At 43.6% G+C, this 72089-nt stretch overlaps 3 protein-coding genes across 8 annotated transcripts in view; 2 read left to right on the top strand and 1 right to left on the bottom strand.

Moving 5' to 3' along the window:
• The first annotated feature begins 19392 nt into the window (after positions 1-19392).
• On the top strand, positions 19393-30904 carry LOC118285554 (cortexin-3). Of its 2 annotated transcripts, none has more exons than XM_035609262.2 (2): positions 19393-19520; positions 28833-30904. In XM_035609262.2, the coding sequence occupies exon 2, from the start codon at positions 28908-28910 to the stop codon at positions 29157-29159; it is 252 nt and encodes an 83-aa protein (XP_035465155.1). In that variant the 5' UTR covers positions 19393-19520; positions 28833-28907; the 3' UTR covers positions 29160-30904. The 2 variants fall into 2 exon arrangements, with proteins under 2 accessions (XP_035465155.1, XP_035465154.1); XM_035609261.2 differs by lacking the exon at positions 19393-19520 and adding an exon at positions 19695-19899.
• A 17711-nt stretch (positions 30905-48615) lies between these two features.
• ptpn23a (protein tyrosine phosphatase, non-receptor type 23, a) lies at positions 48616-71623 on the top strand. Of its 2 annotated transcripts, none has more exons than XM_035607515.2 (24): positions 48616-48850; positions 51351-51425; positions 52421-52548; positions 55318-55394; positions 57282-57331; positions 57764-57895; positions 57972-58052; positions 58144-58275; positions 58524-58571; positions 59767-59823; positions 59924-59982; positions 60093-60172; positions 60974-61088; positions 61186-61251; positions 61742-61887; positions 62050-62367; positions 62722-62876; positions 63002-63333; positions 63433-65929; positions 66571-66755; positions 66847-66951; positions 68012-68150; positions 68285-68398; positions 70590-71623. In XM_035607515.2, the coding sequence occupies exons 1-24, from the start codon at positions 48767-48769 to the stop codon at positions 71136-71138; spliced, it is 5724 nt and encodes a 1907-aa protein (XP_035463408.2). In that variant the 5' UTR covers positions 48616-48766; the 3' UTR covers positions 71139-71623. The 2 variants fall into 2 exon arrangements, with proteins under 2 accessions (XP_035463408.2, XP_035463410.2); XM_035607517.2 differs by having other exon boundaries at positions 48634-48846.
• The window catches only part of LOC118284646 (SREBF chaperone), a 33583-nt gene continuing 33112 nt past the window's right edge, over positions 71619-72089 (bottom strand). For all 4 annotated transcript variants that reach the window (XM_035607527.2, XM_035607525.2, XM_035607524.2 and 1 more), the window contains one exon: positions 71619-72089. This exon is cut by the window's right edge and continues 3100 nt beyond it. The gene's annotated coding sequence lies outside the window, so the exon portion shown is untranslated.

Genomic DNA, 72089 nt, shown 5'->3' with positions numbered 1-72089 from the left:
TCCGGAGTGACCTCCGACTCTGACCTCCACCCCGGCGCTCGGCAACAAGCGTTCCACAAGCACCTGGTTCAACAGGCCTCCTCTCCCTCAGCTCCGTGACCAGCGGAGAGCGCTGTTCCGAGATGGTGGAACGATAAACCCTGAGCTCCGAGCTCCAAGGTGTAATGGGGACGCGCCATGAGCCGGCATGTCCTCATCTTAGTCCGAAGCCGGGTCACTTATGCTGTGCGAGAGAAAACTACAACCGCTAAACCGAGCAAACAGCAAAATCCAACCAGGCACGTTCAAAACAGGTAACTGCACAATCTACAGATATTGAAATTAGAATATAATAGCTTTGTATATTGTATATCGTGAACAGAACCTTGCAGTCCACATATGGCACAAGACAGATGTGCACACTGAATGCAAGTTGACAGCTAATTCATGAACTCAAAATCTGAATGTTGGTGGTTCTTTGGTTTGTGACCAAATATTAAGGACATTGTACAAGTAAAGTTGCTTTTGTCTTCTCTTTAGTGCTAATTGCCAATTATTTTGGCATGCTGACATTAGCATTTAGCTCAAAGCTGGTGTCGAGTACAGCCTCGCGAGCTTGGCACTCGTTACCCTCGTGATAAATTAACCGTAGACATTTTTGGAATCACAACTTGGAAAAGTCTTAAATGGTTCATCGAAATCTCAGGAAAACATAAATTAAAACTTCAATAGATTTCTCACTATGAGCAAATTCCTTCAACATTTGCACGACTGTTTGCCGGTGTTGCCAGCACCACCAGCCGAATCTGCCAAAACCACGGCCAGACAGTCCCAGTGATGAAGCGGATTAGCCGATGAGCTTTTGAGCGTTTTAATAACTCAACAACATCATTTGATGTTTTGTATTTTCTCTTCAGACTCTGATCAAAGTGTCATCTCGTGTCGCAGGCAAACAAGAAGAGGAGAGGTCAGCCGTCAAAGTTTCACTGCGTCCCAGTTCTCTATCTGTTCATCTGCTCATTCCCCGGGGGGATGAGGTATCAGACTTTTCCTTGATGTTACAGGTTTTGACAAAAAAAACCTGGAAATGCTGCCAACAGATAATACCATGTTTAACTGTACAGTTGTATGATAAATGAGGATTTGAAATGTCGGCCATTGGAAAACTCATGTTTGAAGTTATTGTGGATGTGATTGTGCTTCATAAAACACGTGTTATAAAGAAAAACGGATATTGTGACGTTCTTGGATGGGGGCGAACATTGCAAAGAGGATTTTTTTTTAAGTTGCGGGAACGTCTTAGTCACCAATCTGACTATGCTCTGTAACATGTTAATGGGAATACGAATAGAATATTCAATTAGCAAATCAAGAAAAAAATCTTCATCAAAAAATAACGTCAGAATAAGGTCAATAGTCGGATTATTGGTGACCATGCTAATGTAATCGGAGTCTCAGAGAATCATGAACCTTCCTTGATGCCATCAAAATGAAACAAATTTTCCAGATGAATGTGACAAAAGGAAGTTATCGCACTTAAAAAACAGCAACACCGATGTAAATTTGCAACAGAGAAGAGTGCGCTGCCTCAAGATGCCGCTTCACTTACCCAAATTAAATTCTCAGATCTCAGGTTCCTGATTAACAGGATTCTACATCTAAACTCAAGAGCAGATATACAGAACAAGCGCCCACAGAGCGGTGAGTCAGCGTTTGGCTCAAAGGAAATTACACTTTCTCTTAGTGGCAAAACTATTTTTTTTTACTTTTACTGACTTTGCAGAACATTGTTTCTCTGGCATTTTCAATGAGAGGTGTGTGTGGGTTATCCATCATGACTGGGACACTGTTTCAGGAAAAAGAAAGAAAGATGCTACTGTTGAATTTTTCAATCTAATTTGTGAATGTGTTGATGCCCCCAGAGAAAATTCCACTCATCTGTATTGTATGCGGGTGGCAGCAGACAGATCGGAGATGGATATCTCGAAACCTCGGCGCACAAACCCAGAACTAGTGAATTTGCTTGGCAAGACAGCACAAGAGATATTTTGTGTTGTTTGCTTATGGAAAGGTCATATTGCTTTTTCCCCCACATGTCAAGAGATACTAAATCAGAACAGACTGCAGCATCTGCACACAAGTTAGAATATCTGTTCCAACCGAAACCCAGCCCCCGAAGAAAAGACTATATGAAGTGTACAAAAATAACAATAAGATTTCAATCAGACATGTTCCGTAATAGTCTCGCATCACTTATAGATCCTTCTCATCCAAGTGTCTTCCAAAAGGAAAAATGTAGAGCAAAAACAACCAAGGAAATAACAATTAAAAGATCTAAATATGACATTGTCACATCAAGAGTACAACTAGGAGGATGCTCCGGGGGAGCAATGGAAATTGTACCACAGAACAAAACCTTCTGACCTTTTCTTTTCGTGTGCGTGTGTGATTTGGGTGTACTGGTCCTTTAAAGAGACAGATTGCAGCTTGCCGCGGTGGATTTGGTGACACTGCCGTTTGCCACGAGGGCGAGCTGAGGTCAGTTTATGCAGCTATGCGCTATGGCTGGCATGTCTGGCACGCGTGGCACTCATGGCCTGATGCCCGACACCCCCGCAGTGCTACAGTAATGTGTGTGTGTGTGCGTGTGTGTGTGTGTGTTACCGGTTCAATCCAGAGCGGTCGGGGCGAAGCAGAGATCTCGACTCAGCAGTTCAGACACTTTCACCCGGAGACAAGGACCCACCTGTTCCTGTCTGTTCATCTGTGCTCACGCTCGCTCAGCCTGCCGTGACCTGTTCACCCTGCACCTGTCCTCACCAGGACACCCCGTCCCCTGTTCCCCCCCTCATCTCAGCTCCCCTCACCTCCCCTCTGCAGGCCCGGGTTCCGTCTCTATCCAACTGGAGCCAGCTGGAAAATCCCCCAGCACAACCGGTTTCCGGGCGTTCTCCCCCAGTCCCCGGTGATAAGCATCATCTGACAGCTCATTCTGCAGACATCTATCCTGCTAGAGCAGGTGCGTCCAGAAAAATAACAACGCTATCCAAGGTCCGGAATGTTCAAGAGTACTGCTGGAACGGAAGTGAATAATATAATTGTAGCACTTAGGGGTACTACTATTTCTGAGTGTGAAATCTAAGCCCTATCTCTGATGTTTGACCTTTTGAAAAAACACCCCAAAAAATCAATCCACCAGTTACGGTCCAGGGCAGCACCTTAAGTTGTGTATTTTAAGATGGTATCCTCCGACAAACAGAGGCTCCTCCTCGCTTTCTGTCTCCGATGAGCATTGGAGCCAGAATCTATGAATAAAAAACTGATGCTGCTGGGTCGACTTTCCAGGAGAAGAATGCTCAGGGTGCCTCACAGTAGTCTTGGGCTGGCTGCCATCGTAATGTCTGGTTGGATCTGCCATTAAAGGTCCTCTTGGTAAGGTGACAGACCACGTCCTCCAAAGGCGGCGGTCCCTGAATTGGGATGAGTTGAGCATCACACTTCTTCATCCTCTCATGTTGGACTAAGGGCAGACTGGACCCTACAGTGACTCACTATCACCATCCGTGGTACAAAGTGGTATTATAAGACAGGACCGGGCCGGGCCTGCATGCTAACTTCGCTAGATATCTCTTCAACACAACACAAAGACATCTTTAACATGACGTTACTCTCCTGTCGAGAACTGAATTGATTACCCCGCAGCCTGTCACAGGCACGAACGAAATAACTCAAAAACACATTGAAACACACAGATTTTCACCAGACTATACTTTTGGGGCTGATCGGTCGAAGGTGAAGGTCCACAAAACTATGTTCAGAAGAACCCATTTTCCAAGACATATCTGCAAATAATAGAGCTGGAGAGACAATCCAAACCTGCAATGGATCAGATAATTATTCCCCATCATATGATGTCATTTGATGATTGATTTCATGTAGGAGTCACATTGAAGCTTTTTTTAAGCAAATACATAAAGTGCCAACATGCAAACTGCACATACATGTAGATACTGTACAAATATAAATCTTTGTCTTAAACACATGTGATGAGATTGTAGCTATAGGCATGCAAAGTAAGACAATTTAACAAGGTCATGATAATTATGATAATGATTGAATTAATTTCTGCAGAAGGAAAACAAGGAGCCAAGATGAAGTGGACCGGAACATTTCTCAAAGAGGGAAAGTGAGAGCCAAAGAGTGCAGACAAGTCCCCGTCCCTCTGCAATTTACATTCACTTTGACCTGCGGAGAACAAAGTGAAATTAATCCTTGATGAGAACTTCAGCGCAGTACATAAATGCATAAAATAATACAGTCTGACGCTGTGCTAAACAAACACCTTGCCGAAGGTTGTACCTCATCCCCCAAAAGTGACTTTGTTTGGGTGTTTGGCTCACAATCAATGAGATGCTAATAGCATGTCATCGGATTTCCATTTATTGCTGCTCTCAGAGCAGTGTTGCCGAGGCCATACTCATAGTTGGAGATATCAAATCTAAAAAGAAAATAATATTGAGCTGATGAGACTCTGTCCTTAGAGCTAAGTTTAAAGAACTCAGTGTTATTATATGACCAGTATAAAACAATTTATCTTCCTGTATAGTCCTTATTCTTCACTGATAATTCAACAAATCACATACCTGTCACACCTCCACCTAGGAAATATTAGCCAAAATTTTAATTAAGTCCTTTCCCATCATAATCACAATCTTATTTTCTGACAATATTTCTCATAAACGCATCATTTCCCTCTCCACTCTAATCATGAGTGAAGATTAAGGGGCCAGTTTCTGTTGCCTCCCTTCCACGAAGAAGAAAATTGTGTCTCGGTCCTCTGCCTCTGCTGAGTGGTAGAGGCTGAGCTGATTACGCTGCAGGTCATGAGTTAATTGTTTATGTGACTCGTATGTCAGAGAGAAATATGCCATCCACATCCCTGAGAGAGGAATAAAAACCGTGACAACGCTTTGACTTTGGAGAGCGAAGACAGCAGGAGGTGAAAAAAGAGTATTGCAACTAGATAACAAACAACAAACCTGTTGGTACCTGTAATGAGATCCAACCAGCGGCTACACTCGTGATATTCTGACCCAAGAGTACTCAGCATTACGCGAGTACTCATTACTCAGTACTCTATAACAACATGAATACTCAGTAGTCACTACTGCAATATTATGTGTGTACTCAGTAGTCATTATTATGTGTGTACTCAGTAGTCACTACTGTATTATTATGTAAGTACTTAGTAGTCACTACTAAATTATGACTTGAGTACTCAGTAGTCACTACTTCATTATTATGTGAGTACTTAGTAGTCACTACTACATTATTATGTGAGTACTCAGAAGTCACTACTACATTATTACGTAGTAGGCACTACTACATTGTTACGTGAGTACTCAGTAGTCACTACTGCATTATCCTGTAGTAGTCACTACTACATTATTATGTGAGTACTCAGTAGTCACTACTGCATTATCCTGCAGTAGTCTCAGTGAGTACTCAGTACTCACATAACATAGTTATTATGTGAGTACTCAGAAGTCACAACTACATTATTATGTGAGTACTCAGAATTCACTACTACATTATTATGTAGTAGTCACTACTACATTGTTATGTGAGTACTCAGTAGTCACTACTGCATTACCCTGTAGTAGTCACTACTACATTATTATGTGAGTACTCAGTAGTCACTACTCCATTATCCCGTAGTAGTGACTACTACATTATTATGTAGTAGTCACTACTACATTATTACTTGAGTACTCAGTAGGCACTACACCATTATTACATAGTAGTCACTAGTACATTATTATGTGAGTACTTAGTAGTCACTACTACATTATTACATAGCAGTCGCTTATCACTTATTATTATGTGATAACTCAGTAGTCACTACTACATTATTACTTGAGTACTCAGTAGGCACTACTACATTTTTACATAGTAGTCACTAGTACATTATTATGTGAGTACTTAGTAGTCACTACTACATTATTACATAGCAGTCGCTTATCACTTATTATTATGTGATAACTCAGTAGTCACTACTACTGTATTACTTGAGTACTCAGTAGTCACTACTACATTATTACCTAGTAGTCACTTATCACCTATTATTATGTGAGTACGTATTAGGCACTACTACATTATTATGTGAGTACTCAGTAATCACTACTGCATTATTACTTGAGTACTCAGTGGTCACTACTGCATTATTGTGTGTAGTTAGTTGTCACTCAGTAGTCATTAACACATTATTACACAAGTACTCAGTAGTCATTAACACATCCTTGTTTTTTTAGGTTTAACTGGGATTCCCGCATGGCTCAATATTTGCTAACTTCACCGCTCACAGCCGCCCACCAACTTGTGCTGACGCCAGTAGCATTGCGGCCGACCCACCCATGGCTCACAGTGATTCTCAATTAGTCCTGGAACATCGGCGCTCCCATTGAGCTAATGATTCACAGCGAACCCTCCTCCGCTCTTTCCTCCTTCTCACTTTCTTTTCCCCTCTTCACTCTGAGACATTTGTCCACCTCCGCAAACTCATTTTTTCTTCAAATTGCATGTCTCAAAATGGCGGCGTCTTGGGATCATTACTGCCGGCATGAGATTGAAGAGATGACAGTTGTGAGGGATGTAGATTTCTCTGTGCAGGCGGTAACATGTTTAGTCTTTGTCACCCTCAATGAGTTTGGGGTCGTGTGGAGTGTATGTGTGTGTGTGTGCGTGTGAGGAGACAATGGAAGCCAAGAGCGCAGCAACCACAGGATTGATCTTGAAGACTCACTTTATTGATTTCTGTCCTCGCCGCCCATTTGTTTTCTTGTTCGACGAATCAACAGCCATACTTCATATGAGTCATGTCGCCATCACAAGGTTTGGTTTATCAATACGTAATCATTCTTTCAACACAAGTGGTTCATTCTGCCTCTTTGTGCTTTATTCATGTAAACAGATATGGCTTTGTCAGTTTCTCAAAATGTGATGGTTACACATGTGGTATAGCCTACATGTGGAAGTTGAGATAAAATGTGATTTAGATATTTGTAAATTCAGGATAAACTGCTTTTTCAGTCACTAGTTGAAGCTTCACCAATCGCTATTTTTATATCAAGTGTAACAGTAACGGTGGACTTGGGGTGGATGTGTCATCTGTTGTCTATGATGCAGGAGGAATGGCACAGAATTCAGGATTTGCTCTTGCTCTGGACCTGTTTATTCTGGTCTGCTATAAAATCAACAGCACACAATTAAAAGTGTGTCAGGCAACTGCACGCATCTAACTATGCACCAGCTCAGGAGGTTCCTTTACCTTTTAGACCAACAGAAACACATTTTATAGATTCTGGTATAGACCAAGCATGCCATCTGTACATGTGATCTTATAGTGGCAGAATTACTGTATGTTTAATTTTCTATAGAGCACGCAGGCAGTTGCAGTTCATTTTATCTTTGGCATTGACAATAGCAATTCTAAATTTTATTAAACATTTTACCAGCACATTGCAAACATGTGTGTCCTATACAATAAAACATAGCATTGCTATTACCCAAAAACCAGAGCCTACCTGGTTTAAAAACCAACAGCACACAATTAACAAGTGTGTTAGGCAACTGCATGGATCCAAATCTGTGAAGCAAAGAGCAGAACATTTTATATATTAATGATTTCTGAACGAGGCTTCAGCAGCAACCGAGATAGCAAGTGCATGGCTAAAAGTACTACATATGGATAAAGTTACTATTTCCACACAGAAGTGTCCATAACTTTAAATGTACATGCTAGAAGTGCTTACAGTCAGAATACAGGCCATCAAGTGCATGTTGCAGAAATAATGTTAAATCGGCTGCACGGTGGTGTAGTGGTAAGCCCTTTCGCCTCACAGCAAAAAGGTTCACCCGGTTCAACCAGGGCCTTTCTGTGTGGAGTTTGCATGTTCTCCCCTTGTATTCGTGGATTCTCTCCGGGTTCTCCCACTTCCTCCCACAGTCCAGAGACATGCAGAATGGGGTCAGGTTCATTGGAGACTCTGAATTGACCGTAGGTGTGAATGTGAGAGTGAATGGTTGTCCGTCTGTATGTGGCCCTGTGATAGGCTGGCGACCTGTCCAGGGGGTACCCCGCCTCTTGCCCAATGTTAGCTGGGATTGGCTCCAGCGACCCCCCGTGACCCTTAAATGAATAAAGCGGTAGATGATGGATGGATGGATAAACATCGAAACATTAATAGCAACATTGATCACATGCACCCACCTGCACCTCAGGAACATTTGCCTTTAGCCGAAGTTGCTGTTGTCTATTGAATCTCCAAAACTACTCACATGTAGAACAAGCATCAATTTTGTAAAAGTTCATAATATGTTATTTGTAACTCCGTTACACAAGCATCCATCTAAAATGAATATAATGAACTCATTGAGAATTATCACAAAATTCTGCCTCCCTACAAGCTTTTTGGCCTCTTAGTAGCCTCTCCGCACAAACGTCCTTGTACCGCCAGCATCTAGCTAGCTGGATAAGGAAGTGAAACGTGTAGCCACTAAAGGTCATTTTTCTCTGCAGTTAGTTAAAACCAAACCAGAGCTCAAACAAGATATTTATTGGACTTGTGCATATTTAACTGGCCAAAGATATGATTTCATATGAGTGCCAATGGTGTTCATCAGCTGGATTTTGTATGCTAACAATTAAGTTGTTGTCCGTGTCAGTCGTGTGGGGCCTGTAAACTTGATGAATTGTTCTGCCTCATAAGCTAAAATAAATAAATGCAACTTTATTTATTGTCACAAACACCTTTTTTTTTTAAAAAGTACATTACAATGTATTATTTTTAAGAAACATTTGCTGCTGTAGTTAAACCATGGTCACATTTATTAGCATAATTTTTTTTCTTTTTCCACATTGTGTTAAAAAAAGAGAAAAAAATGCAGCTTTACAATTTTTTTAATCAAACCACTTCACAGTGGTGGCTGCTTATTCAACTATTAATCATTTCATCTGATCTGCTGTCAGAAAAAGTGCTGTGTCAACCAATTTTTATTCAGAAAGGAGCGGAAGAAAGGATCATTTTCTGAACTTCAGTGACGAATGGGGTGACGTTTCTGTGGTTCACAATAAAAGCCTTCTGCTGTTCCTTTGGCGGGGAGCTTTTATTTTGAAGCACCAGAATAAGACATTGGTTAATGATAGTGAAAGACTGAATCTGTGAAGCTGTCAAAGGGCCCACAAAGGAAGTTGGCCATACAAAGAACAACAGAGGTTAAGAATTCACACCTACAAATATTGACTTTATTCATCTATTTTGCTTTGTTCATGTCCTGCCAGTATTTGCCTTTTTCTTTCCCTGTTTGCTTTGAATATTTTTCATTCCTTCTGGAGCACTTTCTAACCTCGTTAAGTAGTGGATCAAAACCCAATTTAGACTGAGATGAAGATGAGGACCGGGGCTCTCCTCTCATGTGGGACCAGAATATAACATTATTTCCTGCTGGGAGGAAGCCGTGGAAACGCATATGATGACAACTCAGCATGGCGCAGCATTGTTAAAGACTTTCAAGATCATTATTAAGAATTCAGCTGGTGTGCTGCTCTACCAAGGGCCAATCAGAAACGGTCTCTCAGTTTTCAAATGTTTGAAGAAAATGCACTCCCTGGACAAACTGACGTGAAATGTTGATCATAATGCCGATGCAAGATCTGTGATTGACTGGAATGGAAAAGCGTCACTCTGACTCGCTCTCTTGTACACACACACAAAAAAGTCGGTCGAGAAACTGCATCGGCAACTCAGATTCTTTGATTTTGATAAACCACTTCCAAGAAATCAAGACAGTAAACAATGAAGGGGAAATGAGGCATGTTCATCAGTCTGCGGTGAGAAAGTCGCCCCCTTTTCACTCCAATCTTATCAGTTCAGGTTTCCAATCAACCTGCCTCATTAATTCAAATGATGTGACACAACAGAGCCCTGTTGTGGCAATCAGAAGGTTAGTTAACCTGGCTAATAAGCCTCCGAGTGGCTGTGGGGCCGATTGTGGTCTTTTGAAAAAGGCTTCTTCTGATCACTTCCATTCCCAGTAAACTGCGGCATGAAGACGGAGTGTTGAGCCATTCTATGACGTTAACAGTGCCACGAGGATTTCTACTTAACAGGGGTTAAGAGGTCAGAAATGACGCAATATCACCAAAACACAAAGGCTTGGCCTGTTCAACCCTGCAGTGGCCTACAGGTGAACAGCCCGCACTTCCTCCTGACAGTCACTTTAGTAATTCAAAATTGCCCCAAAATTCATCACAAGCTTCTTCTTGTTTTCCCAGTGTACCATGTAGCATCCTTTTGTACTGACTGTGACTCCCGTCCAACCACAGTCATTAATTCCTCAAACACACTGAATGTCTTAGTTTGAAATTTGCTGGTCGGAGGTGGTCGTTTTTTCTCTACAGTGGATTCGTAGCTACATACTGACACCGTGTGACCACCGACTGCTGGTGCAGGAAGTCCTCATGCAGTCTCTAAGCTTTGTCAACACGTCCATCTTTTTTGGAAAGAAAATGCATTATATCACACCTTTAACAGCTCCTCCGGTTTCATACATTTAGGAGAGCCGTTCATCAAAATGAAGAAATGGTTATGACACAGTCTTAAAGCTGCCTCGATTTCTTTCAATAATAATTTTGATAATAATTAAATGTAAAAAAGACTTTGTGGATCCATACCGATAACTAGCAATGGCAACACAAACCAGTCAGTCATCTTAACAAATGGTGACCAAAGTCACTTTCAGAGGAATTAAAAATGCAGCAAAAGTAAATAAATAAGTGGAATAATAGTCAAAATGAAAGAACAGTCAACATGCAATCACTGTTAGCTGTCAGAAGCAAACGTAAAAAAAGTCTTTGCAGAGCAGGACACGGAGGACGTGATAATGAGGCTCAATCTGTGACGACACTGTTGGATTTTGACTTGGAATGTTTCAGGCCCAAGTAAGATGTTCAGTTACAGGAAGCAGGATTTTGCAAACATACATCTAGGATTGTGTGTATCAATAGGTAAAGATGAACTGTTCAGATCCACATGATTCTATGAATGAATTTCTTTTACATGCAAATCACTACATATATCTGTCAACTACCTTTACTTAAACCTTGAAATTAGCGTCACCTCAGACACTTTCCTCCTTCTATAATGCAAGAACCTTTTTTTCTACTAATTTCGCGTTGTTCTTCCACTAATTAAAAAAATGTGCATAAAAATAGGTGGATGCAAATGTCATTTTTTGATTGACTTTTTAGATGCAGCATCACTAACATGGAGCTACAGGTGCTTTCGTATAGGATGCACATTGATAAGTCATTACCACGTTCATCATTGTCAAGCACTCTTGCATTACATTTGGAGGGACATATCTCAGAGAAAATAGGGTAAGGGTTTGATAGAGATGATAATATTTTATCACTTCGATAAAACAGTAAGGATGCAGCTGGTAATGAGGATAACTACTCTCAAAAAAACAGGCGATCCTTCGGTAAGATCAGATAAATGAAATACAAACACTGTAGCCATCGGGCCCGCAGGTTCCCACAAACACTCAATAATGCCTGAGACGCTGTGGGAGAATATTCAGGGCTCCAAATTGGATTAGCGGGGATGCTCCTGCCAGCAATTAGTCTGAGGGAATAGATGAGTTGAAGGAAGCACAGAGCCATTAATTAATGCTGGAGGGGTTGTGCCACTGAGTTCATACAGCAGCGAGTGGAGACGAGCCGCCGTGGGAGACAAAGTGTCAAGCAAAGTAGCCCATCGGAGGAAAAGCCTTGAGAGGAGCAAGGAAATCAATAACGCCCTGAGCTGCGTTTTAGTACCCTTGATGGCTGACTACTTGGACGTGGGAGTCTGGGTAAACTTTAGCGTAACCAAAGTTTGTGAAGTGTACGGTTGACGTGTTTCCTCACGCGTAGGGTCCTCATTAAGAAATTGAATTTGAGGACTCCATAAGCCGAGCAGGCCACGTGAAAGGCGCCCGCCGTGAGGATGGGGCAACGCCACGGGCTCTGAGAAACTGGCCCATCAGTCCACACACGTGACTCCCCAGTGTTCCACATAGTCAAGGGCACTTACTGTATGTCGGATGTGTGCTGCCAGCAAATGTGTTGCACATACCTCTTTAAATGCAAATAATGGGTTACATAACTCTGTTACATGAGCCTCAGTAATATGGTCAAATGACTTTTCCTCTCTGGAAATACTTGACTCAATAAGAGAATCGCTCCTGTAGAAGTTTGACATCTGCATTTGTTGTTTTTTTCTTATTTCATCATTAGTGACATCTCTGTCACTTGAACACTACAAGTCCTGAAAAATGATATTCTGTGTCTAATTGTTCTACATAGTTCCATTTCTATTTTTATTTAAACCTGCACTGACTTTAGACTGATGAAATAACTGAATTTCTCCCCATGGAGATCAATAAAGGATTATCTCATATCATCTTGTTATAAGCATTCATCCTCTGAGGATTCTGTCTCATATTTGTCATACCTTGATTATTTAAGCTTTTACATTTTGGGAAAACACTCGTAAGGATTTCCATGAAATAATAAATAATTACATCTGTTAATTTTATAATATAAAATAGTGCATTGTTTCTAAGAAATGGGCTATGTAAAAACTGTATATTAGGGTTGGGGTTGGGGTCCTCTACCTAAGAAACAAGATCTTCCATAATGAGTGAAAGAGAAAAACTAAATCAACAAAATATATCTAACGATTAAAAATCGCCATGACAACATACAGGAATAGATTCACTTCTGTCTGCTGGGGATGTGCAGCGTGCAATCTGTTGCTCCGATAATTTTTTAACCCTTTTTTCAAAGTACATTTCTGACTCAATTTGACTTTTTTATTTGTGAAAAATGCGAGAAAGTAGAAGACACGCTTGACGTTGCCGGGGGAGACAAAAACAAAAGTGGGTGCGTTGTCAAAACTGTCCCTTTCTTCTCAGTTGGAAAGTGAAATGAAACTATATCTTCGATCAAATGTCCTAGATGCAGGCTTTTCATCTTTGACTGGACACCAGCTGAATTCTGGGTAACGAATGTGACTGGTGTGTGTTTTTTTTCTGCAGACCAGTCATGTTTCGACATCACCGACGATCAAAAACAATCAAGCAATAAAGTTGGTGCTGAATGTCTGATCCTGTCCACCGATTGTGTTGTTATATAACTCTCGGTTTAAATCGTTATGCTGTCAATTGTTGGTAAGTTGGCAAATCTCTTGAGTGTCTATCAGTCAGCTCCCTGAACATCTGAGTGGGAGGTTGGACTGCATCTTTGGAGGAGGCGGCCAATAGGAACCGGCCTCTCGTCATCCTTCTCCTGCTTCACCTGCCCTCCAGGTACACTCCTGTTACCTGCTTTAAATCTGTCTCCTCCATAACTACACACTATTTGTCTGATTTGACTGCCTGTTCATGGCCAACTGCGAGACTGTCTTTGACTTTTGAATTAAGTTAATCGCCCAAAAGCTCGATTCCATTTTGGAAAAAAACAGTCTTAGGCCTATAATGAATGCTGGGATGAGCGGAAGCAGTCATGCATTAAAGTTGAAAATGTCTTTGTACTCATTCATATCAATGAATCTTGATTTCAAACTCCCCCTCAGCTCCCTCTCCTAAGTCATCCCTCCACTGGCTTTCGACTTGTCTGTGACTGGGACCAGCAGAAGTAGAGTTTACTTTCACTTTCACTAAATGTTTCCACAGATCGCTCGTGTCACCGCCTTTACTTGCAAAACATTTGTTACACTTGTGGCGACGAGCGTTGTCTCCATTGATTTTGGTGAAGTACAACCGGACTCTAGACCAGTTCTTTCTCTTCTGTCGCAGGTCTGCGTCTCTGTATGTGCTGCAGGGAAGCAAGTCTGGAATACATACAAACAATAAATGTCACGCACACTCAACCCTGAAAAAACACAAGACAAAACAGCGCGAGGCCTACCGGTTTTCCTGCATTAATGCGTCCTTCTGCACGCCAGCATGGAACGAGGTTTGCACCTGCCTCACTCCACCGGCCCGGACCACAAATGCCACTAGTGTTCCTCCTGCAGGTAGCCCGATATCTGCTACATCCACTAATTGGTGCACCTCCCCTCTTTAACTCGGTGACACACGCCTCACTTGTCTTGTTTGCATTTGGCTGCTGGTGTCTCACAGAACTACCCATCAAAAATGCCATTGCTTGTGACAGTAAAGCGTCTTATGTTATGTTATGTCATACAGCAGGTGCGTTCTGCTCATGCATCCCAGCCAGGGTCGATCACCGGTTGTATACATGATGGATTTCTCCCGTTGACTCACAAGATTTACAAAATAAAACCATAACCGAGCTGCTGAGAGGTGAGGTATCGAGCGGCGATGAGCAGGTTTGAGTCCGCAGCTGCCAAGTCGCTGGCATCACACCATGAAGAAAGCGTTGGCTGCAAGTTCTTTTGGCAAGGCTTGCTGGGCTTTATTGTTTCCTCCGAGGCTGCTAAGATGACAATGTGTGTGATGGGTGTTTGTGTTGAGGTTGTTCTCATCCTGCTGACGCCAGTATTGTCCTTGCAACCCCAGAACCAGTCAAAAGCAGGTTAGCACTAACATGTTGTGAGAAGTTTTTCAAAAATCTATTACTTCAGGCTACTCCTGGCTGAACCCAATGGCAATTATATCTTCATTAATGATTCAACTGCTGATTATGTTCTCAAGTTATCACTTATCAAAGAAACTTATTTTTTAATGTAGAATTCAGAAAATTATCGTGCTCGATATGTATAAATGTTATAAAAAAATATATTTATTTATTGCATAAGAATCTTTAAAGTTATAAACCTGCTTAAAACATTGTAGAATACATTTGTTTGAAGCTAAATATGTTGGTAAATGTTTGTTTTGCAAGATGAGCATCGTCTCTTTTTTTCTATGCAGCGGCATCAAAACGTTTAGCAGTCAGACTAAGGAAATTGACTCCTGGCCAAAAGAGACATTAGGCCTCACAAGGTCAAAGCAGAGCCTAAAGGATTTTTTTTTTTTTTCATGGGGATCTAACAGGAGAGAGACATGGGGAGATGTCCGAGGTTGCAGTCCCTGCAAGACAGGAGAGATTGAACTCAGTATTTACAGAAAACTAAGGATTTGTTTTTTTGATTGTGCAGTATAGTCAGTTGTGTCAGTACTGCCAGTGTGTTAAACATTGCACCATGCAACTGTCAGCAGTCATCGCGATTCTCCCCAGATTTTCAGATTGGGCGAGAGGCACGGTTCAGCCTGGACAGGTCGCCAGCCTATCGCAGGCCAACATACAGAGACAAACAACCATTCACTCTCACATTCACACGTACGGTCAATTTAGAGTCTCAGACATGTTTGGTTGCTCCGGTGTGGACAGAATACGAGGCGGTCAATGACTGTCATGATGAGATTGATTGATTTGATTGACGGGCTACCAAAGATGCCGGTCAGATCTCCGACCTGAACGTGCTCGTCAAAACTCATCAACAGGAACACCACGATTCCCACCAAGAAGAGCCAGGTACCCCCCGACACATTACGATACAGCTCAGCCAGACTACCCGGAGAGAACCCACACATACACGGGGAGAACGTGCAGACTCCACACAGAGAGGCCTTGGTTGGTTCGAACCGGGATTTGAACCCAGAACCTTATTGCTGTGCGGCAACAGCGCTAACCATTACACCACTGTGCATCAGTAAGTCTCTAACTTCAAGTCGAATTGATAAAAAAACTCAACCTCGCAGGAGAAAAAGAGTCCCGTTGACGGAGGAACAAAAGAATCAGAATGAGAAGAAAAAGAAGACCTCTGATGCCAAAGTTGCCGCTAGTTAACGCTGGGAGCCAGAAAATGAAGGCGGAGCTTCAGTGAACAAACTTCTTTCCTCTCCTCCGTTATCTCCAAAGTGGTGTCGACAACTTCCTCAGCAGATCTGAGGGAAAAGTACCTGCGACCTTACCGACGTCTTCACAACATTGACCGAATAATAATACCACCTGGAACCACTAGGGACACCAAAGTTGTAGGTTGCCTCTATATATGGACTTAAGGTTATAAGGTTATACCTTAAAGCTGCAGTGTGTAATATTTCGAAGAACTTATTCAGAGAAATTGAACATATTGTCCATAACTATGTGTTCATATATGTATAATCGCCTGCAACAAAGAACCAATGTCAACTTTGAATGAATTAAATATAGTTTCATTAGGGTGTGTACATCAGTGTGAGTCGCCATGTTTGCTACGTCGTTTTGAAAAATGGAATTAGCGGTGCGCCGCCATAAAGTGCCCCCTGTCGGTTGCCCAGTTGGTTGCGGTTTGCATCTCTACCACGAGATGCCGCCAGAAAATTACACACGGATATAAAACTAAAATCATCAAGTTGGCTCATGACCACAGCTCCTCTGCTTCAAGCAGTTCCACAACATGTCCTCACCTGAACATGAGCTATGGCAGTTTAATCGTGCACTTGTGGTTTTCATGGATACAAACATACAAACGTGTGTCTGTGGCAGAAAGACTCTCTGCAGAATAATCTTGTTGTCATTGCAGCTTCCAGTGCACCGTCACTCATGCAGCGTTTGTATCGTCATGTCAACATGAAAACAGTCTGGAGCTCGTCTCTAAGATATTAAAAATCTTGTAGTCGCTTGGTTTGTTTTAGACTTGTGTCAATTAAAATCACCTGAAATGTAAAATTGAACTCTTCTTCTTGAACTCTTGACACATATACAAGCTGTTACATGTTCTTTCCTTCTTTGCAGATGTTTTTTAGTCCAGTCAGTTATAATCAATCAAACTGTTGGCTTTTTTATTGTCAGTTGCAGGCGTGGCGCAGGAGAGAGACAAATATATTCAGTACAAATCCGCTCCAGCAACCTGTTCTGCCTTCGCTGGTAGAACTTGTGCAGAAGTAAACTTTAACTTTTTTCTGATCTTTGTCTTCTGAAGTGTGAGCCGTAGCTGAGAGACTGACACAGCTGGGGCAAGAACCAATCGCACGCCTCCTCTGTACCTATCCTGTCCAACCGGCAACTCCCCACCCAGTCTTTCATAACCATGCTGTTTACTCTGTATGGTGTGTGTGTATTTTTATATTCCTATACCAACTTTACTTTGAGTGTTTCCTCTTGTTTTGGTGACAGATCCGCGGGAATCAGGTCATGAAATTCTTAGAAGAATGTCAAGATGGGAATTCTGAGAAAAGGTCCACGACATTGACTACATCTGAAACACATCCAACGAAGGAGCCCAGACCCCGGATCTAAGAAAAAAAGGGTGAGAGTCTAAAAGAGAAATAAATAAATCAGCATCTCCCGAAATGTTCATATCAAGATGAAGGGGAAATATTTGTGCAGTTAGGACAATGTGGGAGGTGAAATGTGTGAATTTGATCCTTGGCAGACTCTGCTCTCATTAATTATTGATTTTGAATTAGAAGACTGATTGGTTGATGCCTAACTCTCACATCTGGTAAATATAAACCTGGCGTCATCAGCTTGTTAGCTTAGCTTAGTATTAAGAGGGTAAAAGGTTACCTGACTAGCTGTTTCCCAATTTCCAGTCTTTATGCTAAGCTAGACAAAGCTAACTGATTGTAGCTTTAACTATGTGGCAACCCACCGTGACGTCACCCGTTGGTTTGTGAGCATAAGCTCCTCAGGTAAATGTTTACTGATGTTATAAATCAAGCGAGAAGTAGAGTCATTTTCTCATACAGTCGCCCTCTGCTGGTCATTACAGAGAATACAGCTTCTAGGTAATTCAGCATTGACTTCTTCTGGTTGACTATGTCCATGGTTTTAAGTGTGACAGTGGGACCAGTCTTCTTCTCTAATGCCGGCCTTACGCCTGACGTCTTTCAACCGATTTCACTGTCGTAGACAAATTTCCAATGTCGGTATAAAATCATGAGAGATTTGCTGGAGTTGAGTCGCGCTCCCGTCATCGGTGTGAGGTGGTGAGCCGAGCTGTTTTAAGTCGGTCCTTTTCTCGTCTCGACGTTCCCATAAAATGAACCGTGTTTGATATTATCGCAAGTTTTTAGTCATCGCTCACGCAGATGGTGACGTGTCGACATTGTCTACAACCAATAGGTGAGCTCTTTCCAGAAGCAAACAGGAAGCAGAAAAGCTTGCAGAAGGGAAAACATGCTCCAACATCGCATGGACACATCAGCAATGGCTTCACCGGAGTCGCCATGCGATGTTGCAGCATGTGTTCCCGTCGTCTCCACATTCTGCAGCGTCTTCCCTTTTTCTTGTCGGCTTATATTTTCTGTACAAAATGCTGCACACACTCGGGCACCTAGTGCTGTTTCTTCTCTTCCTGTAAACATCCACCAGGAGCCTGGTGGGAAATAATCTAAAAAAGAATCTAGTTGCGGTCTTGACCCTGCAAGATCCCCAGTCTTTGCAAAATCCTGCGATTAGAAACTTTGACATGTGAGAGGGTGTCAGACTGAAGTCTTTTAAAAGTTTTTTCAGTGTCTTCTCAAAGTCGTCTAGTGTCTGGGAGGCATGAGTCTCTTAAAACTATTTCCCAAAATGTCGAACTATACGTTCAGTCTGAAGAACCTGCATTAAGGTCAGATGAGCTACTTAAAGAGATTGCTGTGGTAATCCTTAGATCAGACTTTTTCTTCCACCTCCTTCCACCCCCCCCCCCGCCCCGCCCCCCAGCACCACCACCACCACCACCACCTGCAGTCCTCACTGGCCTCCACCGGGTGGAGACGCTGGGCTGCGGTCGGATGCCGAAGCAGTGGCCTCAGAAAACATTATATAACCTGGGAGTTTTCCCACAAACTGCTCTGCCCAGTCACCGTCTAAACCCCTTCTCGGACCCAGAGCTCCGAGGGGGCCGGTGCCTGTCGGCATTGAGACGGCAACAGACTCTAAAAACTTGTCACGTCCCCCCCACCCCAAACGAAGAAGAAGAGGAAACACAAAACACAAAAATATCCATCGCACCTTAATATTCCAAACGTCGTCCAGGTCTGTATGAGCATCTATAAGAGCTTCTGCAGAAACATCTCTGTATTGATCTCGCCACTGAGTGTGAATGTGTCTCCTGGAAAATATCATAAAGCAGAAATATGCAAAAATATGCTGGTATTTTACCATAATGACCACTTCCAAGTTTGACATAACAGATATGAAAGTGCCACAAAGGTCATGTTGAGCTCACCTTTGACCTCCACCGACCGAGTGCTTGTGTGAGTGTCACTTGAGTCTGATTTCTTGCTTGTGTTGTATTTACGATTATGATTGAACCTGCAGATATATGAGCATGCGAGTTGTCACCCCCCCCCCCTCCAACCGCTCGCCTACCTGGAGGATTGCTATGGCAACAGGTTGCCAGTGGCGACGGGGTACCACTAGGCATCGAGGAGGGACGAGGAGGAGAGAGAACACACACACAGACACGGAACACCCGAGCGGCGGGCAGCAGCAGCAGCAGCAGCGGCGGCAGAGGGTGAGGCTCAGTCTGCAAAGACAGAAACCAGATTTCATATTTGATTGTTTCCGTCCGGACGCGAGGAGCCGCGCGTATAGTCCGCTGTCGTGTGTGATCCGCCGGAATGGAGAACTGGCGCTGACGGAGATTCCCGAGCCCCCCCCCCCCCCCCCCCCCCCCCCCCCAATCCCATCCCCTCCCACCCCCCACCGATAACAACAGGTTCGGTTCTATTTTCAAGTGCGCTTCTAATCGTGAATTCCCGCCGCGGAAGGTGTGAGAGGGATGCGTCGGGCGCACCGGAGGGGGGATCCACGTGCGCAGAGAGGAGTCCGGCCGCGGCTCCGGGTACTCGAGGACCGATCTGCACGGACAGTTTCGGATTGGTGAACAACAGGTAGAATAAACGTTGGTCCATTTAAATGGCGGCTCATCTTCTTTCTCCTTTTTTTTTTTTTTGGTTTTGTTGTGGCGTTGGGTTGGTGTTGAGCTGCGGTCGTCCGCCGCGCGTCACAGGTGGATCACGTGCGATCCGGACCGCTTCAGGACCGACACTCAGTATCCGCGTTCATACTTCTACCAGCTGCAGATTCTAATCAGCATCATTTGTGATTTGGGCGATTTTTAAAATCTTTTTTCTTCCACCACTTGTAATTGTGTGTAACTACGGTCGTGATTTAATACACGTAAAACATGCGCTTTAATAACGAAGGAAATGTTATGTTGGAGTGGTGTGCGCATGTGTTATTTCAAATGTTCAAAATGGAACTCTCCTGGTGTGTGTGTGTGTGAGTGTGTGTGTGTGTGTGTGTGTGAGTGGGCGTGTGTGCGTGTGTCAGTCATGTACAGAGGCTAAAAGACCAATATGAAAAATAATATTCCATCCAATTTTTCTGGATTAAACAAAAGTGCGATCCTCTTGGAAACCTTAACCAAGTGCAGTGAGTGGCTGAACATAACCGTACAAACTTCGCCTGCGTGGTGGATAAATGGATGTTATATGTTGTCAGTTCATATTTCTTCGCAAAGAAGCTCTTTGGTTCGAGTCCAGGCTCAGACCATCCAGGAGTCAGCATGTTCCTCCTCGTGTGATGCGCGGGCTCTCCGGCTTCCTCCGACTCTAAATTGACCGTAGGTGTGAATGTGAGTGTGGATGCTTGTAACCTGCAAAGCTTAAATGGATACAGCGGTCTAGATAATGGATGGATGGATGTTCAGTGTCTTCCAACTGCCTAAACACCTTAAATAGGAACACTTCCTCATTGCACAAATCTATCTCTGTAATACACCTAAGCCAACGAGTCCTCCGACTCGTATGACATATGTTTAAAGTACGACCAGATCGACCGTTTCCCGAAACAGCGCCTCTACGGGTGACAGGAGGTACACGCCACAAATGTTTTCCGGCCTCCGAGCGTCGTGCGGTTTTATTTGCTTTACCGACGCGCGGTTGATGAGCTTGTAGAGGTCAGGGGTGATGGTTAGGGGGACATGGCAGAGAATCAACACGATTCCTTTACAGAATATAAGGAAACCATTTAAATACACAAACTTGACGAACTCTATAGTGGCCGCGAACACGACTACCGCGACGTATTCAGGACCGTTTTCTGCAACCGTATATAATGCTGCGTTCCGTTACACCTCGGAACCGCTCGGAACTCGGACCCCGGATGTCGGGGTGGTGACTTTTTTCCGACCTCCCGAGTCGCAGTGGAACCGGAACGCAGCACAACACGACGTAGCAAACATGGAGACTCACACGGGGGTTCCCCTCATGTAATTATTGAACTCATTCAAAGTTGACGAAAAAAACATTGCTTCTTTGTTGCAGGCGATTATGTATATATGAACACATAGTTATGCACAATATATTCAATTTCTGTGAATACGTTCTTCTAAATATTACACACTGTAGCTTTAATAACAATGGGCGTGTATTATAATGAAATGACTGAAAACATGCAGAAAAATAAGCTCCAATAATTTACCTCTATCTTCCTCCTCTAATGCCACACACACACACACACTCACACACACACACACACACACACACACACACACACTCGCACACACACATACACACACACAGGTTCTGTTGGTTCGATCAACCTTTCATCACAATTGGCTTCGTTTCTAAATTTGGCTTCATGTCCATGTCAGTTTAACTCTCAGCGCATGTCACCGCTTCATCTCTTCTCGCCGCGGCGACCGCCTCTGATGCTGCGCGGTGGCGCGGTCGGACGGAAATAACTTGTCAGTTCCTGTATTTTTGTCGTCTAGGAATCGTTTCATGGCGAGAGGAGTAATTATTATTTTTCCTGAAATGTAGAAAAATAGATGATAGGAGCTTTTTCTAGCAACGGCGGAAGTGCGTCTCATTTCTGATGTTGTCAGATGAGGCTTAAATGTTTAGATGTGACTGTCAAGGAAAGCTCGTCTGAACTCACAGAGCTGCAGATGATGTGAATGTTGGGAGTCTTTGAAGTGCATTATAAGTGCTAATACTCTACAGTAACCTCACTGTGTCGTCGGAGGACGAGGAGACGGGCTTATGATTTGTCATTAAACGCTGATGGGTTAACCAGCGAACAAATTCAAATTTAAAAAAACAACCCTGTTCCTTATCATTTTTTCCCCCCCACGAGGGCAATGAATCACTGCTGTGAAATGTCATTTCTGACTTTTAAGTGTGATGGATTACAGGCCGCTCATCAGCAAGAGGGCTGAAGGCTGCCCGCTCTCGCTCCCTGCCTATCCCTCTCCCGAGAGTTGCCCGCAGATTTTTTTTTCCTGTTTATTCCTCTACTTATTTTATTCATTTTCAGACAGCTCCTCTGCCCGTCGTGTCCCTTCGAGCCGTCTCATGACACAGCCGGCACCGATCCCACGTGACTGTCAGTCAGTCTCTATGACGGCTCCTCACGCTGACAGAAGTGAAACTGAGGGACGCAGCCCGAAAAGGATTGTAGTTTGATTTATGCAAACGTTTCTCCAATATCCAATATCCACCGCACCTTAATATTCCAAACGTCGTCCAGTCTGTATGAGCATCTATAAGAGCTTCTGCAGAAACATCTCTGTATTGATCTTGCCACTGAGTGTGAATGTGTCTCCTGGATAATATCATAAAGCATAAATATGCAAAAATATGCTGGTATTTTACCATTATGACGATGTCCAAGTTTGACATAACAGATATTAAAGTGCCACAAAGGTCATGTTGAGCTCACCTTTGACCTCCACCGACCGAGTGCTTGTGCGAGTGTCACTTGAGTCTGATTTCTTGCTTGTGTTGTATTCATGATTATGACTAAACCTGCAGATATATGAGCATGCGAGGTGCGATGCGAGATGCGAGGTAGGCGAGCGTGACTGTCAGTCAGTCTCCGTGACAGCTCCTCACGCTGACAGAAGTGTAACTGAGGGACTCAGCCCGAAAAGGATTGTAGTTTGATTTATGCAAACATTTCTCAAACGGAACTGATAATCTGACATTTTGTCTGATTCATCTGTAAATGAGCCGGTGGGGCCTTTAACCGCTCTGAACCCTAAGCCATTTTTTCCTATTTTTGGTCCGCCGCGTCACCTCGTGTAATAATGCTCGTCAAGCCTCAACCCTGTAATGTACAGTTAATTTATATGCATCTCTTTTTAGGACAACCTAGGCTATCAGAATATGTATGTTCAGTGATTACACATTAATGTATAAATGGTTACATAGACCATAAAGACAAAAGAAAAAACAAAATGGAAATTGAATCTCACAGACATTCATTATAATGACACACCAAACAACAATGATGAAGATTTTTCCCTCTTGAAAGCTGTTCTTCGAAGCCTTGGCTACAAGGGAAAACAATGCAAAACATTCTTACTAATGTAGTTCAAATGTACATTTTTCTACAAATATGTTTTCAACCCAAACAGGAGGAGTGAGAGGTCCTGTTTTCAGTGTAAAATCTTTGTTTTTTTCGACACTGTCTGATTGGTACAAATCTGTAACAAAGCCTTCGATTGGTCAAGTGGATCTAAAATGGACGGCAAGAAGTCCGCTAACAATAACAGTAGCCTTTTACATCTTGAAAAACGGGATAAAAATGATTGTCAGAAATCCTCTGAAAAGGGAAGCCATGCCTGGAACGGCGGAAGTGTTAGCTTCCCGTCAAAACGAACCGCAAGTTGCTTGTATATACTGATCAAATGTTATGAGGACTTTTATAACATGACGCATTTTCTGTCGCATACAGAAAGAAGTTATTATTTTGGGGTTATACATTTTACAGTACTCCTAAAATCAGAACGGCTAAAGTGAAGTCCATTAGGACAAGAAATGCTAATCAGCTTTGACCTGCTTACGGCAATGATTGACTGTCAGCACATTTTACACGCCAACGACCAAATGTCACCTCGACCTTTAATTTCAGATTAACTGGTCTAGATAACTGGTGGTCGCGGGTCGGGTTCAATCTGAGAGGTCGTGAGAATATTGATGGGTTAGGAAAAGAGAAAAAGATGTTCCTGCCCCACAATTATGCTCATTTCCCCTGGACATTCCTCTGATCTAATCTTTGCTTTCATTGCGAATTACTGGATAATTTTGCAGACCTTTTGAAGAGAGTCCGATGAAACGAGGAAAGGAGTGGCCCTCAGTAGAGGTCATACCTCCTATAAGGCCTAACAATCCTAAACTGCTCTCAGACGGGCACTGAAGTCCGGACATTTTCTGGAGGGGCTGTACGTGAGAACTCAAATGTTGCTCCAGACATTTTGCAGACTTTCGGACCATACGTGAAAGGCAATCTCTGAAGAATTCCCAATTTTCATATCTGAAAACAGCTCAACACTTGGTTGTCCATCCATCCATCCATCGTCTGCCGCTTTATCCATTTAAGGGTCGGGTGGGGCTGGAGCCAATCCCGGCTAAACCCGCATCTGGACCAAATGTTATGTGCTCTTTTTAACCATAACCCTGTTTTTGCGTAATCCTGCCAACTAACAGAGACAAACAAATGCAGATGAAAACAGAACCTCCATGGTGGAGGTAATGAATCGCCATGCATCTTCCAGAGATTTTCCCGCTGTATTCTCACAAGGGCTCAAATTGTCCAGACATTTCACTAGCAGGAAAAGTTGCGGAAAAACGTCAGAAGCAACATCCGAACCTCTCCTTCAAGAAGTTGAAGGGAAATGCCTGGACCTCAGTGCACGTCTGAAAGCAGCTCGAGTGAGTGACGTCGCTGAAGCAATAGGATTAACGTCCAAAGCTACGAATGGATGAAACCAAATAATATAGCACATTTATAAATTCAGCCAGGAAAAACAAGCGCAGATGTGCGACGATGGCAGACACGTTATATTCCTCTAAAAAAGGATTCTGACTGGGGAGCGCCTGCAGTGGAAAGGAGAGAGACAAATTCAGAGACAGATTTGCGGCAAACACTCAGTGATAATTTGCTCGGCAGGAGAAACAGCATCAAATGCCGAACAGGACTGCTGCCTGTGTTTGAACTGATGACTTTAAATCAGAAAACCCAACCGTCTTCTTCACATTAATTTTGCCTGCAGGCTGCGGTTTCTGTTTTACTCTGTGTATTGAAGGCTCCTGGTTCATCTTAGGCAAACAGAGCTGATGAATAAATGGTAATTAATGCAACCCTAAGGGAAGACTGCACGGATTGAGCTTTGACCCAAACCCAGTTTGTTCGATATAAGGGGGAATTTTGAATTTACACAGCAAGGTCGAGACCTCACCATATTTCAACTGCATAAGGAAATTATATTTATTACAGGTTCACATGGATGATATGTGATGATAAAATATTGATAAGAGTCTTTGGGGCTTGGACTCCATGGGGAGTGTAGCAGAGGGGATCGGTCCTGAAGTAAACCCCCCACCCCCCCATGGAGTCCAGACACTGGTGGTGATGGTGGTTGATGACTTGCTGAGTTGATGGATTGAAGAATCCCCTGAGTCTGATGGGGCGGGGGAGGGTACGCAGAACAGCAGCATGGAGTAAGGCCGGGCACACACTGTGCGATTTAAGGCCGATTTTGCCCAGAGAGTTGGACGATTTTCAGCTTTGTTGTGCATCGTTTGCCGCGCAGTGTGCAGGGGGGAGCGAGCAGCCATTAATTGACCCCGAGCGGCCGTCGGACGTTCCGATAAATTTCTCGCACGGTTGAAGCAGAGCCACGAGTCGACTCCTCATACACCTTAAAGCCTTTTTCCTGACTGTGCCTGCGTGAAGTGGCGAACAAGGCCAATTTGGCTTCGACGAAAAGAAATAAATAGTGTATTAAATATAATAAATAGTCAGTGTGTTGGACAAATCACTAGAATGGAGGGTTATTGTTTGTCATATAGTCAATTATGATAATTGGACATATAGTGCGTGCGTGAGTCCTTATTCACCGGCTCCCCTTTTTTAAAGGTTTTCGGCACACAGATTACGCACGTTTCTGTCTTGTCGGCGTTCTTCTTCTATGGCAAACGCAAAATGTCTCAGCCTCCGAGGAGCTTTCCGCAGGAGCCGAGCGGGAGCAGTCGAGTCGTGGCTGACGGTCGGACCGTACAGTGTGGGCACATCAATTCTTCACATCGCAGACGATTCACTCGGACAGTTTGAGTCGGAGTTAGACGACAGCGCTTCTGAAATCGCACAGTGTATGCCCAGCTTAAGGCGGGGAGAGATATCATATTTAAACAGACAGCAGCGAGATGATAGGCTAACGAGGCAGGTGTGTATTGGACAGATGCTATTGGACAGATGAGACCAGCTGATTAACAGCTGATCGCAATGACGAAACTGAGTGAGTGTCTGACAGCCAGGGTGAACGAGAATGAAATTTCAGCCGAAGCATGCATGAGAGCAGTCTTCCTGTCCGAACTTGCGATTGAGCTACATTACAGAGAAACGCAACAGTTCTGCATCGCTGCAGCCATTTGCAACCGTGTGGCACGCGTATATCAGTGAGGCTGTTTCATGATGGAATACCTTGCCATGATGCCCTTGGGGCAAAAATGATCTGCCGTGCCGCTGTGATCTGACCACGTTCCTGACTCTCTGAGCATTTTCCATAAAATGTATATATATTAAAATCCTCACAACACAAGTTAGTTATTTAGGAATATGCACCAGGTTAACACAAACTAGTTTTTTTTAAAGGTTATAAATCAGTACCCACGTTAAGTCGTTGATGTTGAACCACTAATTTTATATTAAAATGTGTTGACTCACTTTAAGTCTGGAGCTTTTGTGGGGGGCCCTACCATTCTGGGGCCCGGGACACTTGGTTAGTAATCCAGCCCTCATCGTTTGTATTCATGCCTCATTCATGAAAACCCAAAGAGTAGAAAATCACTTCTCTTCATGCATGACAATGTTTAAAACTCATACGAGACAGGGTTGGTAATTTTTGAAGTGTCCGATGAAGCAGGAAATCTTCCTCCAGAGCAGTGTTAGATCCAATCAATGTTGTCTAACTAAAACTCCAAAGAGGCATTTCAAACTTCCAGGAGTCCCATGAGCCCAAGAATAAACTCATCTGAGAGAGTCGAGGCCTGTTCATTCCATCACAACTCCCTATTTTATGTATTTAGTCCATTGAGATTCCAGATACTTTCATTGTAAACTGTATACAAACGACCAATGTGATACAATGCGATGGCATATGATTGGTACAATGCAATACGATACAATACGATACCATGCGATTACCATATGATACTACATATGATACTACATATGATACCATATGATACGATACGATGCAATACAATGTATTACAATACAATATGATGCGATACAATGCGAAGTCATATGATCAATGCGATACTATATGATACGCTGCAATATAATGCAATACGATGAAGTGCGATGCCATGTGATACGGTACTATATCATACGTATATTGTCATTGCACTACTGTCTGACAGTATCACAATGGAATTGCGTTGTCCTTACTGAAAATTAAATTATACTATATGATGCGATGCGATACGATACGATTGCAATACGACGCAATACAATGCGATACAATGCGATACAATACGATGCTATATGATACAGTATGATGCAATACTATACTATACTATGCAATACTATACTATACTATGCGATACGATGTGGTATGATACGATATGATACAATACTATACTATACGATACGATACAATACGGTGTGATACTATACTATGCGATGCAAACCAATGCGATGTGATACTATACTATACTATATGATGCGATACAATGTGATGTGATACAATACAATACTATACGATATGATCGATACAATACGATGCGAGAGGGGAACTCTTAGGGACTTATAGGACTTTAGAGAAGGCCCAACATATCAGCATTTTAAATGTCACATTTAACATAATAATAATTATCTCTTTTAATTCAAAATTTGTTTGGGACCTAAAACCTTGAAAATAGAGTTATCCAATCAGATTTAGTTGTTGTTGTTGTCTCTATGCAGGAAAGAGGTTACAGCTCGCTCACTCATTGGTTAGGACTTCACGATCGGGACACAAGTCCGGGGCTTGTGTGTTCCTTTAGTAAGTGACGGGTAAATCAGCCAATCAGATTTTGCTATTGTAGTGGGCGGGACCGAAAACATCGCCCTACGCCTTCCAGAAGGCCACTGACATCTAGACGGGTCCGTGAGCACGAAGTGTGAGGGACACCGTAGTAATGACATTTAGAAGCTAAAGCATCTGGTGATAAATTTAGACCCCAAAAACATTCTGACTATGCGATGTTGAAGGCCCAGTGCCAGACCCCACGGTTCGCTAATGGATACTATACTATACTATACTATACTATACTATACTATACTATACTATACTATACGATGCGATACAATGCAATGCAATTCTATACGATACGATGTGGTATGATATAATGCGATGCAATACTATGCTATACTATATGATGCGATACAATGTGATGTGATTCGATACAATACTATCTGATATGATACGATACAATGCAATGCAATGCTATCCGATACGATGTGGTTTGATATGATAAGATGCGATACCATTCCAACGATTCTTTTTGAAAATACCAACCCCCTTTATTTTCATTCCTCGAGGGGTGAAAATTTCACAGTACTTTGCAATTGTTTTGAAATACAGTAAGACCACTGCAAATTTACAGCCATTCAATTAAGTGAGGCTTTTTCCACCCAGACACACATTTTGTTTTGTTCTTGTTGTCTGTTTGGGAGTTCCCTCTGTTTCTAGACTGGATATATTGCTTGTTCCATCTGTCACACCAGAGAGGACATGATCAATAATCCATCTCTTTGGATTCTCACACAGGTCCTGTCCACTGAGCCCACCTTCACCTCAAATCTTTCAGCAACCGACAAAGAGCTGGAGCCGAGACGATCAAGCATGGATGTGCCCAGGATGGCCGAGGGCCTCTTCAGCAGCACACTGTCCTCGTCAGGTGGCGGCCATCACGTGCCGTCCTACCTGACACTGGAGCAGAAGGCCGCCTTCGTCTTTGTGCTGCTGCTCTTCATCTTCCTGGCCCTGCTGATCGTGCGCTGCTTCCGCATCCTGCTGGACCCCTACCGCAGCATGCCCTCATCCAACTGGACCGACCACACCGAGAAGGACACGTTTGATTACCGCATCGTCTGAGGAGCCCCCACCGGTGCGCACATTGAGAAAATTAAATAAAATAGACTGATTCGATGCTTGAAGAGCACTTTGGCCCTAAGAACAAATGACTGCTGATTCACCAGGCTTTCAGAAAATCATCTGAAATGTTCGGACTGGAAAGAATTGCGAAGGCGGATTGTCGTCGAAATGAGCGCCAACCAGAGTTCAACAGCTTCTCCCTGCCAAATCAAATCAACGATAACGAGACAACCAGAACTATGCTATGAAGATTATTGATCAAACTACCATGACCTTCGTTCAAAGTGACGCACCAGAACCTCCTGAGGTTCACCCACACCTACCCGCCCGCCCCTGCCATCAGTTCTCTTGTGGACTACCTCCTGCATCTCATGTGTGTAAAACACACCTCACACAGGGTCAAACATCTTGTCAGATCCAAACCGGGTTGGATGATAACAGTGTTTACATCTAATCACGTTTACGTCCTTAGATTTTTATTGATAATGTAGACAATCAGTGTTTAAAAGAGTTACAGGAAAAAAAATGTATTTCCAGAGTAAAAAGTTGAGGTCTTTCTTTTGCATATTTAGTCCTAAGTTGTGGACGAAAGCGAGAGGTCCATAAGACTTTATATGACTGATATGATCAGGCGAAGAAGAATTCCATGCCTTATGTCTTTACAGATATTCCAATGTGGCTGTTACCGTCTAGATATTTTGGTACAACCACAAACAAGACTGGTATCAAGGTCATAAAAAGCAGGTTTAAATAATCACAAAGAAGGAAAACATGGTTGAAAAGAGTGCTTTGGACGGACACGATGCCGGTGAGCAGCTCCTACCTGTTTTTTGTGTGCGATAAAAAACAAAAAAAACAAGTTGTCCTTTCAGTCACATGGAGGGAGTTTCAGTGTCCACGTCTTTAGATGTCAGAAACCAAAAGAGGTATTGAAAAAAAACGTTTACTGTGCTGTACCGTGTGCCTAATTTGAAAAAATAAAGATAATTAGAATCAAATTTAGATTGATGTTTTAGGAAAAAGAACGAAAATGGGTTCACATTTTTGTCTTTAAAATAGTTTTGTTTTTTTGTGTCTGTGCGTGTGTGTTGTGCCCATTTAAAGAAATTAAAACTGCATTTTAGTGCCTGCAGTTGGTATATTGACAGTTGGTATGCCAGATCTGCAGTGAGTTGGTGACGAGGATGTCGATGCATTTTTCACATCAAACCCTTTATGAACTGGTGTTGTGGCTCTTTCGCTGGGCAACTTTTCAACTGTGCGCCTTATAGTGTAGATTGTTTACAGTATACATAGGTGGCGGAGACACTGGAAATCGATTTTGGTTTTCGCTGATGTGACGGTGTCTTTGCACATTTACTGGGATGTCATACAACTCACTAAAAAGAACGAAGAAAAAAAGAAGAACAAAAGTTCCCCGGTCTCTATCCTGCTCGGACAGGAAGTGACCCATGACCCTTTCGATGACATGTGATGTTCTCGTGATCTGCTGTGGCCTTTCTCCTTCCTATCGCAAATGGTGCAATGTTGTGCTGAGGTGATGTGGGTTGTGGTCTTTTTTGTTTTACGCATGTATTTCATCGCTGGGTGTCCTCTCTCTGTGCATGATAAATGGTGAAGTGCTTGAAATCCCGATGTCGTGGGTCCGTTGCTCGAGCAGCCATTTCCCCGTCTTTTGTTTCAATCTGTTTGTTTTTCGCCTGGAGCCGCTGTTCTTTTTTGTAATAAAAAATGATCACAGTGCAGCTTTCAATGCGTTTTATTTCAGTGGATTCATTCACTCAGCGGTGAAAGTGGCAAGAGGTAAGGACAACCAAACAAACAAAAAGAAATTTAGAAAAGAAATAGATGAGGAAACCATTTCTCTGCAACCCTGCCCTTTTCAAGGCGGCAGGATGAGCCGGAGGCCCAACACATTCTTTTACACATTCTATCAGCGGCTGGCAGTGGAAGCCAGCAGGTGTCTCGATTGGTTTTCTATGAACCCAGACCCCCCCCCCCACCACCACCACCACACACACACTAGTCTCCAGGCTGCGGCTGCTTTTTGAGCCGAGAGCCTCCAGGAAACCGTGCAGAATAACAATCTTTCCCTCTGACACCGCCGCTGAATATGTTGACATGCACTCATCTGCCGCACACACTCCCTGAAAAAACCTGGATTTTGTTTCGCGAGCGAATATACAGTATGTGCCTCTGTTGTGTAACTTAATAATCCTGCTGATATCACACATCCGCAAGTTTGGCGTTTTTTCTTTTTTTTCAGGGAGAGCTGCCGGATCAGAATACGAAATGAGAGCTGATCCCACAGAGTCTGCACTTTTTGGATTATCGTGTAACGGGCAAGCTACGTCTTTACTGGAGCTGTTTTCACTGTTTGCTCATTTTCAAAAGCCAAACTAGCGATGTGCAATCCTTGGCTGCACATTTGTTCACACAGAAGCTCTCTCAAACCCCCCCCCCCCCCCCCCCCCCCCCCAAAAAAAAATTACTTTGGAATGAAGAAAAATTGATCAGTTCCTCTAAAACCTCTGCTCTTTCACAATTGTATTTTTGTTTTTCCAGGCGCTTTGACATTGTGATCATTATTTTGTGTGGTGCCCCGGAATAGAAACAAATCATCTCTTTTGTATGAAAGCTTTCATTTTCCGACTCGGAAATCTCAATAGCTCGTGCCAAACAAAGATCATAATCCAGTCCAAACACGCCCTAACACAGCGGCAGGGAACATTAAGCGCCGTGGATCGATACCGCTGTCATGCTTTATGCAACATGACTCACATTAAAGAAAAGCCACTGATAATTGAATTATTTCCATTCTCTGCCGTGCACATTCAGATGCCTTGCGCTGAATTCATCCCCTTCCCAGACACCCCATTGCACAATTCAGCCTCCAGTTAATTTAATGGTCTGTGCACAGGTTGGAAGGGACTGTTCCCCCGTGAATGTGAATATCTGCACACGCCGACATGAGAGAGGGAGCGGTGATACCGCACAATTCATTTTGGCAAGTGATTCTTTTTCTTTCCCGAGAGCCGGTGACTTTGACAATAGTCTGTCACCTATTTCACTGACGAATAGCGCCAGGCTTCGGCCAAGGGGATCACCTGAGCCTTAGGGGCACCTATTGGTCTTCTTCCGTTAAAATATGCAGAAGTGCACAGTTCTGGCTGTGGCTCAGGAGGTGGAAATGGACGTCCACTAACACGAAGGGCGATGGTTTTGATCCTTGACGCTTAACCCTAAGATTGCCACCTATATGAATGATGTATGACAGAAGGCAAGGCAAGGCAAATTTATTTGTATAGCACATTTCAACAACAAGGCAATTCTATGGAAGCCGATAAACGGCTGTCTCGAGACAACGAGATATCAAAGGTGACATGTTATGCAAAAATCACTATTTCAGTGTTTTTTGCAGATAAATGTGTGTATCTGTGCAGCCTGCTGGCCCACAAATTGTGAAAAAAGTTCGTGAGCTGGCTAAACCCTACAGCCTGGCTCTGAACGACTGGTTCAGATTTCTCTCCCACTGTGATGTCACAGTTGGACTCTTTTGGGGGTAACCCCGCCTGCAACTGAGAATCTCCACTTCATGGGGCTTGGCATATCTTACACATTTTGAAATTGGTTGACCAATCACAGCAGACTGGGCCAGCTGGCCAATCAGAGCAGACAGGGGTTTATCGGGAGGAGGGGCTAAAATAAATCCAGGTGTTTTAGACAGAGGGTGAAAAGAGGAGCTGCAGGAATGGGCAGGATGAGAACACTGATGCCTTTTCTGAATATTAGAGCATGTAAACCTTTTGAAGTGGTCACCCAAATTAAAAGTATGAACCTGAATATGTCTCCTTTAACTCGTGACGCAGTGGGCGTCAGGCTCTCTAGGTCTGGCAGCACACCTGTTTCTTATCCACTCATATACATTGAACCTGTGTCTCCGTCCCCCCGTTTACTCGATGCCAAAAGGGATCAGTTCATCATAAAAGTTCAACAGCCAAATATAATTCGACCCTGGGACATTAAGGACTGTTAGGACTGAGAATGATGCGGACCCAAATATGCAGGACACCAGACTTCAGGAGGAGTTTAACACGTTTTAATGGAAATCCAGGGGAAAGGGGGCGCGGATTTATATATGAGTTGTCGGGCAGGCAGGCCGAAAACCCAGATTTTTTTTTCTGCGCACACACAAAAGCGACAGCTAACGGACAGTGAGGACTTTTTTTTTTACTAAACGCGTATTGCTTTAGAATCGCTTACTGCCCCTTTAAGTGGATGTCATTGAAGACCTTAACAAGAGCCGTCTCAGTGCTACGGTCTGGTCTAATTCCAGACTGTAAGACATCAGAAGTAGTGACGTGTAGAGAAACTTGTACTGTAAAGTGCTTTTGGTGGTTGATGAGACTAGATTAGTGCTAAATAAGTACAGTCCATTCACCATTACAAAGAGTATAGCACAAAAGAGTGAGTTCTTAATCAACAGACAGAGCATACAAAATGCCAAATATTTGTCGGTTCGAGGCTGTTAGCTGAGAGGAGGTTTTATATTGTTGCAAAAGAAACAAATTGTGGTTTGCCAAACAAAACAAGTAAAGTTGAAGAGATCTCCTTGGGCTATTTTCAGATTTTTTATTGACTTTACAGCTGATAGATTCATTTTGAATACGTTATAGAAGTAAAGTATAATAGACAGGTTAAGCAACAACAACACCCGAGGCTTCAACACGGCTTCTCACAAACCAACGGGTTGCGTCCCAGTGGGTTGCCACTTGAACCCAACCAGCAGTTGGATATTTAAGTGGGGGACCAAAAGACCGCCACTGGCACCGCCCGAGCCAGGCTGCCAGCTAAAACGAGAAAGGACCATTCAAAGGACTTGTGGACACAGTCTCAACAAAAGCTAAACCCCTATGAGCCTTAATGCTGCAAGTATTCGTTGCAAGTCTGTGTTAAAGGAAAGGCTGCTTTTTTTTAATGACGTGCAATTAAAAACAAAACAAGGAACGAAAGGAAATCAGGATTATAATGTGGATTCTACAGATAGTAAGAAGAGCCTCATGCGCGCAGGTCATTTTGAGCCTCAGGGTCCTGAGAGCGGGAAGGCTATCACCCCCTGGTCCCTGACAGCCTGAGGGGGCCCTGCCATGTGACTTTTAGGCGATGTGAGTGGGATTACACAGCCTTTAAAACTCCACAACACGCTGGAAAACCTTGAGCTTAGTTTGTGGAATACACAGGCAGCCTGCTGTGTGTGAAGAATGGGACAGGGACGGTGCGATCCGTGTGTCACTGCGTCTCGTCGAGAGTCGGTCTTGTCAGTTTCTATCAGCCACAATCTGCCTCAGACCTCAAACTAGGCACATCAGAGGAAGACATATCGCACATCAGAGGAAGACGCATATCGCATCAAACAGCAGCACTCGAGACATTTTGTGCCCACGTTTCGTGGGTTTTACTTACAGACATCTAAGTGCAGTGATGTACAGTCATAAAATCATGCCATCAAACCATCATAAAATAATGATGACTCACTATTATAGGTTTCTTGCTCGTTTCTTTATTCATAATAGAAGTCACCTAAAAACTAATTTGAAAATAAGACTTTGTGCTACCGCAACAACTGTCTTAACAAATATCCACTGACAGATGCCATAATGTAACTGGTGAATGTGTAATAAATGGTAAAAACAAACAAATTCATAATACTGAATTATTACTTTTTCCTTAGCTGAGGCATGCGGTCACTTAACCAGATGATTCCAGGACATGTCCTTTGACTCACACATTAAACAAGTCTCTAGGACAGCTTCATTTCGGCTGCGCAATATCAAGAACATTAGAAACATCCGTTCTCTAAAGGATGCTGAAAAACTAGTCCATGCATTTGTCACTTCTCGACTTGACTACTGTAATTCATTACTGTTAGGATGTTTCCCTAATAACTCTGTGAAAAGCCTCCAGTTAATCCAAAATGCTGACAGGAACTAGAAAAAGAGATCATATTTCCCCAGTCTTAGCATCTCTGCATTGGCTTCCTGTCAAATTCAGAATAGAATTCAAAATCCTGCTCCTCACCTACAAAGCCCTTAATAATCAGGCTCCATCATATCTTATAGAGCTCATATTTCACTTGCCCAAGATCACTTGTTTTTCTTTTCCCCCTTCAAAACACAGTCAGACGGCTGGTGGTTTAAGAGGCTGTTTTAAAACATAAAGGTCACAAGTTTGATTTCCCAGAAAAGATATGGTCCATCAGCCGCCATCAATTCAGCTGTAGTGTCCTTGAGTCCAACATCGAGCTCCGATCTGTCCCATGCAGGTCACACAGGATAACAGAGGATGAAGTGCTCTTACTGTAATTGTATCTGTGGCTGCACTGGTGCCGCGCACGTCAGGAAAAATGACACAAATTCTTGAGAATGACTTGAAGTTTCAACATAGCGCGCACTGCCAAGGCCCAGCAGTCCACTTATGAAACCAAATTCAAGTCCGCTAGATCCAGATTTTGTATTTTTTTCACATTTTCACCAAATTGCTCACACTCGTAGATATCAACCCCCCGAAACGCGCCTGATATTCTTCATTACGATCTATGAATTATTCCCAGGGAAATTGATAATAAAACAAAATGTAAAAAAAGATCTAGATTCGCAATGTTAAACAAACTGTTGAACAGAAAATTCCTGTTTCCACCCGTTTGCTCGGCTACACGCCAAAATGTCATGAGTTCGTTCTTGGCCCATGTCCTATCCTTCCACCAAGTTTCAGGAAAATACATTAAAGGGATAGTTCAGTGATTTTGAAGTGGGGTTGTATGAGGTACTTATGCATAGTTAATATGTTACCCTGGGGAGATGGTGATCAGCGCTGTCATTTTACGGAGTTTGGAGAAGTGGAAGTAGCGAAAGTCTGAGTCCCACTGTTGCAGAGGGGACCACAAAAAACTGAAAAACGTCTTTTTCGCCACATTTTTAAATGCTTACCTAAAAAGAATTATGTATTTTTTCACTGCTTTAGTGTGCCACCAGACAGCCGTATATATGTTTGCACTTTCTTTCGAGCGGCCATGTATTACTACGCCAACTCGCGCAGGTGTCTCTCCGCAGTTATTCTTCTGTATACTCTGGTTCGTAAAGGTATCCTCTTTCGTCCACGGTGAATGGCCTGTCTTTCTTCGCTTTCATAATCTCACATTTTAGTTTTCCTGTGTCTCTTGAATCAGCCGGGGTAGCTCTGAGTCGAACAGCTGATTTTGCGGAGTGGTACGCTGCTGCTCGGCACCGGCGCGAGTTGCAAAAAGTGCAAAAATAAACGGCTGTCTGGCGGCAAACTGAAGCAGGGAAAAAATACATTATTTAGCATACAATTGAACGGATATTCATTTTTAGGTAGCATTTAAAAATGTGGCGAAAAAGAGGTTTTTCGGTGGTCCCCTCTGCAACAGTAGGACTCAGACTTTCTCTTCTTCCACTTCTCCTCCAAACTCCGTTAAATGACAGCGCTGATCACCATCTCCATAAGGTAACATGTTAACTATGCATAAGTAACTCATACAACCCCACTTCAAAAGCACTGAACTATCTCTTTAAGTAGGTTTTTGCATAATATCAAACAAACAAACAGATGTGTGGTGAAAACATAACCTCCGTGGTGGACGTGATAGAAGTTCATTTGGACTGGTTTCTTCAGCCTCTCACAAATAGTGAAGATGATTCACAGCATCAGCATCCAAACCCTGTGTTGCCGGCTGAGGCAGAGATAATGAGTCATGGCGCACGTTGCACACTTTGTTGTTGTACTTCATGCAAAATTCAAAACCAACATCCATGACTGATTTCGGAACTTTCTTTCATTGAATTGAAATTAAATTTTGATTCCTGTGTGGCCCTTTTGAGATCCACTACTCAGTATTAAATATTCATAACAACATAACAGACAAGAGATGCACTCAGAGAGATGCTACACCCGCGCAGCATCGTAAAAGTGTTGAATATTCGATGTGTGCTACACTGTCAAAAAGCTTTAATATGAAAAGTTGTAACTTTTAAGCACAGGTGATTGACAAAATGCTGACATTATGATAACTTGACAATTACAGGGAGGATGCAGGCCAGCAGAAATCATAACACATTGACAATGACATTGTGAAATGTAATTCTAAGATCTGATCAGAATAATTTTCGCGAGTTCCAATGTCTGCCGTTATTTTCTTTGTAGCTTTGGCTCATTTTAAATTGTTTATTTTTGTTACTCTGATTATTTTATCTCCTTAAATTTGAATTATTTTCTGACTTCTACTTGGAAACACAGTCTGATGTTATCTAGCCACTTTTGCCCCTCGAGACCTTGGGTTTAGATTTAACATTTACATTTAGATTTAGCATTTTGCTTTTCACATATAAACACATCTTTAACAATGTATGTCTCAGATGTGAAGAAAATGAGCTGAATGTGAAGAAAATGAACTAAATATTGAAAATATGAATATTAATAATAATAGTCAGAATTGACTACGAAAATCAACAGTGTATGTGTGTATGTGTCTGTGTGTCGAAGTCTGCATAAAACACTAACAGACTGATTGTTAAATATGTTTATTGTTCTTTTTTCAACTTCTGGTTTGACTCAACAGCGCCGAGCCCACGTTCTGCCCCCACAGGGTCACGATGAGCTTGTTGGCCAACGGTCCGTCACCATGGTGATGACCTTCACCCCCACCGTCCGCCACCACGAATGGTTGTTCCCACCTACTTGGCAGCCAACAGTTGGCTTGTGTTTGTTAGATAACAGCATCCAAGAGTTACACAACCTCAACGATGGAAAAAATGTCTTTCAGACACTCAATGAGGAATTTTATTCTGACAGGCGTGAGAAGAAGATGGAACGAAATGAAATAAGACGGTACACTGGATGTCCCTCTGCCGCATTCATCATCCGTCTTTTATTTCCGCTGTCTTTCTGCTTCTGTCCTAGATTGTGGTGTCCACTCAAGGTGTTTTCTTGTTTGCTGTCAGACATGATTACGTTGTATGTTCCCGCGAGACAACACAGTACGTCTCCCGGGGGCTCACCTGCACAAATGGATCATTTCACATTCCTCCCATCTGCGGCTTAGTCTTAGTTTAAGTTTAGCACCTAAACACAACTCACTTCCCGGCATGAGCATCTCTTTCACTCTCTCTCTCAATTTCAATTCAATTCAAAGAGCTTTATTGGCATAAAAGTGTCACCAATACTGAAGAGTATTAGTGCCAGACATAAGGAAAAAGATGAGAGGAGGAAGATTTTTTTTTAATATTGCATTTCGAAATGTTGAGAATAAAGTTGAAATCCTATTTCGAGAAATAAAGTCCTGACCCGGAAGCACTTTTCAGGAGCACCAAACAACCGGATGTTGATGTTTTGCTAGCCAGTTTGCTAAGCTAACGCTAGCTGCTAACCAAGTTGTAAAGTTGCAATATTTTTATTGACAGCTGAATCTGGAAGAAACGATGCGGAGACAACGGGTGTTTGCACATGAACGTCAACGTGTGTCCGGACACGATAACGTTCAACTGCAAACAAGCACTAGTGAATTTTGAGAGGCGTGTAGGTTACTGAAGCTAGCGTAGCTTGGCTAACGTTAGTTCACATGGATGAATGACAGCTGAACCGGTGCCACATCACGGACGTTTAGGGCTATTTCCACTCTATTCTCGAAATGTTAAATACATTTTCAAAAGATCTTCCCCCTCATTTTTTGTCTTATGCCTGGCCCTAATACTCTTCCGTACAACAACAAAACACAATTTGTCCGAACATCCAGACATAACACAACGAGCATTAACACAACATTAAGATGGAATTTTATTAATTATATATACAGTATATCTTGTGAGTGTGTGTGTGTGTGTGTGTGTGTGTGTGTCGGTCATTCACTGTTCCCTCAGGTTGTGGCATGTCGGTACATATTGTGCAGCGACATTTGCTCTGTCTCCCTCTCCCATGGGTATTTTTTATTAGTTTTGAGACGTCGTTCAGCTCTTGGAAATCTGACGTCACAGAGTTGAACTTGTTCAAATAAATGTCCCTCGTTTCATGGGATGTTTTTACAACGTAGGAGAGAGTGGCATCCCTGTCTCGACCTCACCTGTCGAACAGTGACCACATGTCCTGTTTTTCTTTTGGCTGCCATGTTTTTTGGTGTCTTTCCTGTTTCGACGGCCAGTGTGCGTGGTCACCGAGCCAGGACCTGGTTAGGACCCGTCTCTGCTTTCTATATCTGACAGGTAATTCATTATCTCATTTTTAGGGCCAGGTAACATTCCAATCCACGTTGGCTTTTAGTTTTTCCTCTTTCCAATGTTCCAGATAGGTTTCTTCACACAGCGTTATGATGTGCTTGACTCTGACTGGTGTTTGGAGAGCAGTGTTGTTGTGAGGCTGGTCCGACCGTGTCTGAGAGGGGGCAGTTAGCCTCGGGGACCGACTCTTTTCTGGGCTCATGCTCTTGAGTTTGCGGGGCTTTGGAGTGGAGGGTGCCTCGGGGGGCTGGAATTTTCAGGCGGTTAAAACAGCTGAGCGTTCTCTTTTGAATGTTCATTTTCAGTGGGTATCTGCGTAATTCTGCTCCACGTGCCTTTGTTGGTGTGTTTCTGGGTACATATTTAAAATGTATCTGCAGAACTCTGCATGGAAACATTCTGTTGGATGTTTGTCCCGACGGACAAGCTCTGATGACTGAGTGGACCCCAGACTTCACTGCCGTATAGCGCAATGGGCTGGGTGACACTCAAATATTTTAAGCCAGATTTTAATTGGAATTTGGAAATTATGAAATGTTCACTTAGAGCTCTACCCTCTCCCACCCTCCCATCCTCACTCACTCTCTCTCTCTCTATCTCGCTCTCTTTTTTTCTCTCTCTGCGATCTGTCGTGTCTGAGAGTGAGCAGATTTCAGATGTCATAGTCTACGAGAAATAAAAAAAATCTGGCGAACTCTGTGATAACCCAAAAAAGTTTTAGTGAAGTTAACGTACGTGGATAAACCACGTAGTTACCACGAGATAGGACCCTGCCACTACATTACATTTACATCCGTCCAAGATTGAAGGCTTACACACCAGATAATAGAAAAGTCATTCGGTCTCAGTGTCTTCTCTGACATCACTCAATTGACACTAAGTGGAGAGCATTGACTACCGGCAATTGACACTGACACTTTAATCCACTGGTTTCTGTTAGAAAGAGTCACAGCTCAACAGTTTTTGGAGTGAGTTCAAAAGCCCCCGGAGAATGTCTGCTTAAACTGGCCTGCGCTGCTGAAAGTGAGGAAAACATCATTTCATTTCATTGGCGTTATGACTTTCACTTTCCTATAACGGGCTCGTTTTGCGACCGAAGGCAGTCGTGTGGTTAATGCGGCATGGAGCATAATGGCCATAATAGTCTACAGTGTTCTATTGCTAATGAGCGGATGGTTCATTTTCAGTGCCATTTGGCAACTTACTCACTGCGAAGTGGCAGTGAAATTCATCCGAAGGAGACATTTTATCTACACAGATTTGATTTAAAGGCTTTATTTTTTTTTTTTTTTATTGTAATTCAATGTCTGTGTTTCAACCTCAAAAAAAAAAACTCTTACGAACATGGCTCAGAAAATAACTTCCGGGCCATTGCACAAACATTCACTGTGTCCTGGTGATTCATCCCCCTCAACCACTGACATCGGGGGATCATTTCACTCCCGCGGACCAGGCGCATGTGTACGTTTCATAAGCATGTGTCAGTGCCATCTTGCGGGGGTCAACCACCTGCTCCTGCCCGAGGCCCCGTCTATCTTTGTCCTGGCTATAGCTGAAGAGCCCCGTCCAAGGAGAGAAGTTACCTAATGCTACCTAATGACCCTCCAACGTACGAGCTGAAGGCCCACGCACCTCCTCTGTTACGTAAGGCCTCGGTGGGAGAGGGCGATGGGCAACTTTTATGATCGCACCTTTTTCGCGTCCAACATGATCGCTAACCGCAGTTTCTCTTTTTCCGATTATGAGCGTGGATATTTTCAACGTCTCATCCCATGTTGGTGTGCGAAATGGTGTCTAAATGCGGGGTGTTAGAGAAAGGACGTGTTTGCAACATGGCGGCGTGACGGAGAGGAGAGAGGCTGCAGGGCCACTGAAACCATAGCAACGCCGGCGAGAGTCCGACCGGAGCACCTGCACTACAGTCGCACTTAGAAAACATCAAGCGTATGTTTTGAAATCACAAGGGGAGCATGTGCAAAGACATCGGTGTCTGCAATCTCACACTTTTTTTCTCCGTATTCCCTTTTCACTTTGCGCCCCTTGCGTCCGCCTTCTTTTTAATCCCCACACTCCCCCTTTTCTCTTCTACTCCCCCCTTTACTGTCTGTGTTCCCCCTTTCTCTCCGCCTCTCTCACAAACCCCATGATTTATCCATTTACTCTTTGTCTCCTTGTCCCCCCCCCCCACCGTCCTCATCTATCAGTCCTTGCCTCCTCATTCGTACCTGCCTTGGCTAAAAAACTGCTTGGTCATTTTTCTGTTTTCCTGTTTATTAACCTTGCACCAACAGAAACAGAGCTGACCTGACTCGACGTGTCTATGCCTTTCTGTCTTCCTCTCTGCATGCCTCACCCTTCCTTCCCTTACAGATATTCGTCTCTTTATTCCCTTAGTCTCTCTTTCCCGTCTGTCTGACTCCTCACATCTCCCTCACTGTTTTCGACCCCCCCTGTTGTTCTCTCCCCTCAGCTCCATCTGAATGTCTGCCTGTCTTTCTTTCCGAAAATGCCTCTGTCTCTCTCTCCCTCTCCCCATATGCACCCTCCGTCCGTCCACCTGTGGCAGCATCACCAGCTAAGTGCTGCCGGTATCCATTACAGTGTCAAACTTGAGCTGAGGCTCTCGCGTCTGCTCCGCACCTCAGAGGGAGATCCACCCAACCCAGTGCAGCGCTGTCATCTTCCAACACATCCTTTCAGCATTGATGTCGGCCACGCCGCCCTGCACAGATGCACGGCGCCTCCCAGTGGCGGGAGAAGGATGGGATGAGAACAGATGTCTGTGACAAGGCAGGTATTAGGCGTGTGGCAAGAAGTGTGCGGACAAAGGTTTGTGGCTGTTTGCTCCAGCATGTGTGTTCTTCTGGGTTTGTGGCAGCACTTTCCTGTCTTAAATCCCCCTGCGCAGAACCGGGTCCATACAGAAATGGTCCTCCCAGTTTCATGCGGAAGACCTGGGACTGTCGGGGGCCCTCACCTCACCCCCCAAATAAAAACCTGTCAAAGTAACGAATTTTCTGCAGCCAGGGTCTAAAATACTTGGGGGAATAAAATGTTTAACAATCACATTTAAATATAACGTTTCATCATTTTGGCCATTTAGTGTACAAAGTAGGGTAGACTGCAACAGTTAATTGATTGATCGATTAGTAGTCGACGACTAAACTATTTTGATATTCGATTAATTAGCAGTTTTTTTGTTTTTTTTATGATTTTAAATAATTTTGGCTTCTTAAATGTGAATATTTTCTGGTTCAGATTAATCAATGATGAAAATAATCTTTAGTTGCAACCCTAGTACAGTAAAGTCAATACCAAACCACTCTTACATACAATATATGATAATAATTCCAACATTTTTGCGATATCAATGTTGTATATCAGAATAAAGCTGCCAAATTGTAATAGTGATCTTCTCTTCAATTATGACATCAGAAATCTTCACACTTACAAGTCTTCAAAATACATGTCAAAAACTTGTTTTGTTATTTTGACCATTAACAAATCATATTTAAAGACAGCTCAGGGTCTAATTAATAAAGTAATAAAGATCATAAGACCCTATAACAGCCACGTCAGATGTGACTCCTCCCCCTCACTAGCAGGCCCACTAGGCTGGTGAGGTGGTGAAGGTGAGTTGTACGATGTTGTTTGCCATCTTTATCAAAGGAAATTTCACACAACAGTGAGATTTTTTCAACAATGCAAAGGTTGGTATTTACGCAATCAACAGAGCAACAATTGTACAGATGGCGGTGGTTGATGAAAAAGGTGTTGTTGTTGCTGCTGCTGCATTATGGATGGACACTTCAATGAAGTTGAGAGGCAGGAAAACAGAAAAGTCACAACTGATGCAGCACAGGCGGAGATACAATATCCTGACTCTTAGTCCTCTGTGAGGGCCAAGCTCCCTTTCGTATATTGTAGCTCGATAGCATCTTTTGAACCCCTGTGCCTGTTTAACATCTATCTCAGGAGTCATGAAGCACTCACCCCTGCCAAAAAGAGTCAGACTAGGCCCCGATACCTCTCCAGGACCCTCTGCAGTCATTTCTTTCATCGTATGACAAAACACCTCCATATCTTTAAGTCTCCTCTAATGCAATTCACATCATGTCAGATTTACCCCCCCCCCCCGGTCTGCCTCGTACATCTCTGCATGCAGGACAGGTAATCCACAAATGTTGACACTCTGCAGTGTTAGAAATCTAAATTATCATCTTCCCACAGTCGGCTTTGCTTGGCTCGGTTTATGGATTCATAAATATGAGCAACCGGGGATGAAGGTGAAAGCTCCCTTTCCTCCACTTATTTTAAAATGCAGACATCATGAGAATGTGACATAAATCCAATGCGCCCTGGGTGCTATATAACACTGCAAATACTCTTCTATGAGCATTTAGAATAATGTGAAATGTTTTAAAGACAGACCTCCACTTTGAATATGATTAATTATGCCACACTTAGGTCTGTTATCTGCAGTTGTGTAGGAGAGACAGGTGGCATCAGGAAGCGTCGAGGGGGAGAGAAAATTCAATAAAACTACATTAGCGGTGAACAGAATGCCTCTGGGCAGTAAATTATAAATGAATGTTATATATAGACATGATGATAAGAATCAAAGGAAGCATCTGTGGGGTTTTTTTAATGTAAGCATTTGTGGGGGAAAAATCATTAATTATTTAAAGCAATGTCTGTTTTCCATTTAAATTAAAGTATATGAAGTGAGGCGAAGTCAATTTATTGAAAAATAAGAATCTAATAAAATGAAATGATGCCCTGCTCTCATTGGAGATGTTTATCAAAACAATGTGATGCATCCGCTGGTACCTGTTATTTTCTGTCCAGACCTGAGAGCCTGTGTAAAATATTTATAATTGAAACAATAAGCTGATGGAAAAATAGTCAAAATACATATGAGAAAGTCCTCCGAATTGCCAGAAACAAATATTATTCTTCTGACAGAAAGTAGAAGCTTCCTCCAACTCTTAGAAGTAATGATTTCACGAGCTTCTTAACAAATAAGATTATTACCATTAGAGAAACAATTCCTCAGCTCCTTCCCAGTAAAAGCACAGACACTCTGTCCAGTGCAGTAGCCTCAGAAACAACACTATCGCCTCATTTATATTTAGAGTGCTTTTCCCCTATAGATCTGGTTGAGCTGACTTCACTGCTCACTTCATCTGAGCCATCAACCTGTCTTTTAGACCTTATTCCATCAAGGTTGTTTAAGGATGTATTACCTTTAATTTACTGTTCCATACTAAATCAGATCAACTTATGTCCATTAACAGGCTACTTACCAAAGGCCCTTAAGGTGGCAGTAGTTAAACCTCTGCTTAAAAAGCCGACTCTAGACCCAGATATCTTAGCTAACTATTGACCCATATCAAACCTCCCCTTCATCTCTAAAATCCTCAAAAAACCTGTTGCTAACCAATATATCCATGGAGAATTTGAAAGAGACTGTGGTGTTGAATACCAAAAGGCTGCTCTATGGCTGGCACACAAGGAGGTTTCTAAAAATCCCTGGTTAAAAAGTTCTTTACCTGGATGGCTTAAAGACTTTACTGACGCTCAGCGACGCCAGCCTTCACGTTGGCTAGCATCAGGCCTGCTAGCCTCCAGCCAGCCTCCACCAGGGCCTCTGCTGCCTCCACATAATGGCACCTCCAGTGACTCATAACCCATTCCTGCATCTGGGGTCCTGGTGGACGCATCACCTGTTCCAGTGTCGCGGGGTCTTGGCTGACGCATCGCCTTTTCCAGCGTCGGCTGGTCGACCAACACCTCATCCTCCGTTGGTGGTCTGTCATACCGTTTTGCCATTTTTTCAAGAGAGATAAAATGGTTGTCTTTATAAAGATCCCTTACAGACTTGAAACCCTTCCTTAACCATAAATGGAAGGCAGAGCCGAGATGAGATGGTGGGAATAGAGCATTGGCTGTAATAAGTAGTAAAGACAGTGTCTGGTTTTACTTTATTAACCAGCAGATAATAGAATTATCATAAACAAGTGAACCATTTGAGTTGGTTTTGGTTTGAAAAATTGCAACAAGTGCAGAACGACAATCAACTACAAATACCATCGACTGTATCGTGCCTTTCGTTACATTGCGCATGCATGAGCATGAACGTGACCTCTGACAGAGGCAGTGGGAATTGATTAAACCAGCCCTTTAACATTATAATTCATTTTTGTATGATTGCTATTGACATAATATAACATGTATATAATAAAATCAAATTTAAAAAAAAAATCTAACTGTCTTATGGGACATTTCTTGTGCTCTTAGGGGGCCCCTGGTGGCCATGGGGGCCCTAAGCAGCCGCTTAGTTTGTATGCCTATAGGCCGGCCCTGGGTTTGTCAGATTCTTTTTGTTGAGAGGTAGAGGTGCGCAGACCATAGATGTTAAAGACACTGGACTGCATAAAGTAAAAATTTAAATTAGATACCCATTGAATCACATCGAGGATATTAGAGGCCCAATAATAATGTAAAAAGTTAGGCAGTTCTCTCCAGGTATGATTTCTGAATCCTTTGGATGGATTTATTCCATATAAAAGAACAAATACATTTTCAATTTTGGAAAAAAAACAGGTATTGTTTGAAAAAACAACAAAAACCGAGGTAAGATGTTGTAATTAGATCGTTTAAATGGAAACTGGTCAGTGTTCATACATCGTGCCTGAGTGTTAAACAGGAATATTATGCTCTTTGACAGGTGAACTTTGTAACCAGCATTTTTTCCAAAACTATTTATTATGTCCACGGCTTTTTGGATGGAACTATCAGCTCGGGATGAATACAGATTAAATCATCAGCATACAAAGACAGTTTGTGGGCCTGCCCACCCTTACTGATCCCCTTTCAATCTGCTACAGCCAAGGAGGGGCTCAATAGTTATATTGAAGACGTGGGGACAGAGGGCATGGTCGTCTAGTCCCTCGTTGAAGAGCAAAATAATTGGAGATCATTTTGTTAGTTCTGACACAAGCCTTTGGTGAGCTATATAGAATCTCATCTATAGTGAAGTTGTGAACAAGTAATGATATTATATACGGTCAAATGCTTTGTGCGCAAGTTTCCAGAAAGTTCCTGAAACAAATCCTGTCTGGTCAGGATGCACTGCAGAATTCATGACCCTGTCGAGCCAAATCGCAAGGATCTTGGTCAAGATCTTATAGTCACTCGTGAGCAGGCTTACAGGTCTGTATGATTCGCACCTCAGGGGATCTTTGCCCTTTTTTATGAAGAACTGAAATTACAGCTTCTGTCATGCTTGGAGGTAATGACTTCTACTCAAACGTTTCAGTAAGAATTTTACTGGATTGGGGCCAATTTCTGTAGATATTTTTATAGAATTCGATGGGAAACGCATCCTGTCCCAGTACTTTACCACTTCTCATTTGTGTGATTGCCTGTTCAATTTCTTTTACTCATATAGGTCGATCGAGATCTTCTATTTCTTGTTCACTAATAACTGGAAAGTCGGGTTGATCTAGAAAATGATTTATTTCAGTTTCAACACTAGACTCTGAAGTGTGAAGTTCTTCATAGAATTTCTTAGCTTCATTATTAATGTCTGATTGATCTGTGGTTTTACCACGAGTTATTTGTATTCATCCTATATAAGTGGCTTCAACAGATTGTTTCAACTCATGGCAGAGTCATTTATGAGCTTTCTCTCCATATTCTGTTCCTTTTCAAAAAAAATCGCTCCTCCTCTGACTGTAGTCAAGATGTCCAACTCTTTGCAGAGCTACACGCTTCATGTAATGGTCAGTTGAAGGGGTAAGAGAATGTTCCTGATCTATAGTATTTATATCAGAGAAGCAAATGGACCTTTTCTGTTCTTACTCTACTCCTATTTGTATTGTAGGCCATAATCTGACCCCGTATGAAGGCCTCCATCGCCTCCCAGAGTGTCTGTACACTCAGGTCTGGAGTCTGGTTCGTCTGTAGATAGAAGTCTATCTGTTATTTTTCCTATCTTTCCAAATGAATATGAGGCGTCAGTGTAACTGCCACCCGAGCAGCATCAACACTCACATTATTACAGATAAGTCTGAAGATTATTCCCTAATTAAACCGGGGACAGTTTCCAGCAGCTGCTGGCCAAGATGCACCAGTGACATCTGCTGACACGGAGGAGAACTGTGAGGTTCTCAAGAGGGATGAACTGAGATAACGGTTGGGAATGACTTAATAACTTACTAAGACATTCTTAATTTTGCTGTGCTCTGAAACAAAATTGGCAAAATGAATCCAAAACATTTGGATTCGAAAAATAAACAGAGTTTGTTGTTGCATAAATTTGAATAGACTGATAAAAATGACCCTGCGGTCAAGTTCATTTGATTAAACAAGGTCCATTAAGTTGTTGCTGTGACTCAGATGTCATGGAATTAAAAGTGTTTCGATTTCCAGTTTTTCCGGAGCACTTTAATGACTTCTCATGTGATAAGATAAGATTGACCTTCATTGATCCACTGTAGGGGCAATTCAACGTGACATAGCAGCTAAAGAGAAAGATGTATGCCAGGGGAAACATAGTAAGAATTTAAATTAAAAAAAGAAACAAAATCCAAAATAAATAAGATAAAATACAAATATCATGTCCAATAATAAAAGAATACACGTAGATAATATAGGCATGTTTTATACATGTGTAATATGTCACATAATATGCGGATTGTTAACATAATTTTTACTGTGATAGAGATTAAAAGCACCAAATCAACTAAATAAATATTATGGCGACATTAAGGTTTTTGGTGTCTGCCTAAATATTATATATTAATTTTTTTGGGCCAATAGACAATACATATTGAGGTGTATATAATAAAATATATGAATATAAACAGTTTATATTTAAAATTCTATATATAGAAATATATATATAACAATGTTGTCCATATATACATACATACATATATATACATACATATATATATATATATACACACATACATATATATATATATGCATATACATACACACACACACATATATATATATATATATATATATATATATATATATATATATATATATATATATATATATATATAGTGAAGCCATGACTACTACATAGAAATGTAGTCATGAAATGACTACATTTCCCACAATTCCCCGCGGCACGTACTGCGTCACGTAACGCTCCCAGCTTCCGGTTGCAGTGTAAATGGATCCATGACACGGTTGCTTGGGTGGAAAAGCTATTTCCTGCGAGGAACCACCGACGTCCTGGAAACTACCGACGCGGGGGTTCGACAGAGTTACGGTTGACGGCGCCGCGCAGAGCTGGCCGCGATGGAGGCGGTCCCCCGCATGCCGATGATCTGGCTGGACCTCAAGGAGGCAGGGGAGTTCCAGTTCAGCCCGGCCGTCAGGCAGGTGAGCCGGGTTGGGGAGTGGGGCAACGGGGCTGAGGTAGACAAGTCAACGACAGCGGATTACGCGCGACTGGACAAACCTATCGAGGAGCTACCGTTAGCCTCCAGGTCACACTGGCCGTTAGCTGCCTGCCAGTTTGTCCGGGTGAGGAGAATCTTCCAGAACACGTAGCTGACGTCTGGTCGTGGAAACCCCCCCCCCCCTCCCCTGACCGCCGCCTTTTGTTTGCTAAGGTTAGCTTCCTGCTAGCTAAACAACAAGCTCGAAGTGGAAGTTAACAGTTGGCTCATTTAGCCAGTCTGGCTAACTCCAGAAAACTTCACCGCGGCGACTGACGCCATCAGAGGTCGAAGGAAAGGGACGTGGCCGGTGTCGAGCCTGGCTCTTCACGGCCCGGTCAAGCCTCCGACATCAGCACAATAACACGCACCGAGCGGATTGTCACATGCACCTGAACGCACCAGCTCCCCCTGACGACCGGTCATCAAGCACGGACACTACATATCATATTCACTCCAAATCTGCCCGGATCTTATAATCACTGGGGATAAGAAGAAGCAGTAAAATAAAGAAATAAAAAAAAAGTTAAACCTGGACAAATATTGTTGTCCTCCAAAGTCACTACAATATGTTAATTAAAGGATAAATAATTGAAAAGGACACTGGCAAAAATATAAATATATATTCAAGGGAGGACATTTTATTGTGCATAAAAGACAAAAGGGTATGTTTTTTTTTAATGTCACGACTCTCTTTGTACATACAAAAATTATTCATAATGATAATAAGCACAGGCTCTTATATATGTAGGGCTACCAATCATCTTCATTTCCGTCCGGATGACGCTTCTTCAGATGTCTCCTTGTTTGGTCAGTAACCCGAAGTTGTCGAGAAAGGAAAAATCATAAAAATCTGGAAGCTGGAAAGAGCAAAAATGTTCTGGCACTTTTGCTTAAAGAGAAAATCATAACAATAAATTGATTATTGCAATAGCTGCTGATTAATTTTCTGTCCGTGGACAAATTTCTGAAAGACTTTTAATCTGTGCAGGCCTACGGGTTAATGCTTCATCTTGTTACAGACCGTAAAACTATAGAAAGATTTGTGTTCATATTATAACAACATTACATGATGAATTGTCACATGTTTCGACTAACTGTTCAAAAAAACAGAGCCTGACATACGCCACTTATTACCAAACTCACATGTCCGAATATATTATATATAAGAATTTCCCGATCTACCAAATGCTTCTTGTGTATTTCCTCAATCTAAACGAGCTGACCAATTTCCCAGCTCCTTCCTGAAGCAGATAAAAGAAGAGACCTTTGCCCTCTGTTGTTGCTTTCAGTAAGACTCCTGTGTTGTGACAAAAAGTTGCCAAAGAAAAAATTCCCTGAGCACAATTCAAAATAATAATAATCACGCCCTCAAAAACGACTTTATAATCTACATTCTTGGCAGATGTGTTACAATGACATTTAAAGATAAAACATAATATTACATGTGAGAGGTCAATGTTGCTTTTTCCCATGCTGGAGTTGCTCAGATTAGCATTCGACACCGTAATTACCAACAATTTTCACGCGTCTACCAGGGATGAAGGGCGGAGCAGCAGATTTGTGGCTCGTGAAAATTTGGAGCGGGACAATGCTTTTCTTGTTGCTGTGTCACTGTGCATCTTTTTTATTTGCCTTGTGACCTTCCTGCTTCCATCATTTCATTAACACCCCCCCCCCCCCCCCCCCACCCCCACTAATTGCGTTGCAGGCTGATTTACGGTCTTCCCCTAAAATTTTCATTAAGGGGCCACAGTGCTCCAAGTAAAAACAGGGAGTCTGGAGCCCTGTCTTCTAAACAATTGTGTGCTGTAGTAAATAATTTTATCATGAACACGTACTGTAGGTTGTATGGATATGATGATCACCACCATTAATATCCTTACAACCCATGTTTTGTATGGTCCTTGGCCCCCACCCACATACTGTTACAAAAAAGAGGGAAAAGTAGCTATTGAAAATATCATTCTTTGTATAAAAAGCATGTATAACAATTAACTGTACAATGAAAATGAATAATGAACTTGATTCCTTTAGGAATTTTTATTAAAAGTAGCAATTTGTATACGATTATGAACAGGTTATTTCCTGAAGCTGCGGCATATGTATCAGATGATTTTTCCTCATGTATGTCCTTCAAAGGAATTTAGTAATGTTCAGACATATATTTTATGTGGACAGCAGAGAGGCTGCTCTGCACTGCTGGAGACATCTTACTAATAATCCTGCTAATAATTCAAGAAGTCTGTCTGTCCATTCAGTCTCACACTTGGGATATGTGTTGTTAAGGGTCTAAGAAGAAAGAAGAAAAATTGCAGCCTTAAAACACACAGTACGATTTCAGTCAGGAACAGCCTCTTGATATTTGCAGGGAAGGGAGGGACTGTTTTTTAAAAAGCACCATGTTTAACCCTTGTTTTTTTCTGCGTCGTCTTCTCCAGTTCATCTTAAAGAACTACGGAGAGAATCCAGACAACTACAACGAACAGCTGAAGAAACTGGAGACGCTGCGGCAGGTAGGCCAAACCTCAGCGGCAGTGTTTTCTGTCAGATCTCCGTGGCTCCCGCTTCTTCGTCGTCATGTCGCTACAAGGGGGGGGGGGGGGGGGGGGGGGGGGTTCCGTGAAATATCCAGAGCAACATTTGCGTTCTTACATATATGCCCCTCTGGACCTCAGTGCCTTTCTGAGACAGCTCTGTTTAACTGCTAAAAGTTGTTATGCCTCCATGCCAGCGACAGCTGTGTCTGGAGACGTTACGTTTTGGGTTTTTTAGGAACATATAGAGGGAATTTCATCAAAATTGGCCGCAAATGTTCAGTTGGCCTCAAAGATGACCTGATTAGATTTTGGCGGTCATGGTCCATTTGACCTCACACACCTTCTTGCCATAACATCAGAAATCAAACACTAATTAGGACAGAATTTAACACAAATGTGTACGAGGACAAAGGCGATGACAGTTTATAACCAAAAGGTCAAAGGTTTTTAACGTTGTTCCGTGAAATCTCTGCTCTGGTTCTTTATGAAGCGCGATGCCCCGTGAGCAAAAAGGTGTCGAGTGTGATCATGTTTCCATCAGTTTGACTAGTTGGCGGAGGCAGACGACCACAAGGTGGTAATTCTGGTTGAACCTGTGGTTAAGTCAGAAGTTAGTTACTTAGCTCTGTCGAAGGGAAGTCGGGACGAGGAAAGTGGTAGTTTATCAGTTGACATATGCTAATACTCATGAAACAAGTATGTCAAACTCTTGAGCAATCATGACAGCACAAACTATACAGAATCATATGAAAAGGAAACCACAATCCAGTGCTACAGACCCCACCCTGACACAAGAAGCAGCTTTAAGTCCGACTGACACCTAAAACTGAGCTTCTCAGAAACATTGTCAAGAAAATGATCAGTTCTTAAAGTAAAGGAAATGGTTGCATGATGGACAGATGAGTTTGGTCACAGTCTGTTTTCAGAAGAGGTGATTCTGTAGCTGATTGGAGTTTGTGTCTGTTTCACAGAGCGCGGTGAACGTGACCAGGGATTTCGAGGGATGCAGCACACTGAGGAAGTACTTCGGCCAGCTGCATTACCTCCAGAGCCGAGTGCCCATGGGATCGAGCCAGGAGGCCGCGGTGCCCATCTCATGGTAGTAACACACATGTCCTCCTGCCATCTTAACTATTGTTTGTCTGCTCTCCAGTAGGCATGGGCCGGTTTCAAGGCATACCACGATATCGAAAAGCGGCGGTTTCCGAAAACAATAATATTTCCCGTCACACCGTCCCTAAGGTATGAACAGTCCGCCCAAATTAAAATGACTGTTCAAAAAGAGATTTGCGATTAGGGCTGCAACTCAAATACCCCCAAGATGATGTTTTGTTTTGTCCGCACACCAAAGATATGCAGTTCACTGTCACAGAGGAGCAAAGAAACCAGGAAATATTCACATTTAAGAAGCTGAAATCAGAGAATTATGACTTTTTTTTTCATAAAACCGACTCAAACAGATTAATCGATTAGCAAAATAGTTCGCGATTAATTTAGTAATCGATTACCAACCGATTAATCGATTAACTGTTGCAGCTCTATTTGCGATGTAATGTTGTAACGCGTGTCGCTACCTCACAGGGTTCCCACGGGACAAAGCAGACACACAGTCACCTCCACGAGTGTTTACAGAAAACCTGACCACAAGGGCGTGGGAAGGGTGGGTGCTGAGGGTGCTGCAGCACCCCCTAGTGACAAGGGGCGGAGCACACAGTCGTTTTTCATCGTGTCGTCCGCCTAGAAAAGACATTTTTAAACTGAGTGAAGTGCTGTAACGTGAACAGTCTATAGCCTTGATCAATGCTCAGGTTTTCAGAATGTCTCCAAGCACAAATATTTGGAAGGGGATTTAATTCTTGTAACCATGGTCAGCCAGTCCCGTGTAGTGTGTACTCCACTTACCGACATCTACTTTTAGTTGAATTTAGATATAAGACAAAGATAACACAGGTAAACACAAAATGCAGTTTTTAAATGAAGGTTTTCATTATTAAGGGGGAAAAAAAAATCCAAACCTAAATGGCCCTGTGTGAAAAATGTGTTTCCCCCCTGTTAAAACATGTGGTTTTTCACACCTGAGTTCAATTTCTCTAGCCACACCCAGTCTGGTAAAAGTTATAAAGTCATTTCTAAAGGTTTGGCACTCCGGCGAACAACAGTGAGAGCCATTATCCACAAATGGCGAAAACATGGAATAGTGGTGAACATTCCCAGGAGTGGCCGGCCGACCAAAATTACCCCAAGAGCGCAGCGACGACTCATCCAAGAGGTCACAAAAGACCCCACAACAACATCCAAAGAACTGCAGGCCTCACTTGCCTCAGTGAAGGTCAGTGTTCATGACTCCACCATAAGAAAGAGACTGAGCAAAAATGGCCTGCATGGCAGAGTTCCAAGATGAAAACCACTGCTGAGCAAAAAGAACATCAAGGCTTGTTTCATTTTTGCCAGAAAGCATTTTGATGATCCACAAGACTTTGGGAAAGTTCTCTGTGGACTGATGAGACCAAAGTTGAGCTTTTTGGAAGGTGGTAGTCCCATTACATCTGGCGTAAAAGTAACACAGCATTTCAGAAAAAGAACCTCATACCAACAGTAAAATGTGGTGGTGGTAGTGTGATGGTCTGGGCCTGTATGCTGCTTCAGGACCTGGAAGAATTGCTGTGATAAATGGAACCATGAATTCTGCTGTCTACCAAAACATCCTGAAGGAGAATGTCCTGCCATCTGTTCGTGACCTCAAGCTGAAGCGAACTTGGGTTCTGCAGCAGGACAATGATCCAAAACACACCAGCAAGTCCACCTCTGAGTGGCCGAAGAAGAACAAAATGAAGACTTTGGAGTGGCCTAGTCAAAGTCCTGACCTGAATCCTATTGAGATGCTGTGGCATGACCTTAAAAAGGCGGTTCATGCTCGAAAACCCTCCAATGTGGCTGAATTACAACAATTCTGCAAAGATGAGTGGGCCAAAATTCCTCCACAGCGCTGTAAAAGACTCATTGCAAGGTATCGCAAACGCTTTATGGCAGTTGTTGCTTCTAAGGGTGGCCCAACCAGTTATCAGGTTTCGGGGGCAATCACTTTTTCACACAGGGCCATGTAGGTTTGGATTTTTTTCCCCCTTAATACTGAAAACCTTAATTTAAAAACTGCATTTTGTGTTTACCTGTGTTATCTTTGTCTTATATTTAAATTTGTTTGATGATCTGAAACATTTAGGTGTGACAAACATGCAGAAAAATAAGAAATCAGGAAGGGGGCAAACACTTTTTCACACCACTGTATATGGTAACATACAACATTTACTTATGTTCCAAACCTTCTTTAATATGTTATTTAAAAATAAAATACATTTTGGTCAATGGCAAAAAATGTGCAAATTGTTTTTTTTCCCCCCATAGATTTTACGATAGCACATTTTAGAGGTGCGTGATACCGTGAAGCCGCAGTATTTTTCCCCAAGGTTACCATAACATTTCATACCAGCCCATGCCCACTCTCCAGAGATCTACAGCTTTTCATAGAGTCACTAAATCAATAACAGGAACAGTAAAATATCTAATGATCACTTTCAGTTAAGACTTTGTCATTTTGACTTTTGTAGAAGCAATTTCATATGTTATGGTCTTCATATTGGTGTGACGGAGTGGGACCAGACTCGTATCATATATATATATTTCTGCTAATATTAAATAAATATTAAAAGTCATCCAGTCATTTTGTCCCGGTCTAATGTGTTGGTACAATGCCCCTTTACTGCAGTAACATTACATTTATGATTATGATCCATATATTGAGACACTTAAATCAATTGTATTCAAATCCAATGTTCTGTAATGTGCCTTTATAATATTTCTTTGTGAGCAGGACTGAAATTTTCTCCGGAAAAACAGTCACGCATGATGACATCAGCTATGAACAAGCCTGCATCCTCTACAATCTTGGTGAGTTGAGTCACGTAGAGAAATGTGTTTTGTTAACTGTAAGACTCATTAAATCAGTTAAACTAATTTACCTTTGCAGGATAAAGACTGAATGATGGAGTGAGACAGATCAGCAATCCAATAAGTCATGTTCTAGTGTAGAGTTTATGTTGATATCTCTGTAATTATCTGTGATGATGAGATAACATTTTTTAACCTCAGATTTCCCATCTAACATTTGAAATTCATAAACAGTTGTCTTATAGTCATTACATTTTTTTTTTTCACATTTCCAGTGGTTAACTATCTCTTTATGAAATGAAACACATCAGTTGTTGGTTTTATATTTATTTTAAATAAATCAAACTCTCACATTCTGTACTTTGCAAAACATGCAGCTTGGTTACGGCGTAACTTGAATGGGCAATTTCAACGTTTTGTCGGTGGCTGGTGGTTGTGATGGTTGTTTGCCCCAAAGCTTCAGCCATTGACGCAAGAAGTATATAGAATTTTTACCAGAAAAGAAGTTATAATTCTCCCTCTTCAGGGCAGACTAGATACTGCACTTACTCACTATTGAAAAGTGACGAGACGGGCTGGCTGGGCTGGAACTAGCTGGTTAGCACACTAACTTGAGTAGAAGCAAGGTTGTGATAGGAATAAATGTGAAACCAGTCATCAGTGGCTTTGCAAGGAAAGATTGAAGTGACCAAGAACACTTTACAGGGCTCCTGACTTATTGAAAATTTTAGGGTCACAACTTAAATCGTCCTGCAACGCAATTTTCCCCATTTTAACTGTATAAGGCAAGGGAAGTTTATTTTTATAGCACATTTCAACAACAAGGCAATTCAAACTGCTTTACATAAAACAGTAAAAGCATAGGGAAGAAACACAAAATATGACATTTAAGTACAATTGTTAAAAAAAGAGAAAATAAAAACATTTTAAAGTAGGATAAGACAGGTGATGAAAAGAAAGAAAAGAGAAATGCACAGATAGTTTATTTACTGAAAGGCAGCGGCAAACAGAAAAGTCTTGATTTAAAAGGACGGAGAGTTGCAGCAGACCTGCAGTTTTAGTTCTTACTCTGGGGACAGAGAGCAGACTGAGAGCACCTCTCAGACCGAGACGATCTGAGAGGTCTGGATGGTTCGTAGCAAAGCAGAAGATCAGAAATGTATTTTGGCCCTAAACCATTCAGTGCTTTGTAAACCAACAGTTGTTTTTTCAAGTCAATTATTTGACAAACAGGAAGCCAGTGTGAAGATCTGAGGACTGGAGTAATATGATCTACTCTCTTGGTCTTAGTGAGGACACGAGCAGCGGCGTTCTGAATTCACTGCAGCTGTCTGATTGACGTTTTAGGGAGACCTGTAAGGACACTGTTACAGTAGTCAAGTCCTTTAATCCTTGATATATTCTTTAGGTAATAGTAGGCTGGCTTCATAATTGTTTTAATGTGGCTGTTGAAGTTCAGGTCTGAGTCCATGATGGGTTGTGGTTTTTGACATTACCCGTCTGAAGCTGGGTGCTAACTTTAAATCATTCTTCCTCGAGAGTTCCAAAGAGAGTCCGCCTACTGGACTATACGTCAGGAACATGGACGCAGCAAGCCATGGACCACTCATGGTCGAGAACTACACTCATTGATAGGAAACCGTAGCGACTGAGAACTTTAATTCCTGCGTAGACGCGAAGACACACGCACGAGAGTAGTTGACGTGACCCCCGCAGTTGACTAATCACTCCCGGACTCTTCCCCCCTCTCACAAACATTGACCTACACACAGGCGGACTCGCTCCCTCGTTTTTTGGGGAAAAAGATTGAATGAAAATCGCTGAAAAATACTCGCACTGTCTCAAGAAATGGTTGCAAAACTGAACCTATCACTTTTTCCTCGGCAGGGGCCCTGCACTCCATGTTGGGAGCCATGGATAACAGGGTGTCGGAGGAGGTAAGACACCAACACACGTACACACTCAACTCGAGAGTTATGTGTGACGCCAACAACACGATAAGAATGAGGTCGTTCGTGGGTTCACCGCTTGCGCATGCATACTGTCATGTTTCTCCTGGAATTCCAAAGATGGCGGACAACCGGCGACACATTCCATGCATTTTCTATGATTTTGACTCATACTAATGCTGCGTTTAACTTCAATGGGGTTACGATTAGGGTTTGTTGTCGTTGCCTATCAAAATTAAGAATATATTGGTTTCAAAAACAAGTCACTAAATCTCCATCCATATTTTCATATCTGCCAATGTCGGAGGAAACGGAAATACAAAGTTTGTGTGTAAAAACCAATTGCGTTGCGATCTCCAAAACAAATATAGACACGTACTTTGTTCACACAGTCCCACTGTCCCTCTGCTTCGTGTCCAGGGCATGAAGGTGTCGTGCACGCACTTCCAGTGCTCTGCTGGAGCTTTCTCCTACCTGAGAGACCATTTCAGCCACAACTTCAGTGTGGACATGAGCCACCAGATCCTTAACCTCAACATCAACCTTATGCTGGTAAGTTTACGCGTGCACACGCACGGGCACGCACACAGAGGAGATGTCTTACAAAAACCTTTTGTCTACTTCCGAGGGCCAAGCTCAGGAATGTCTTCTGGAGAAATCCATGTTGGACAACAGGAAGAGTTTCCTGGTTGCTCGCATCAGCGCTCAGGTCAATGTCTGAGCACTAAAAATTAATTTGATTCATTAATATGTCAATCAGTAATAATATCAGAGGGTGATAACTGACTGTCGCGCTGCAGGTGGTCGATTACTACAAAGAGGCCTGCAGGGCTCTGGAGAACTCCGAGACGGCCTCCATGCTGGGGAAGATCCAGAAGGACTGGAAGAAGCTGGTTCAGATGAAGATCTACTACTTTGCTTCCATTGCACACGTGAGTCTCACAAGAGAGGGAGTGTGTGTGTGTGTGTGTGTGTGTGTGTGTGTGTGTGTGTGTGTGTGTGTGTGTGTGTGTGTGTGTGTGTGTGTGTGTGTGTGTGTGTGTGTGTGTGTGTGTGTGTGTGTGTGTGTGTGTGTGTGTGTGTGTTTTGTGTTTTCATACCTTTATTAACGTGTTAGATAAAACAGGTGCACACACAAACACCTTCCTCCTTTATCTCAGTCTTGTTTCTCTCTCAACAGCTTCACATGGGAAAACAGGCTGAGGAGCAGCAGAAGTACGGAGAGCGGGTAGGACCACATTTCACAAACAGAATTATTTTTTATTATTTCAACTATCAGGATACTGTGACTTTGATCTCTGTTTTTTTTTTTTTTACTATTGGTCTGCCAGGAATTTGTGAGAATTAACACAAATTGAACAACCGATGTATATTGAATATTTATGGGATCTGTTTCCAGTCTTCATGTTAAACTAAGCTAACTCTCTCCTCGGTTTAGCTTTATATTGTTCATGGTATCAATCTTTTTATTGTGTCAAGGTTTCGGGGAAATGCATTTAAAACAAATGTGGACCCATAATTAACTTCAGAAGCGGATCGTTAGAATAATAGATGAAGCAGGTTACAGTGAATCTACTAATCGAGTCCTGTACCCTCAAATTCCAGATATTGTCTTTTTTGTATATTTTAAATACTTTATCGAGTTATAAACAAAAGCTTTTCTGTCTGTTGTGAAATTTCTTTCCAATGAAGAGAAGGAAATTATAATTCATCAATATAATATAAAACATGTAGAGTGAGAACCAATGTAAAATATAGATTTGTTTAAGTTTAAGGGCTTTCGGAAACTTTGAAGCTCTCCAAGTTTCAAAAAAGCTTTAAAATGAAAAATGATCAAGGATTATAATGTACAATGATTTGAATGTAACACAATTAAGGATTCTAATTATTCTTTTGGTATTGCAGTTATTCTGGGATATTTTATGAAAAATAAGCCTTAGGCTTTAGCCTATTCTTTCCATTTTTCTTTATTGGCATGATCATTTTTTTGTGAATTTGTATGATACATTTTTCCCTGTTATAATGTATGTAATAGGAAATTATTCATTCACTCATTCGTTCAATCTTGTAATCAAAATCTCATCACAAAAAGCAAATAATCATATTTGCCAAAATGTAGAACTATTTCTTAAACCAAAGGTACCACTTTCAATGTAAGTAGAGGTCATCACTACACAGCATGTTGGAAACACTAAAGTGAACACTATTGAATAAATGCATGGTGAAAAGATTTTAAAAAACTTAGGAGCTACTGATACTACTGCCCATGAAAAGGGAGCTTTCAAGTGTTTACCATTTCTCTTATCTGCTTCAGCTAAGTCTCAAATATAAATGTTATTTAACCTTTGTCTTCCTCAGTCTAGTTTTCCACTCTCCTGCATTTCTTTGCGTCTACTTAAATCTGGATTTTCCGTTTCCACCAGTTGGCGTACCTGCAAAGCTCCATGGATAAACTCAGTGAAGCCATCAAGCTGGCCAAGGTGGAATAGCACTTTCCTCCCAGCAACACATTATGAGATTTCTTTTTTAGTGTCACTCTAACATATCTGTGTCTCTTTTTTCTTGTCTTGGTACAACCAGGGTCAACCGGACAGTGTGCAGGAGGCCTTGAGATTCACCATGGACGTGATTGGTGGAAAGTGAGCAAATTGATTATTTTGTGTCACAGTAGTGCTATTTTAATGTCTTGTGTCTCACATTCTTGTCGAAATAGTATGTGACAAGTTTTCTGTGAACTTTCACCTCCCAGGTTTAATTCAGCCAAAAAGGACAATGACTTCATCTATCATGAGGCAGTTCCTTCTCTGGAAACTCTGGCCTCAGTCAAAGGTAACACAAAGCTTCAGTATGTTCACTTTCTTTAATAATAGGTAATTTATTTGATCTGAGAATACTGGAAAATTTAATACCAAAATCCTGAGATGACATTTTCAAATTACATGTTTTGTCCAAAGAACATAATATTGTATGCATGTGTATATACACATATACATATATACATGTGTGTATATCTATATATGTATATTTGTATTTATTTATAGTATATACATGTATATACACATTATATATATATATATATATTAGAGCCCGACCGATATGGTTTTTTGGGGGCCGATGCCAATATAGATATTTGAGAGTATAAACTTCTCGATACCCATACGATACATCAGTTTTCATAAATTTGTTTTAGCACGCGACATATCATTTCCGATACTTTTTTAAAAATGGCTCAATGATTCCTAAAATGTCATTATCGAACCTTTGTGACAAAGACATGTAATTGAGGCTTGATACGTTAGTTCAACCATGGCTTCAACCATGGCATAACTTTATCATAACTGTATCATAAATATATATATAATTAAACAAATAATCAATTATCAAAACTGTTGTACAATAATTTGCGTAAATAAGATAGTTGAATCGCTTCATCCCTCATCATGAATTGATTGGTTTTGATTAATAAGTGACCTCACATCTACAATCTTTAGGCGAGAAAACTGACCAAACACAAATGCTGTGGCTGTTTTCTATTGCATGTTACTATTTGTGGCCTCTCCTCCTCTGTGTCATGATATTTATAAAATCGTGTTATTGTGCCAGTAAAACCAGTATCATGTGGCCTTCCAGGTGCACCGCTGGTGAAAGCTCTACCAGTCAACCCCACTGACCCCAGTGTCACTGGACCAGACCTGTTTGCCAAGTTGGTGCCAATGGCTGCACATGAAGCGTCTTCTCTGTACAGGTAAGCGCGTCCAGTGGAGGCTATGTTCATCTCATACAGGTGAAAAGGAGAATGGTCAGTCAATCTTTTTATGAATGTCTGTGTTTTTTTTTCCCAGTGAGGAGAAGGCCAAGCTGCTGAGGGACGTCATGGTCAAGATAGAGAGCAAGAATGAAACACTAGAGTGAGTAGATCAGTCTGAGGCGCTTTAAAATAAAGCTAACCTATAGTTTATAACCACTTTTGTGTTACTTTGCAATAAATTGCTATATTTTTACAAAGTTCAAGTGAGTGTTAGACTCAGTTGTCAGTTGTCTTTTTGGAAAGTTCTGCACCTGTGCTGTAACTTAGACATGAAGATGAATGTGCTTTTCATTTTTTTCCTGGGATTGAGTCAATAAGGTAACATTATTGCTTCTTCTGATTATGGGTCTCTCACTTTTTAGATATAGATTAATTCATGCTAATTCTTAGTCTTTCTTCAAGTGGTAAGTGCCAAAAACTCAGGCTTACTTTTCCCAGTTGTTTTCTTTAATCAAAATGTCTGTTAACAAGAAGATTATTGGACATCCTTGTACAACAAAGACAAAACTTTATTTTACTCTTCTGACAGGAATAGATTTTTATTTGACCAGAACCAGTATGAGCTGATAGGCTTATTTCTCCACCCACAGGCAGTTCATGGACTCTCTGGGTTTGGAGCCAGAGTCAGTGGACAACCTGGACATGTACAGTCACATCCCTCCGGTCCTGATGGAGAAATGTGCCGCGCTCAGCGTCCGACCTGACACTGTCAAGAGCCTCATCCAATCCATGCAGGGTTTGTGCAGTATATGCAACAATTTCTGCTCAAAATGAGTTATATAAACTTATTCAATGTTATGGTTTTATACATTTATTTGTATTGTGTGGGTTTGTCATGTGACCCAAATAGAAGTTTGCTTCTGTGTAAATAATGCCAATCCCATCCTTGCCTGTGCAGTGCTCTCAGGCGTATTCACTGATGTGGAGTCTTCACTGAAAGAGATCAGAGACGTCCTAGAGGGAGACGAGGCTAGTGAGCGAGCTCTCCAGGAGGCTGGCGGCCCAGCCGCAGGTGATGTGCACCTGGCCGCGCAGGGCCAAGCTCTGGCCGAGATCCGCCGGGACCTGGAGAAGTACATGGAGGCCCACGAGAAGGCCAGTTTCACCAACACGGAGCTCCACCGAGCCATGAACCTACACATCAGCAACCTGCGTCTGCTGGGGGGGCCACTGGAAAGTCTGAGAGAAGCTTTGCCCCGACCACAGCTCAGTGAAGGTGAGGGTCTGTGTGATGATAGAATGAATTTTTTTCAGGCTTGATGAAAGTCTGAAAATGAGTTTACTGCCCTTCAAAGGTCTGACAAGATATCATTAAATATTTTATGTAGCTTATCATAAGATGTGCTATGTTACAAAACATGTATTTGAAAAAAATATGACTACAGATTTAGAAATTGTTAAAGAAGAAGAACAAATCTGGAAAGAAATCACCAATTAAAAAGCCTTTTGAGAATAACCAGGTCTTGAGATTGTATTTAAAACACTGAACAGGTATGAGTCATGCCTGATTTTAATCACATCATGCTCTTATAAACTGTGACTGTAACACTGTGTGTTTATATGTATGCAGAGGAAGTCGCGGGGCTGCAGTGCATGAAGCGCATCCTGGGGAAGGTGCAGGAAATGAGGGAACAGAGAAGCTCTTTGGAGAAACAGCTCCGCGACCTCATCCAGCAGGACGACATCACCTCCACCCTCGTCACCACAGATAGGGCTGACATGAAGGTATGTGGCTGAATGTGCAACACAAAACAGCTCCTTTGTTTATTTAATGAGCATGCGGCATATCATTTTCAATATGTTTTTTAAGCATCCCATTTGAGATCTCCAACTAACCTCTGTCCTTCCAGCGTATATTTGAGGACCAGCTGAAGAAGTACGAGCAGGTGAAGGTTTACATTGAGCAGAACCTGGCGGCTCAGGAGAACATCCTGAAGGCCCTGACAGAGGCTAATGTCCAGTACGCCTCAGTTCGCAAGGGCCTGAGCCAGACTGAGCAGCAGTGGAACAGCACTGTCCAGGGACTAGTGGGCTCGTACGAAGCCTACGAGGACCTGATGAAGAAGTCACAGGAGGGTAAAGAGTTCTATGACGACCTGGAGGCCAAAGCGTCCCGTTTGCTGGAGAGAGCAAAGGCCCTGTGTCAGACTAGGGCAGAGGAGAGGAAGCCCATCCTGGAAAAGTAAGGGGCAACTTTGACAGAATAAAGTTTCAATCATGGGAGTTATAATCCCTGAATTCATGCTCCCCTACTACTGTTAATTGTTTGTTTCTTCCACAGAGAGACCCAGAAAAGGCCCCCAGCACGGCCTACCGCAGCTAAGCCTTCCCTGAAGCCAAAGGCTTCAGATTCCGACTCTGCCTGCTCTAGCCTGGAGGACTCCGAGTTAGCCCAGCTAAGTGCAGCCATCTTGGCCCTGGGGGGTGACCTACCTGAGGAGCTCCGCAGCCTGCCCCCTGACATCCCTTCCCTCCCCACGACTCGTCTGCCTGGTCCTGAAGCCTTCATCCCCCCTGGTGCTAACCTGGGTGGCAGCAGCTCTCTGCCTTGGCCTGGGGCTCCAACTGCTGGTCTTCCTCGATTCCCTGCCAACCTGCCTCCTCCAGAACTTTTGGCACGGTTTGCTCAGTTTCCTACTTCAGGGGCTCTAGCGACACAGGGACCCCTGCCACGTGGACCCCTCCCTCAGATGACTCCACAAATGCCACCCCAGGCAACAGTGGCAGGTTATCGGCCACCCCATCCTCAACCTGGCCCTGTTGCCCCTACACCAGTCCGACCCTCGACCACCACTGTGGACAGCATCCAGGCCCCTATCCCCAGCTATGCTCCTACACCACACCAGCCTGGTCCATCTGCAACCTCCACTGGCTACACTGTGCCACCACAGATGGGTGCCTATCCCCATTTTATGCCCCAACAAGGGATGCCCATTCGAGGCCCAAGCCAAACTCATGCACCCCAACCACAGCAGCAGTACCCCCAGTCCATTGGGCAACCAATGCCTCAGGGCTACCAACCTGGACCAAGGGCAATTCCTGGTCCTCACCCTCTACAGACCCCACAAGCCTACCCACATGGATATTTGCCCCCACAGCCTGGTGTCCCTCCCCAGTACCAGCAGGCATTCCCAGGTCAGCTGCAGCCACATCAACATAATGGCTATCAGCCCCACCCTCAGATACCCCATGGCTATCAGACTCCACAGGGCTTTGTGCCCCAGCAGCACCCTCAGATGATGCCTGGCTCCATGCCAAGGCCACCTCAAACTGCACACCCACAAATACCTGGAACTTCTCAGCCGGCACCCCCTGTGTCTCAGCCCTACCTGCCCCATCCTAACCAACAGATGCCCCATGGACTCCCTCACCAACACATGCTGCCACCACAGCAACAAATCTCAATGCCTCCCAATGCCCAGCAGTTACCGCCCCACCCACAGACGCAGGTTTCAGGTGGACCCAGGGCACACATGCCCTCCACAAGTCAGCCAATGCCACAGGTCTCACAGAACTATATGCCCCCCAATAGCCAACCTATTCACCCTACAATGCACCCACAGATGCCTCCTGCCTCCCAACCTCATATGGTCCCTGGTCATCAGGTCCACATGTCAAGGGGCCCTATGCCCCAAATGCCCCCCAGTGCACTACCCCAACAGCATCACCCCCACCCTGGACAGCCTCCTATACCAAACATGCCCCAGCAGCCTATTCAGATGCCCAGCCAACCCCAGGCTCGCCCCCCTCATTCTGGTGGAGTGTGCTATCCAGGAGGGGCTCCGATGATGCCTCAGCAGCCCCTGGCACCACAGCCTGCAGCTCCCCTACAACCTCAGGCCGCTCATCCCATGACCCATCCTCAGCCTTCTACTATGTACCCTTCAGCTCCAGGGCCTAATGTACCTCCAAGTACGCCACAGCAACCCACTGCCATGGCCCCACATGTTCAGCATGTTCCCTCAGCTCAGCACATAATCCAGCCCTCTCCTGGAGGTGCTTCAGTGGCTCAACCACCCAACACCGTCCCTCCTTCCCCTTCGCCCTCTCCATCTCCCTCTCCAGGTCCAACCTCTCTGGGTCTGAACCCCCAGCAGAGACCCACACCAGTCCCCACCCCTGGAGGCATAGCACCATCCACTCTTCCCTCTCCCTCTACTGTCTCTCCCTCCACATCGCTGTTTCAACGCCAGAACTCAAGCACAGATGACCTCCTCTCCTCGAGCCCAGAGAGCCAACCTGGAGGCACCAAGGCCCCCACCAATGTCCTCCAACCCACTAAAGCTGACCCGCAGGACGGTGAGCGTCGAAAGAAGAGCTCCCAGGGAGTTCTCCTGATCCAGGGTGACCCATACCAAGCTCCAGAGCGTGTCGCCCGACTTCATAGTGAACTGGAACGCTATAGAGCCCAAGTAGATTCCCTGGAGCACCCCTCCGAGATTGAGGGTGGCCTATCTGTGCTGGACGCCCGTTGGAAAGAGCTCCAGGACCAGCAGGAGAAGGACGCCCGCCAGCTCTCCATTGCCATCGCCCGCTGCTACACCATGAAGAATCGTCACCAGGACGTCATGCCCTATGACCTAAACCGTGTGGTGCTGCAATCAGGCAAAGATGACTACATCAACGCCAGCTATGTGGAGGACTTGTCACCATACTGCCCACGCCTTATTGCCACACAAGCTCCCCTCACCGGCACAGCAGCAGACTTCTGGCTGATGGTGTATGAACAGAAGGTGTCACTGATAGTCATGCTGGTTTCAGAACAGGAGCTTGAAAAGGTATTGAGATTAGTTTGGTGATTTAAAGGTGACATATTATGCAGAAATCAATTTTGAGTGTTTGTGAACCACTGGTTCAGATTTCTTTCTCACTCTGATGTCATAGTTGGACTCTTTTGGGGGTAACCCCACCTGCAATCTGAGAATCTCGACTTCTCTGGTGAAGGGACGCGACATATCCTACACATTTTGAAATAGGTTGACCAATCACAACAGACTGGACCAGCTGGTCAATCAGAGCAGACTGGGGTTTATTGGGAGGCGGGGCTCAAATAAATCCAGGCGTTTTAGAGGAGCTGCAGGAATGGGCAGTATGAGAACACTGATGCCTTTTCTCAACATTAGAGCATGTAGACCTATTCAAGTGGTAATACAAATTAAAAGTATGAACCTGAATATAAGCATAATATTTCACCTTTAATATGGAAGTAATTACAACAACCTGTGGCATGTAGCTGAAGAATATTCAGATGGATTTAACTTTTAGTCTTGATGTCTAGATGTCTTTCATTAATTTTTTTAAAAGGCGAGTAAACATCGTCTCTCATATAATGAAAATGTTACTTCAGTGAACAATGGTGCAACCAGTTATTTTAATGTTAGAAATGTACCCGTTCTGTTGTCATCTCCTTCTCTCCCAGGGAAAAGTTCTGCGCTACTTCCCAACGGAGCGGGGCCAGCAGCTCTCTCAGGGACCAATCACACTCAGCCTCACCACGCAGAAGACGACACCGACACACGTGGAGCGCATGATCAGCCTGCAGTACCGCGACCAAAGCCTGAAGCGCACCGTCGTCCACCTCCAGTTCACCTCCTGGCCCGAGCTGTAAGTCATTTCTTTTATGAACCAGCCAATATGACTTTGTGATCATGCGTTTCACGCTCAGTCGTCATCAGTTCTTTATATTTGTCATAAGGGGTCTTCCTGACAGTAAGAGCAACCTGCTGCGATTCATCCAGGAGGTTCACGGACACTACCTCCACCAGAGGCCCTTACACATACCTGTGGTGGTGCACTGCAGGTGAGTGTGTTGAAATCTGTCACAGACATTTAGCGATATTAACAATTGAGGTTAACACCGGCCTCTCCTAACAATGTTTAATGTTAAAGGGATAGTTCAGTGATTTTGAAGTGGGCTACTGCAACAGTAGGACTCTGACTTTCACTACTTCCACTTCTCCTCTAAACTCCATAAAATGACATCGCCGATCACCATCTCAATAAGGTAACATATTAACTATGCATAAGTAACTAATACAACCCCACTTCAAAATCACTGAACTATCCCTTTAACATTGCCGTTTAGTTTATTCTGCCGATTTCTCTGGGAGCAACTGGTGAATTTAAGGGATTTATGACCACATTTGTGAGGGATGAATGCTTGGGCTTGTTTCACAAAAGAGCGATGTCAACCTTCCCCTTCGAATTGCAGATAAGTCCAAGAATCCTGCAGAGCTCATCCAGGCTTATGCATTTTAATTTATTTCGTGAAACGTCAAAATGAAAGAGAAATGATCATCTAATGTTGCACATCACAGATTATATATAGCAAATATGGTCAAACTGGTCCCTAATCTGTGGTGGTGATTCTCAAAAGTAGGTTTACCTAAATTAATCTGTTCATGAACCTCTCAACCGAAATGATCATTGGTGTTCATGATGCAGCCAGTGAAGATTGGTTTGTAGCTTTTTGAACCGTATATTTCGAACAAATGTGTTTTAGATTTTTCCTTTATTGAACCTGAAAGTCTTATTGATCTATAATCTGCACAGCAACACAACAGCACAAGGCAAAATGATACCAAAACCCAAATCAAACAGAAAATAAAATGTCTTACTAAATCATATATAAGATTTTGTTTAGGAATGACCTGAACATGATCACGACAAACCCACACACGTCAGATAGAAGCACAATGTGTTTTCTAATAAAACTTTTGTAAGAAATTGAACTACACCAGATTGATTTAGTTACAAATGCTTAACAGGACACTTGTAGGACATCTTGTAAATGCCTGCAGATTTCAGTTCACCAGTATGAAACGTGTGGTTAATCAGCCTGTACATTTTTTCTACCTCAGCTCGGGCGTCGGGCGCACCGGTGCCCTCTGTCTGCTCTACGCGGCGCTGCAGGAGCTGGAGGCGGGAAACGGGATCCCGGACCTTCCACTGCTGGTGAAGAAGATGAGACAGCAGAGGAAGAACATGCTGCAGGAGAAGGTCAGACACGTGAAGTTTAAAACTTTCATCAGACCGTTTTTTTAAGATAATTGTCTTAGTGGTGGAGGTTCCATTACCTAAATATATATATGATGAACCGCATATTAACTTCCTCCTCTGTGTCGCGTCTCCAGCTGCACCTGAAGTTCTGCTACGAGGCCGTGTTGAAGCACGCCGAGCACGTCCTTCAGCGCCATGGCATCACCACCGCCACCTGCAGCAAGAACACCAGCTCCGCGGCCACGAAGGTTCGTCACTGCTCAGGTCCAAAACTTGGCCGCAATAGGCAGTCAGATGGATTCAACGGCCTCTGTGCCATGTCGACGCAAAACAAGCTTCCAGTGTGAACCCTGTGAATGGAAATTCTAGTTTGAGGAGATCAATTTTATTCTTGTAGCACCAATTCACAGCAGACATCATCTCAAGGTACTTTACATAGTGGGGTTCTTACAGTGTCATAGAGGGAAGGCCAACAGGTCCCACAATGAGCAAACGTTGGGAAGAAAAGAAATCGTTTTACAGGAAAAAACCTCCAAAAGACTTGAGGTGGGTCGAGGAGAGGGAGGTGAGGAGAGGGAGGAAGAGGAGAGGGAGGAAGAGGAGAAGTGGGTAAGATGTGGGCGGAGGTGAGAAGAGGGAAGAAGAGGTGGGTGGAGGAGAGGGAGGTGAGGAGAGGGAGGAAGAGGAGAGGTGGGTCGAGGTGACGAGAGGGAGGAAGACGTGGATGGAGGAGAGGGAGGTGAGAAGAGGGAAGGTGAGGAGAGGGAGGAAGACGTGGATGGAGGAGAGGGAGGTGAGAAGAGGGAAGGTGAGGAGAGGGAGGAAGAGGTGGGTTCGAGGAGAGGGAGGAAGAGGTGGGTGGAGGAGAGGGAGGTGAGAAGAGGGAAGTTGAGGAGAGGGAGGAAGAGGTGGGTTCGAGGAGAGGGAGGAAGAGGTGGGTGGAGGAGAGGGAGGTGAGAAGAGGGAAGGTGAGGAGAGGGAGGTGAGAAGAGGGAAGGTGAGGAGAGGGAGGAAGAGGTGGGTTCGAGGAGAGGGAGAGAAAGTGGGTGGAGGAGAGGGAGGTGAGAAGAGGGAAGGGGAGGAGAGGGAGGAAGAGGTGGGTGGAGGTGAGAAGAGGTGGGTCGAGGTGAGGAGAGGGAAGAAGAGGTGAGTTCGAGGAGAGGGAGGAAGAGGAGAAGTGGTTAAGATGTGGGTGGAGGAGAGGGAGGTGAGAAGAGGGAAGAAGAGGTGGGTTCGAGGAGAGGGAGGTAAGATGTGTGTGGAGGTTAGAAGAGGGAAGAAGAGGTGGGTCGAGGTGAGGAGAGGGAGGAAGAGGTGGGTTCGAGGAGAGGGAGAGAAGGTGGGTGGAGGAGAGGGAGGAATACCGTCCCAGTTAGACTGCATTGATGTAGAATGAAGAAAAAACTTAAGGGAGGAAGAGGTGGGTTCGAGGAGAGGGAGGAAGAGGAGAAGTGGGTAAGATGTGGGTGGAGGTGAGAAGAGGGAAGAAGAGGAGAGGTGGGTAAGATGTGGGTGGAGGTGAGAAGAGGGAAGAAGAGGTGGGTTCGAGGAGAGGGAGAGAAGATGGGTGGAGGAGAGGGAGGGAAGAAGAGGGAAGGTGAGGAGAGGGAGGAAGAGGTGGGTTCGAGGAGAGGGAGGTGAGAAGAGGGAGAAAGAGGTGGGTGGAGGAGAGGGAGGTGAGAAGAGGGAGGAAGAGGTGGGTGGAGGAGAGGGAGGTGAGAAGAGGGAGGAAGAGGTGGGTTCGAGGAGAGGGAGGTGAGAAGAGGGAGGAAGAGGTGGGTTTGAGGAGAGGGAGGTGAGAAGAGGGAGGAAGAGGGAGGTGAGAAGAGGGAAGGTGAGGAGAGGGAGGAAGAGGGAGGTTCGAGGAGAGGGAGGAAGAGGTGGGTTCGAGGAGAGGGAGGAAGAGGCGGGTGGAGGAGAGGGAGGTGAGAAGAGGGAAGGTGAGGAGAGGGAGGTGAGAAGAGGGAAGGTGAGGAGAGGGAGGAAGAGGTGGGTTCGAGGAGAGGGAGGAAGAGGTGGGTTCGAGGAGAGGGAGAGAAAGTGGGTGGAGGAGAGGGAGGTGAGAAGAGGGAAGGGGAGGAGAGGGAGGAAGAGGTGGGTGGAGGAGAGGGAGGTGAGAAGAGGGAGGAAGAGGTGGGTTCGAGGAGAGGGAGGTGAGAAGAGGGAGGAAGAGGTGGGTGGAGGAGAGGGAAGAAGAGGTGGGTTCGAGGAGAGGGAGGAAGAGGAGAGGTGGGTAAGATGTGGGTGGAGGAGAGGGAGGAATACCGTCCCAGTTAGACTGCATTGATGTAGAATGCAGAAAAAACTTAAATGTGATCTATTTGTGCCTGACAGGTAACTACGCAATTGTAAAACTGGTCATACTTTATATATACATGTGTACTGTTATAACTGTGTCTGTCTGTGTGTGTCTGTACACGTGTGACCTGTCTCTTGCAGCCTTACTCCCGACAGGAGTCCCAGCAGGACATCGTCCTCGGCGCCGACATGCCCATCAGCTCCATCCAAGCCACCATCGCCAAGCTCAGCATACGGCCGCCCAGTGCCAGCGACCCGGCCATGGACGCCGCGTGGGGCGTGGAGGAGCAGGTCGCCGCCGTCTCGCCGGACCTCGACTCTCTCGGCGACATCCAGGACCCTGCTTTCCCCACAGACGCGCAGCCCCCTCCCTCCTTCAGCCCGCCCCTCTCCTCCCCTGCGCAATCACCACCTCCGCCCCCGCCCAATGGCCTGGAAGTCGCCCCCCCCTCCCCTCCGGAGGCTGCGCCCAGCGCCAGCCCGCCTCCTGCCTCGTCATCTCTGCAGCTGCTGGCCTCGCTGACGCCCGAGGCCTTCTCCATGGAGGGAGGGGGCCGGGGGAAGCAGCGGTTGACTAGGCAGAGCTTCCTGCATCCGGCCGAGGGTCAGGGTCTACACGGAACTCCGCAGGACAAAGGCGACGACCCGCTCAGCAGCCTGGACCCGCTCTGGAGCCTCAACAAGCCCTGAGGCGAGACCGCGGAGCGCCGCCTTGCCCCCACTCGACCACCAGGCGTCACCAGAGGCCCGTGGCTCTTTTCTAATCCTGCTTTAAAGACACGTGAGCAGCGTTGACGACCAAGATGTGCCTGGTGGCAGACTGTCCATCTGGGACCAGCTCACTATGCACTTGTCTGTATCCGTTCATTCTGTCTGTCGCTCTTTTGCTGCTTTTCTTCAAACGTCTGTGACGGATCGAACCTGCTCTGCACCATGACCCAGCATGCACTCCGCCATCAGCCCCCGCGTTCGGCTCCTCCCCCTCTGCGACGAGAGGAACCCCTCCAGTTCAATCAGTAGTCACGGTAACACAGAGCAAGTCTTAATGAGTTGATTCTTTTTGTCTTTGTAACACTTGTAAATAACTGAAATAAATAATTAGACTATCCCCAAAACAGTCGTCCTGGAAAAATGTCACTAATCGTCATTGTTTTAAAAAAAAGACAAGTGTTGTATCAAAGCCTCTTTATTTGAAAGTTAGTACAAAGTCTTGCATTTTTTTGTTGTTGTTACAAAACAGTAAAAGAAGTTCTCTCCATCAGGGGAGGAGACGGGCTTTTGATTCCCAAGCTTTTGTTTCCAAAATCGTATTTTCATTAGTCGCGTGAACAGTGGGGAATGTGATTCGTCGTCGTTTACGCAGCCCAGAGAGGAAGAGATGTGGAACATTCCATTTTTTGTGAGGATGCTGCCCAGGAAATGTTCCTTTTTCTCTTCCCCCGACAGCTGAAGCGAGAAGAAGTTGGTCACGGCTGCGTCCACTGACCCCCGACGAGGCCCAGCGGCGACAACGAGCTCGGTCCTACTCGTGGTTACAAATCCATACGGGACGAACCGACACATTCATTTAGAAGCTAATCCACATTTTTGGGAAATGTGCGAATTAGCTTCCTGGCTGCGAGTCAGCTGGACGAAAAGATC

Source organism: Scophthalmus maximus, chromosome 10 (assembly GCF_022379125.1).
Source record: "Scophthalmus maximus strain ysfricsl-2021 chromosome 10, ASM2237912v1, whole genome shotgun sequence".
Classification (NCBI taxonomy): Eukaryota; Metazoa; Chordata; class Actinopteri; order Pleuronectiformes; family Scophthalmidae; genus Scophthalmus; species Scophthalmus maximus.
Note: the sequence above shows the minus strand (reverse complement) of the source record. Positions and strands in the feature narration are given on the sequence as shown.

What these genes read in the sequence shown, in the direction of transcription:
- ptpn23a (XM_035607515.2), top strand. Translation starts at nt 48,767, where the DNA reads ATGGAGGCGGTCCCCCGCATGCCGATGATCTGGCTGGACCTCAAGGAG. An exon ending in GCCGCGGTGCCCATCTCATG is followed by an intron (nt 52,549 to 55,317) that starts GTAGTAACACAC and finishes CTTTGTGAGCAG; the next exon opens with GACTGAAATTTTCTCCGGAA. An exon ending in CCTGTGGTGGTGCACTGCAG is followed by an intron (nt 66,952 to 68,011) that starts GTGAGTGTGTTG and finishes TTTCTACCTCAG; the next exon opens with CTCGGGCGTCGGGCGCACCG.
- LOC118285554 (XM_035609262.2), top strand. Translation starts at nt 28,908, where the DNA reads ATGGATGTGCCCAGGATGGCCGAGGGCCTCTTCAGCAGCACACTGTCC.